At 44.2% G+C, this 72,089-nt stretch overlaps 1 protein-coding gene and 1 long non-coding RNA gene across 2 annotated transcripts; both read left to right on the top strand.

Moving 5' to 3' along the window:
• The first annotated feature begins 24,359 nt into the window (after window positions 1–24,359).
• Window positions 24,360–49,838, top strand: LOC142802938 (uncharacterized). Its single transcript, XM_075888022.1, has 7 exons — window positions 24,360–24,770; window positions 26,208–26,345; window positions 30,591–30,770; window positions 38,589–38,751; window positions 41,934–42,029; window positions 47,819–48,103; window positions 49,834–49,838. The coding sequence occupies exons 1-7, from the start codon at window positions 24,435–24,437 to the stop codon at window positions 49,836–49,838; spliced, it is 1,203 nt and encodes a 400-aa protein (XP_075744137.1). The 5' UTR covers window positions 24,360–24,434.
• Window positions 49,839–52,274: 2,436 nt separating this feature from the next.
• Window positions 52,275–59,858, top strand: LOC142803325 (uncharacterized). Its single transcript, XR_012894058.1, has 3 exons — window positions 52,275–52,456; window positions 55,197–55,426; window positions 59,736–59,858. It is a non-coding gene; the product is annotated as an uncharacterized LOC142803325 (long non-coding RNA).
• Window positions 59,859–72,089: the final 12,231 nt, after the last annotated feature.

Genomic DNA, 72,089 nt, shown 5'->3' with positions numbered 1-72,089 from the left:
CAGCTGACATTGAAGAGGACACCATTTGTCCCAACGGCACCCAAAACATATTTGTGGTGTGTACTCATCACGAGAAGAATGCATGCGCCTACATAAAAGTGTGGCAAGTCCGACTGGGCAAACGCACGTACTACACCTCCGGGTACCCGATGACACATGCAAAGGTGTCTTAAGGGGTGTCAACGTGGATATCAGCGAGGTTAAGCTCCGAGCCAGAATCGTCAATCACCGCAACCCAGGAGCGATCGAGGCTTAAAGAATAAAGAAAACCACGGCTGTAGTAGTACTGCTCAAGGGTATGAGGTTGCCCAATTACGTCTATTGTGGACACGAGCATGTTTCGCTTCACGCTGTACTGGAGGCAAATGGAGGTTGGATACGGCTGCGAATGTTTAGGACATCGTGCTGACGTTTTCCCTAACCCAGACAGCAAGTGGTGCCGCACGTGTGGACGGAAATCGCCAACGGAGGAACATCAGTGTAGTCCAAAATGTTCGCTATGTGGAGGTCCACATCCCACAGCAGACAGAGCATGCAGAGGAAGTATTTGAATCCCCTACATCGACCGACGAAGACAACTTCAACGCCAGCGGTGCTCCGAGAGGACGGAGGTGGCCCGAGAAACGCTGTCCCGAGACTCGAGTGTCTCTTCTAACGTTTTGGCACCTGTGGGAGAAGCCGCTGTGTCGCACCAGCTTTGCAGCGACGCAACGCCATGTGGAATCACTCGCGTTCCCGTGGGCGTTCGGCATCTCATACGAGATTCCAGGAGGAGCTCACATGGGCTGATTGGGTCAATAAGAAGAAGTCGAAACCAAAAAGGTAACATGGTCGGCACCGCTAGAGCATAATAAAAAAGTGAAATGAAGCAGCTACGTCAGGAGATTTCTAGTCTCAAAGCTAGTCTCAAGGAAAAAAAAAGCCACGCAGGTGATTTCCGGCAGGGTTGAGAGCACGAGTGTGGGGGATAACGTCGTGCATGAAAGCAGGCTGGAAACGAAAGTCGAGGTTAGCAAGCCCAAACGGAGCCCCCCCCCCCCTTCCAATGGAGGATGAGAGTGACTCGGATATGTCTGCAGAGAAAAGCTCGCTGTACGAAATTCAAGAAGAGTTACTTATGATTTCTAAACACATTCAGTAAACCATCATTCAGCTAGCGCTACGTATCGCATCACTTTAGAGCAAAGTAGAACCTATAGAGTATATCGTGGTTGCGTTTGAGCATAGCGTAGCGAAACTTCACCTCGGGGTTGACTGAGATAGACACACCTGAAGACCATCGAGACGAAGAAGTGTCGGAGTGATTCCGCATAGGCGAGCGAAGACAAGTCGACAGGATGATTTAGGGGAGAACTCATCGGGGCTTTATTTATCTAATACAGCTTAAATTTACACAATGCACTAAGTCACAAAGACAAAACATAGAAAATGATGACATACCCCTTGGTTTGCATGACTGGTCTCCGGTCGTGAGATCCGCTGTTGACCCCGAGTCCACTCTCCCCAAAAGGGGCCCGAGTCGCTGCTTAAATAGGGTTTTCCAGCATCCACGGGTGCGTGGACCACGCGGAAGACCACTGTTTTGTACCAATTGGAAAACAGCTTATACGAATCAATCAGGCAAACCGAGGACAACCAATCCCAACACGAGTTTCCATGGTCGAGTGGATCCTGCCACGCAACAAAACTGTAACAGCTTTTTGAAAAGAGCACATTCTCTAAAACATCCTTGACGCGCAAACAAGTGCTCAAATTTCGGTCCCCGATTGCCCCGGAAAACCCAATCGGCAACTCGCTCGTTCGGGGTGGTGGTGGTAGTGGTTAGAAGAGGACAAAAGCACCTAAGTACTGCAGCCTGGTCGTGAGCACGGCGCAGTGCCTGGTTTGTGGCCTGGGGCGCACAGTGACCAACCGGATGCAGCTTTTTCTCCTCAGGCTCTCATTCTTTCTTGATGCTCCCACCTCGAGAAAAGTCGTTAAATAACGCCTCTATCAAGAGCATCCGGCAAAGAAAAAACTCCAGCTGTAGCCGAAAAAGTGAAAAGCTTTCCACGAGACAGTGCCTTCGCGACAATAAGATGACAATTAAGGCAAGCCAAAGACTGGTACACAAGCTGCAGCTAACGATGATACGGGGGGGAGAACCCACAGGGTCAATAAAACGTAAATTATCAAAATGGCGGGCACTGAGGAGTTTCTAGTAATTTGGCAGTGGAATTGTACTAGCTTCGAATGGCACAAGGCTTCACTGCGACGGTACATTACGGGTCAGGTGGATAGACCCCAGATGATTTTTTGCAGGAAATATTATGCGGCACACTCAGCCTCACTAGTACCAATCGGAAGCGGCAGGGGTAGAGTCCAAGAGAGGCATAGCTACACTAGTGAGCAAAAAAAAAAATGTCAGTCCCACGTACCCGGGAATTGACGTTATGCGATGCTCACGGAGGGACGATGATCGTATTGCAATTTTTTTATTGAGCGACACGTCATAAATAACGCTAATGTATGTACACATGTTGCATGCAAAGACATATGCTGAACAGTTGCAGATGTTTATATAATCAGTTGATTGCACTTGCGCAACACCAACTGGGACATGCGTATTAGCAACACCAGAAGCTGATATGAAGCACTTATGCTGGTCCTGGACACTGCTACATAAATCAACTTAAGCGCAAGGCAACTAACTACAATTGACGTTCACCCTACGTGACGGCTGTATCAAAAGAGTACATACGTAATGTTTATAAAATTGGGTAGGCAGCACTGCAGCTACTATTGACGTTTCACGAAGATTAGCGTCTATTTGAAAAGCAGTTCCGAGACACAGCGTAGCCTTGTGGTAAGATGCTTCACTGCCGCGCAGAATGCTTAGGTTCGATTCCAGCTTGGACCACGACATTCATTCTTTGCATTTGGTGGGTCGACGCTACCGATGTCGGGTATTTCTTAACGCTCACGCGTTAAAATCACCCATGTGTGTTCTCGTCGTTCCTGAGTAGATACTGTTACGACCGGCCCCAGGGAACCAAGCAAGAAGAATTTGGGGGAGAACCGGTTCTTGACCGACGGGGTCGTCCACCCCCACCTCCCCATTCAGGCTCCTCCTCTCGCCGGGAGAACTCCGGCATCTGCTGTGCGTTCGTGACCATGTTTGGTAACATTTTAGGGCGCCGTGGCCTTATATGGAGATCGTGTTAGGTTGTGCCACTCCATGTGTTGTGAGAGGTGTTTCCCCCTCCCTCGTGGCCGAGGTGCCTGGGACACCGTATTGGCTGACGATGCGGACAAGGCGCCCAGTGTCAACAACGCGGCGCTATAAAATGCCGAAGACGTTTTGTACCACACTCACTCTTCTCTCTTTGGATCAGTTGATCACTTCTCCACATGTAAATAAATCTCTGCTGTTCGTTCGGGCGCCTCTTCTCGCTGAATTGTTGGACGATGGATCCTGCGACGGGGCCAGCTACCGAAAACGAGACCGGCAGGACCCGGAGTCCCAACAACTGGATGGCAGCGGCGGGATGCCGATAACTCCGAAAGCGACCACTGGACGGAGTGAGCCCGAAGTCCAACAACGGGACGACAGGAGAAGGATGACACGAGCTCATCGTTTTCCAGAGAGAATCGAATGGCACTTCAGAGAGGCATGACGCCGGAGACATGATTGCGAACTTGGTGAGTGCCGGCTTTCTCTGTTAAATTTTACCAGGCATTTACTCTATGTGTTAAGTAAAAGCTGGTAGAGAGGGGCTGTCTTGGTCATTGGGTTAACAGGTAACTTGCGTCAGGCAGAAATTGTGTGATAGCTTGGTTAAGCTCTTTCTGTCAGTGGCGTCAAGGTTAACAGTGGCTGGGCAGGATTCTGTATAAGAGCTTTTTGAAGCTTTATTTGTAGACTAAGTTAACGGAAAACTTGAGGCAAGTCAGGAACCAAGAGCTGTCGTTGCCGTCAAGGTTAATTAGTTGCAGGACAGGAATCTTTGTGGAACAGAGACAGCGGTACTGGAGGCAGCCATGAATCTGAAATCCCTGCGAAAGTCCATGTTGTTGCTACTTGCAAGGGAGTTGAATCTGGAGGTGTCGGACTCTCAAAGAAAGCCAGAGCTGATAGAGGCGATTCTCGCATTGGGGGCGGAGGATGAGGAGCTGTCAGAATGTGTCGAGGAGATTCAGGAGAAGCAAGCGGCAGAGGCCGAAAGAAAGGCGGCGGAGGCCGAAAGGAAAGCGGCAGAAGCCGAGGCAGATAAGATGCGAAAGCACGAGCTTGAAATGAAGCGCCTCGAGCTAGAGATTAGCCATAATAGTAGAGCAGGAGGCAGCGAGGCATCCGGTACAGCAGAGTGAGTCAGGTTCAAAATGACGGACCTAATGAGATCGTAAAAGCTAGGGGAGGACATTGGGCTGTTCCTCGTCAACTTTGAGAGAACTTGTGAAAGGCAAGGTTTCAGCCAGGATACATGGTCTCAACGCTTGTTGTCCCTACTTCCGGGGGAGGCCTCAGAAGTAATCGCGCGCCTCACGAAAGACGAGGCTGACGAGTACAGTGAGGTAAAGTCGAGCCTTCTCAAGAAATACAGGTTGTCAGCGGAAGGTTTCAGACAAAAATTTTGCAACGCCGTAAAAGAGAGCAATGATTCCTACCCGGAGTTCGCTTACAAGTTAATGGCCAACATGGGGGAGTGGCTGAAAGAGGCAAAGGCGTATGGGAATCATGACAAGGTGCTCGAGTGTGTCTCGGTCTGGAACAATTCTATCAAAGGTTACCAGAAAAGGTGAGGTTCTGGGTGCAGGATAGACCAGACGTGAACACCGTAACAAAAGCCGCAGAGCTCGCTGAAGAATTCGTTACGCGCCGCGCCTTTGGGGCAAGCAGCGAGCCAAAAAGGGAAAAATTCCTACGACCGAATAAGGCGCCGTTTAGAAAACAATTGACAAGTCTCGCACAAAAGGGTGAGGAAAACAAGGCATCTAACCATGAGGCGTCGGCAGAGGCAAGCAAAAGGAAATTTGAGGCAAAAAAACCGGCGGCTTGTTTCAATTGCCACGAAACAGGGCACTTCGCGAAACATTGCCCGAAAGAAAAGGTGGCTTTTTTATCTATAAATGAAGCCGACGAGAACATGAAGTTGTTACAGCCCTATATGTACGACCTTTCCGTGAACGGCAAGCAGTGTCGGGCTCTTAGAGACTCCGCAGCCACTATGGACGTAGTTCATCCGTCCTTTGTTCAGTCCGGACAGTATTCAGGAGACTGTGCCTGGATTAGACAAGCCGTAGAAGCAAACAGTCAGTGCCTTCCTGTAGCTAAAGTTGTCCTTAAAGGCGCATTTGGTACGTTGGAAACGGAAGCCGCGGTATCGCCATATCTACCCCCTCAGTATCCTTACTTATTTTCAAATAAGTCAGATCAAATGCTGAAGGAGAAAGGTCTAACGTTGGGAGAAGGCATAGTGCAGGCACTGACTAGATCGAAGGCACGTGCGCTGGCTGCGAGAGCAACATTCACTGAGGCAAACAAGCCTCAAATCGACAACGGGCCTGGTTGCGAGTTGGACACCACGGTAACAAATCGACTTGTGCGAGAACAGGCTGCAGAAGCCGTAGTCGCGGAGGCAACCATTTCTAAAGGCGACGTTGAACCTCCTCCCGAATTGGAAGGGGTCAATTACGCCTCGTTGACCGAGCAAATAGAAATTGCCATTGCTCCCAAGCCGATTCCTGGTAGTACAGAGGATAGCACAGAGGGTGACACCTTCCAGGTACTAGGAAATACAAAAGAGTTGTGTGTCATGCCAACTTCGGATAATTTCAGTCGGCTGCTGCAGGTGAGCCCCGCTTCATTAATAACTGAACAAAAGGGGGACCCGACGCTTAAGCAATTCCAGGACAGTTCGAAAGAGGGAACCGCCAAACGAAATGTGAGATTCTAAGAGAGGAGCGGCATACTCTATCGAAAATATCTAGATAGGCGAGGAGTAGAGTTTGACCAGGTAGTCGTACCTCAGGCGTATCGTCAGGATTTGCTTAGTTTGGTGCATGGAGAATCATGGTCAGGCCACTTAGGCGTAAAGAAGACGAAAAATCGTCTTTTACAGGAATACTACTGGCCTGGATGCTTTAATGATGTAGAGAGGTTTGTAAAATCTTGCGATGTGTGTCAGCGAGTGGGTAAGCCGGGAGATAAGGCGAAATTTCCAATGAAGCTGGTACCCGTAATCACGGAGCCCTTTCGTCGGTTGGTAATTGACACAGTAGGTCCTTTGCCCAAGACAACTTCAGGCTACCGTCACATCCTGACCTTAATCTGCCCAGCTACTAAATTTCCAGAGGCGGTCCCGCTAAAAGAGCTAAGTTCCGTGGAAGTAGTGAACGCACTTTTGTCCGTGTTTGCCCGGGTAGGCTTTCCTGCCGAGATACAATCAGACCAGGGCACCATTTTCACGAGTGCCTTAACGACAACCTTTCTAGAGCGATGTGGCGTGAAATTATTGCATAGTTCACTCTACCATCCGCAGTCGAACTCTATAGAAAAGCTTCACTCCGTGATGAAGCGAGTGTTAAGAGCCTTATGTTTTGAACGAAAAACTGACTGGGAAATGTGCTTACCTGCAACGATGTTTGCACTAAGAACTGCACCACATGAGACAACAGGGTTTACGCCAGCGGAACTTGTTTACGGCCGCAGATTGCGGTCTCCTCTTCGTATGCTGACAGAGTCGTGGGAAGGTCAGGGTGATGATCCTGTAGTAGTGGAATATGTCCTCACCTTATTGGATCGTCTAACAAAAGCCCAAGAACTGACCGAGAGTGCGATGACCAAAGCACAGCAGAAGGCTAAGCTTTACTACGATCGGACAGCTAAAGCACGACACTTTGCTGTATGAGACAGGGTCATGTTGTTGAGGCCCTCCCAAAAGAATAAGCTTGATGTGCAATGGGTCGGCCCGGCCGAAATTACTCGAAAATTGTCTGACACCAACTATGTGGTAAAATTACCAGAAAGTCGTAAGGCACACCAGGTGTATCATAGCAACTTACTCAAACCCTACAAAGAGAGGGAAGCCATCGTGAACATGACTTTAAATGTTCCGGAAGAGGTTCCGGCAGAAATCCCTGAATTAGCTCCCGAATCGGACGAAGTCCCGATCGAGAAAAGAGTTGAGGATTTAGTATCAAAGTCACAACTGACAATGAAGCAGAAGCAGGAATTGCGTGGTCTTTTGACCGAGTTTCAGGACAGATTTGTAAGCAAGCCAGGCCGGACATCCGTCCTCACTCATGACATAGAGCTTACCTCGTCGGAACCGGTAAGATCTAAGACGTATCGGGTGTCACCTCGTCGGCTTGAGCTAATAAAAGCAGAGGTTAACAGGATGCTGGAATTGGGCGTGATTGAGCCGTGTGAAAGTGATTACACTTCCCCGTTAATTCTTTTGGAGGTACCCGGCAAAGATCCGCGTCCTTGCGTAGACTATCGTAAGTTAAACCTCATCACCAAGGATCAGACATACCCGATTCCCCACATCGAGGAACGCGTCGAGAGGGTAAGCAGCGCGCAATTTATCTCAACGCTAGACCTAGTGAGAGGTTACTGGCAGGTGCCGCTCACGGAGAAGGCGAGCCGGTATGCTGTATTTATTTCACCATTGGGGACATTTCGCCCTAAAGTGTTCAGTTTCGGCCTAAAGAACGCGCCTTACTGTTTTTCAAACTTAATGAATAAGGTTTTGCGGGGTCAAGAGGACTTCGCATTGCCTTACTTGGACGACGTCGCCGTGTTTTCCTCGTCCTGGCCAGACCACTTGGCGCATTTGAGAGCAGTACTGACACGCCTACGTGAAGCAGGTTTAACGGTTAAGGCGCCCAAGTGTCAGCTAGCACAAGCAGAGGTACTCTATCTCGGGCATGATATCGGTCGAGGGCATCGCCGTCCCTCTGAAATGAAAGTGGCAGCTATCCGAGACTTTCCCCAGCCCCGAACGAAAACCGATATTCGGGCTTTTCTTGGAATAGCTGGTTACTATCGTAAGTACATCCCTAGATATTCCGACATTGCCAGCACTCTTACTGACGCGTTGCGCAAGACCGAGCCCCAAATGGTCGACTGGGATGAGGAGAAAGAAAAGGCTTTCCGCGTTTTGAAAGCGGCCTTGTCGAGCCAACCTTTGCTTAGTTCACCGGACTACTCGAGGCCTTTCATAGTCCAATGCGACGCTAGTGATAGAGGCATGGGGGCAGTTCTTAGTCAAAGGGATGAGGGGGATCAAGAGCATCCCGTCCTCTATGTTAGCCAGAAACTCACCCTTCACGAGCAGGTTTACAGCGCTAGCGAAAAGGAATGTGCGTGCTTGGTTTGGGCAGTCCAGAAACTGGCTTGTTATATTGCCGGAAGCAAGTTCATTGTGGAAGTGGACCACTGTCCTCTCACCTGGCTACAGACCATGTCCTCTAAGAACGGCCGCCTGCTGCGTTGGAGCCACGTTTTGCAACAATATACGTTTGAAATACGCTACAAAAAGGGAGTACTCCATGGCAACGCTGATGGCTTAAGTCGATGCCCCTGACGCGAGAGAATGTCTCGAGAACTCTGGCATTTTTTTCCTGACCTAGACAAGAGCTAGTGATTGTTTTTTTTACTCTTTTAGGTGTAGTTGTTTGAAAACGTTGAAGACACGGCTATCCAGGGTTTCGGGTTCGGTGTGCTTCCAGTGTTGTTGTTTTGTGTCACCTTAACGTATGAGTAACATTTCGAATAAATTGTGTATTTCCTTTAATATCAGTTAAAGGGGAAACTTGCCTGGTGGAGTTTGGCGGAATTGTCCGGCGCTCACCGGCTGAGTAGTTGTGTTTTCATGTGCGTATGTGATGTCTGTTGAGCCCACCATGAAGCAGGTGGTGCCCTCTACTTCATCAAAGACGTCGTCACCAAACCGACTGCTGGCGCTGATCTCTCCGGACAGTGGCTGCAAACCTCAGCCCATCGAGATCTTCACCCCCCCCCCCCCCCCCGCGCGAGAGACTGTTACGACCGGCCCTAGGGAACCAAGCAAGAAGAATTTGGGGGAGAACCGGTTCTTGACCGACGGGGTCATCCACCCCCACCTCCCCATTCAGGCTCCTCCTCTCGCTGGGAGAACTCCGGCATCTGCTGTGCGTTCGTGACCATGTTTGGTAACATTTTAGGGCGCCGTGACCATATATGGAGATCGTGTTAGGTTGTGCCACTCCATGTGTTGTGAGAGGTGTTTCCCCCTCCCTCGTGGCCGAGGTGCCGGGGACACCGTATTGGCTGACGATGTGGACAAGGCGCCCAGTGTCAACAACGCGGCGCTATAAAATTCCGAAGTCGTTTTGTACCACACTCACTCTTCTCTCTTTGGATCAGTTGATCACTTCTCCACATGTAAATAAATCTCTGCTGTTCGTTCGGGCGCCTCTTCTCGCTGAATTGTTGGACGATGGATCCTGCGACGGGGCCAGCTACCGAAAACGAGACCGGCAGGACCCGGAGTCCCAACAATACTAAGTGTCAATCACCTGTGGCACATACCCGCATAGCAGCGGCGCATACCCGCCCTTAGGAATGTTTTAGTGTCTTACCGGAAGTGTTTCAAGACATACGCGATGGAATTGTGACATTATTCTTGTCGTGACTAGCGCGTCATGTTCGTCAAACCTTTTTACCCTCCCATGCTAATTTCGGTTCACGCCAAGTTAAGGGGGGGGGGCACGACAGCACCCAAACGTAAGCGGCTAGATAGATAGATAGATAGATAGATAGAAAGATATGCTCAAAGTCCCTGAAGTTTGCTAAGAAGTGCTTCGCATTAAAAACTCGTTTACGTTATGCATGACATTTCCCCAGGACGCAGCAGAATGGAGGCGCTTCTTGTGGAGGTTATCCCTAACAGGTTGATTCAACAGAGTGTGTTCATTTCTAATGTTAACAGCCCACCATTCGATGAGAGGCAGAGAGGCAGTGTTTTCACTCTCTGCTTATGAAAGCCGCTACAGTTGCTAGACAGTCACTAATTATAATTGTGGGAGACTTGAACACCCCACACAATGCATGGGGGTACATCAGGCAGACGCCTAAGGGGGCAAATCTAGCGCGAAGAGCTGCCTTCATTGTGGAAAAAGAACAAACCCTGGCACTCACTTCATATCTTGGTTTTCCACCGATATGAGTGCAGACGTCTATCGGACCATGCCTTACCTCAACGAGCTTGACAATGACCGCGCGCGAGATCTCACGTGCCGCGGCGGCATGCAGGCCTCACGGGGACAGGATGAAATCCAGTTTGATGACCCACTCCTTACTTTCAATGAAATCACCTCTCACTATCGTTTTAGTAGAAGGACCTATTCTCTTCCTCACCCGAAGTTAGACAGATATCAGTCAGTCACACTTAGATTAGTTCATTCCCTTCGCGGGGAATGTCGTATCTTTCTCTGTCGTATCTGAACAGAAATTAGGTCAAGTTGTCCGGACTGCAACGAAACTGTTTTTTAGTCAACATGCTTTTGCAATGCCCCGTGTTATTTAAGGGCTCTCTATCGAATGGATTCGACTCGGAAGAAGCCTTCCGAACTCAGCGCTCTATACACAGCTTCAGGCTATTTAAAGGGCCCAAGAAAGGGCGGAACATCACGGTGTCCCAGCCTCGACTTGGATCGGGTTCCCGATAACGGTTCACGCAAAAACTGCTCAGGGTCTAATATAGTGTCTGTCTGTCTGTCTGTCTGTCTGTCTGTCTGTCTGTCTGTCTGTCTGTCTGTCTGTCTGCCTGTCTCTCTGTGTGTGTGCGTCTAATCTCGCTACTTCTAGTGGTCATGAGAGGTGGTAAACGCACCGACTTTGACCATATTCACTAGATGGCATCACGGGTCTTACTAGTAGCCAAGAAAACACTCTACGGGAGCAGGCAAGCGCTTTGAAAGCTGTGGTTCGTTGTGTTACGATGTCCAATAAAGTACTAATTTTCCAAAGCCGGAACTTAGAAGGTAATTATCAATGGTAGCTTTTACTCAAGAAATCAGCCATATAGCTCAGCAACAAGTCCTGGCTTGAACCATGCAACAACGTCACGCGACTGCAAGCAATCTAAGATTGGATATAACCTGTACTTATGACGAATAATATGTGACATGACGTAACCACTATTCACGTGAATGAAATCATGCAACGTGGTGTAACAACTAGTCAAAATGACTAAAATCACGGAGCATATCGTAATTGATTATAGAACCTAAAAATCGAATACTCATTACGCTGACTAAAATGACATAACATCATCTGACGACAAATCTGGTGTCTAATGTCAGTGTAATTTCAAGTAGAAACCTCTCTCAAGACTAAAGTCATGCGAAATCATGCAACAACAAGGCACGTGCCTAAATTGACGCAATATCGCCTGAAAGCTAGTCACGTGGCGTGTCACTACCATAAACCAGATAACTACTGACTTGAAACTTTTGACATAACAAAACGTTATAGCTTATCACAATACATCTTCTAGCCAGAAATAACGTGAACGTACAAGAACAAAATCACATAACATTTAGTTAGGTTCTCGAAACCACAAAGATAAAGTAACAGCTACTCAGGGTATTGAAATCATACCTTATAAAGTAACGGCAATTCACGCGAGAAGTCACTAACCATAAAAAACAGACTGGTGTCATATAGAATGTTCCCCCAAAGCGCCTAATTGACCATTTCAATAAAATATCAACGAACGCCTGTCATGTGCATGTTTCCGCCAATAACCACGTTGGCTGCCGTAAAAGAGATTGCTAGTGAGGTAACTAAAATAACATTACTTAGCCAAACAACTAGACACAGGAAACCTTGGTGCCAAAAGCATAACAAATCACGTGACTAAACCGAGCAACATCGGCCCACCACCAGTCCTGTGACTAAAGTAAGGTCCTATTTCCTCTCCGGTGAAAAGTGTCTGCCGAAACTACGTGGCACGGGCTTATTGAAACCGAAAACATATATACCAAGCCTAGCGAAAGTTGCTAATTTACCAGTAAAAATTTATCATCTCTGAAAAATGCTCATTATACTGCAAGATTTGCCTAGATCGAACGTTAGTTCCGCATTTGCTTACGGCCTTCCGACTTTAGTGCAAACTATCTACTTGTTCTGGAGATTTCTCTTTAAGTGTTAGAGTCAATCCAGTTCAAAGCAAAGGGTGGTTCGCTAATCACCTCACTGATCACTGATTTTGTTTTTCAACTGAAGTGTGCCAGCATTAGGCTCTTCAGAGCTTGGCGGGGGAATAAAAAAACTTAGCACAAACGAATAATTACTTTCATTCATGGTAGCCAAGGTGTTATTTTACTCTACCACTCAATTCTGTACCTACCCTTCGTAGAGGGTACGCCCCAGGAGCACAGAAAGCATCTTTTTGTCGACGCACGTGCACGTGCTACCTTTTGAACGCATCACTGCCAGTCCTATGTCAGCAGCTGAATACTCTGCCTAATTGAGGAGTGAAAACGACCTCGTTCTTCGAAGCAAACGATCACCGCCTCTGTTCCTGGAACGTCCCAGCATGCTCCGTTCAAACATGGTGATGTGCATTTCCTTTTTTACTTATTTTATGAGGTTAATGTGATCTAAAAGACAAGCGCAGCAAGTGAAGGTCGTATGAAAGACGTCAGTTTATTTTCAGTTTTTTTTATTTGGTTACTATAAGTAGCGTGCCTGGAAGAGCAGTTACGAGTAATATATTTAGGGAAACAAGAACAATGCCATAATTAAAAAAGCCGAGCGTAAATATTGAGCTCGATATTTCGGCAACAGATATGGCATATACGTCTTCCTACAATGATCCAAGTAGAAATGTAGAATTGTGGCAGAAAATATTACTGAATCACGAACCTGAAGAACCACACCACAGCGTCGTAGGTGACGCCCTGAGTGCCGCCGAGTGCCGCCGAGTGCCACCGGATTTTGGCCGATGGTTAAGGGGGAAAGAAATGGGGTAGTGGTCAACACCATTTCTCCCGTCGTTTACGGCGTGTCTTAATACATACATGAGATTTCTCTCTCCTATTAAATTTTATCAATAAAGGGGTAAATTATGATAACCTAGATTACTTAGTTGCGGTATTTTGTGGTAATTAAGAGAATTGTCGTAATAAAAAATTCACGTGGATGGCATTTTGGCTTCATAATACGAACAATCAGTTGTCTTTTTTCCTTTTCCTAACATAACACTACCTCGCGGGCTTCCGCAAAGCTAATTTGCAGCAAAAATAAGAAATTTACCATCCGAGCTCTTCATGATTTGGAGTGTTGGTATCCCTTTTTTTTGTGCCCCGCCGCGGTGGTGTAGTGGCTAAGGTACTCGGCTGCTGACCCGCAGGTCACGGGACCGAATCCCGGCTGCGGCGGCTGCATTTCCGATGGAGGCGGAAATGTTGTAAGCCCGTGTACTCGATTTGGGTGCACGTTAAAGAACCCCAGGTGGTCTAAATTTCCGGAGCCCTCCACTACAGCGTCTCTCATAATTATATGGTGGTTTTGGGACGTTAAACCGCACATATCAATCAAATCAACCTTTTTTTTTGCGTAGTTTTGACGTTCATTTCTATAGAACTCCTACTTTGGAGCATCGATCAGGGATAACTAAATGCGTGATTGGAAACATAAGCTTGTGCGGGACCCGTACGAGGCGTTCGAACCTCGTTCATTTCAAAAAAAAATAACGGCTGTCTCATCATCAGTGTCCTTGTTCGACGCGTGCTTACCTTGTCCAGATTGAAACAACCAGCCTGGTCTGTCAAAATTCTCTAAGATGGTTCCAGGCGGCGGCGCTATAGTGTGCAGTTTTTTTTCGGGGTGTACGAAACCGTTTTGTTATCTTGAAATACCACGAATTCTTTCGCGGAAAGGTAGAATTCTGTGACTTGGGAAGGCGATGATTGTGAGTAAAAGCCGAGAAGAAAGAAGATGAAGAAGCAAGAAGAAGAATCTAGTTGAAGTGCTATGGGTTCGACGCAATGTCCTTTTACAATCATATTGCGACGGTAGCCAGAATTTCAAAGAGGTCGAAGAAGTCTTGGACAATTTCGTCATCCGCTGATCCTGCGTATTAGGGGACGGCGAGGTGTGTCTAAGGGCCAGTCATGATGCCAGAAACTGAATATAGCTAGGATCGCCTTCTGTGTCGATGTTCAGGCAAGACGTCTCATCGATGATCTTGTGAATGATGTGAAAGTGGTGAGCGACTGCCTGTCGACATTTGTGACGCTGTGATTGAGCGATGTGCCTTGTCTCATACGCCACATTTTTTCGCTCCATTTCCCCTCTTATTGGCTTCTAATAATTGTCACTACCTTCATTCGACACACACACACCAAAGCCTACAGATACATAGAACAACACTGCCCACGTAGAGTGTTCTTTAGGCAATTTATTGCGTCGCCTATAGTATATATATATACTGAAATGGACAGATATATAGATAGATCACAGGTGTTTTTGTCTTTCGAACACACAAACGAAATGAATAGGCAGCTGAATAAAGCCCGCTATGTTTTACCCAATTAGGCTCGAAAAATTTTTCGACCGTGCATAGAAGTAAGGTGTTAATAACTACGTGATTAATAAAGTGACTGAGTACCACTAAAACGTTTGCCGCACCTCCTAATACCCCACTTTTTGATATCTACATGAATGCTGAGCCGTCAGAGGATCATTTCCTCAAACATTGCTGACTTCCGCAGGTTGACACTGGAGTGAATGATATACGCCGTCAGACCACTATATTTCTAACGACCTTGATTGTTCTGCTGGTTGGACTGCTGAGCTGTATATTTCTTCTCGCATACCTTGTCTCCGAGCAGCCAGCAGTTAAAGAAGACATGACGGTGAGAACTCTAGAACTTAAGGTGCAGGTAGTATACTAACGGAAACTATGTTCCTTATCGCGTTCACGTAGTAAACTAGAATCGGCAGCCGTCGTTATGCCTTTTCGGTCCTCGTCATATTTTTTCTTCAATGACGTTATTTGAACTATTACACTCATTCTCCAGTCTTTGGAGTTCGCACAAAAAGTAGGCAAAAACTCGAAAGGCGCACTGCGATGGGAGACAGAAGAAAAAGACATATAGACACCACTGAGCAGATAATTCGATTTATTTTCAGCCGACGGGCAACACCACTGGACCGGCAATTCGTTCTATTTCAGCACATTGTTTCCCGCTCATTTGGTCTGTACCAATACCAACTGAGTCAAGCCTGTCGTGGAGTTTTCACTGCGTTAACGTTGTCATCCAGCCGTGGAACATGTGAAAGAGTACCTCACTTGTGACTTTTTGTTATTAGGCATTCAGTGTGCGATCAGCTTCAGCGACGTAGTCATCCTGATTGGTATAGGTGTGGAGAAGGGGAAAAATGACGTCTGTAACGATACGGTTCCTGAAGAAGCTATACGTCCTTGCTAGTGACACCCATATTATGTGCTTAATGAAATGACGTTTCTTAAACTGCAAAACAGATAGGTTTGGAATGTAAGGTAGTCTCATTTATATAAAAAAAATCGTTCAACGAGACTTTTTTGATGCGAAGCATTTCTTAGCGAACTTCGGCGAGAGTATCTATCTCTCTATCTAGCCACCTACGACATTTAGCTCTCCTGGCCGATTCGAAAATGGTATCAATATCAAACTTGGTATGGCATTACATGACTGTATAAAGAACTTGTCATATCAAGAAACTCATGACGTGTATGTCATGAATGTCATGATATACATTTCCTGCTCCTGCAGCTCTTGCGGTGGTTTCGTTCACATAACATGTTGCAAAACTGGTGTGATATGACATGATTGCATGGAAAACGCAAGCTACAGACCCTAACATCAAAATCATGACATGCGTGTCATGTAACAACATGACTACATGCCACGCTCATGATGCGCTCACCGTCGTTTCTCTAGCGTGACATATACCGAATTTGGTATAAAGGCACGTGAATGGATGACGAGGGTATGGGGCTGGTGCAAACATGATAATCATGAATCAAGTAGTCATGTAACACATGACTACTTTCCACGCTCATGATGCACTGGCCCTCTTTCGCTAGCTTCACTTATACCAAAGTTGGTATTACGAAGAGTGAATGGATGACGAAGGCATGTTACTGATGCAAACATGATAAACATAAGATGCGTGTCATGTAACAACATGACTACATGTTACACTCATGATGCGCTCGCAGCCGTTTCGCCAACTTCACAAGTAGCAAACTTGGTACTACGTGATGCGAATGAACGACATAAATAAATGATACGTCCAAACATGATAATCACGACAGGTGTGTCATGTAAGAACATGTCTACACGCCGTACTGATGATGCACTCGCCGCCATTTCGCTAGCTTCACATATCCCAAATTTGGTATTACGTGACGCCAATGGATGACGAAGGTATGAGACTGGTGCGAACATGATAATCGTGAAATGTGTGTCGTGTGAGAACATGACTAGATGCCACAGTCAAGGCACCAATACATTTCGACGTGACGCGGTGCGCGTGATCGCTGGCGTTCATTTCGTCGCGTCACGCTGGCTTTGCCATGCCAGGCGCCGGTCCTGTCATATACTCGCCGGCGCGTGCCATGCTACGTTGCTCTGACGCATGCGCGTTTCAGCGCGTCCGGTCCCTCCGTCAAAAAAAGAGGGCGCAGTGTTGTTCGGCTAACGCAACGGCGGAAATGGAGCATGTCGCATTTCGCGCAGGTTACCGTCGGCCCGCGCAGACGGACGCTAGTCGCTCCGGGAGTCAGACTGTATAGAGTTCTCGCGTTTTGCTAACGTAAGCTCGCTGTGCCCAGCGTGCGCACGCTTCAACGCTACATTGGAGTGTATAGGGCCTTTCAAGATGCACTCGCGGCTGTTTTGCTAGCTCCACATACGCCGGATTTGGTGTTACGTGACGTCGATAGATGACGCATTATATGACTGGTGCAAACATGATAATACTAACACGCATGTCATGTAAGAACATGGCAACATACCACGCACATAGCGTGCTCACGGTCGTTTCGCTAGCTTCACATATACTAAATTTGGTATGACGTGACGTGAATAGATGACGAAAGTGAACGTGATAACCATGACACGAAAGTCCTGCACCGCATCATTTACCTCCACCTCGTAACGTTGTGCTGATTTTAAATTGACATATCCACCTTTCTCATTCGTGCTTCGCATATCATCGATTCCCACTGTACGTGGGGTCGCCAATTTTTTATTACTGTGTCTACTCATTGCTGCCTGCAGTACCTTGGTCGCCAAAATAGGAGTGTTTACAGTGCTGCACTGAGGGTATATTTCCTACAAGGTAAAGTCACTTTAGAAGTACATAATACAAAATAATACAGAAATACCAAAAAGCATAATAAAGGAGCAGTAAACTTACTAACTTACTAATTTGGAATATCAAATTTGAATATCAAAGCACATACAGAAGTGGAATCCTTGTAAGCAATTTTTTGCGTTTAGATTTGAGCTTCGACAGGGTAGATCATGACTTGTTAAATTTCACGCATGCGTGATAATCTAGTCAATTTTATTTGTTAAAAATGTTGGAGTAATCAGAAGACTGTGCAACTTTAGCCGTGATTTGAGAGGGCAAAGACAAATAAAAATTTTAAGCGCTGATATAGACAGGTTCCTGCCATATTTACTGGAAATGAAACGAAGCGCATTTTTCTGATTAAGCTCTTTGCGGGTAGTCTCCATGTTTGCCACTGATCTTGAGAAACACTTCCTAAAGGATGAGCGAAAATTCGGCAAACGTCAACATTTCCTTTCGAATTTCTCCAAAGAAGTCGCCACTCTGAATACTGACGTGCCTAGTGATAGAAAGTCTTAGCTTTATATAGCAGCTTTAAAGCGGTGTATACCATCAATAACCGCTAAGTTATGTTGACGTCTTGCAATGCTAGTTACATTACTCGCTTCACCATGGCAACACAAAGGAAGGGCATCTGTGCACCAGCTGCATCCCTGAATGCTTGCGCTAGGTAACAAAAGTTTGTGATGGTTTCGGTTAGGGAATATAGGGCGAAGCAGTGGCTGCCCCAAGAGAGGGATGTCGTGCGAAGCTTTTTGTCAGATATAGAGATTTTTATTGCAGTCGAATAATGTGTTCGTTAATCGAACAATTGAAATTACGCAAGTTAAATTACAAGGTCAAGAAGATCAATTCGACAGTGCTTCATAACAGTTATAATACCCACACCACGCTTTATGTGCAGCTATGCTTACGCTATACCTTCGCCTCATTGCAGTCTGTGAAGGCTTCCCAAAGAAGCCGATTTTTTTATCCTGCCCGAAAAGTGCGTTATTAACAAACTTGAACTGTACATCCTGAATTTGGCGTGCCACAGTAGTGAAGAAGTTTTCAAGCTATTCAGGGCAGTTGGAGCTGTGATCGGAACACTCGGCGTAACCGCCACCTTGCCACTTCAGAAGCGAAACCTAAGAGAAGTTTGAAGCTCTGAAAGCCCCGCTACCGCCTCGCGCTCTCGAAGCAGTCTCTTTACGTAAGTTTCGCTGCAGGTTCCTGGCGGACGCACCAGTTTTTCTTCTGTGGACTTGCGTTCTGGGTATTAGCAGCTTCCTATGCATTCTTCAGATAAAGCGAAGATGGCCTTCGTAACACCAGACGGTGTTTTAAGTGTGAATACACTTTATAAGCGACCCCAAACCATCCACCGCCGTCGGCGGCGTCCGCAGTCTTCTCTCTATGTTTAAAAAAAAGAGTACTTGGTGGGCCGCAGCGCGACGCTCTTCCGAATAAGCCACGGACGCGACGCTGGTATCGGTGTCAGTAACGCGCCTTATACCCCCTCCCCCTTCGCTCACTCCTCCACTCTCCTCACTCGCTGCAGCTGCGCGCGCACCCCTCTCTCTCGCGTGCCCGCCTTCTCTCTCAGTCTCCCGTCGAGAGCGGGTTGTGCGATGGATGTCCCGGAGGCAACGCTACCATCAACAACGAATGCAGTACAACCGAATGCCAGCACTGCACCCGTCGTTGGAGGTGACGGTACCGTGGTGGTTTCGCCGACGTTGGAAGACAAGGCAGCGCTGCGAAGGGCTCGTGAGACCAAACGTAAGCGGGCGAAGCGTGCAGCGGATGCCGAACTGCGTGCTCGCGAGGTCGAGTGCAAGCGGGCGAAGCGTGCAGAGGATGGTGAACTGCGCGCTCGCGAGGCCGAGATGAGGCGTCAGCATCGAGCCGCGAACGCGGCCCAAGAAGCGGAACGACAACGCAAGCGTCAGGCGGAGAAGGGCGATGAAGGCCGGCGTCAAGACGCCGCTCGCAATCGTCAACGGCGAGTGGACGTTCCCGAAGCCGTTCCAGCCAGTGAACGTGCCACGCGGAAGAGGGTGCGAGCCCTGGACATTGCTCGTCCGGACGCGTCGTGAAGTGTAAATAAATAATACTTCGTATATAATGTATCTGTGTAAAAATGCTTCTTGACAAACAACACCTAAATTCATTAATTACACTTTAATCATCATCATCAGTAATAAAACTCCCAAGCATTTCCCGAGGGTGAACATGCTTAAGTGCGAATGCACGGGGTGATGCTATGAGGGGGAGTAAAGTTAAAATCTGTTGGCATTCGCCAGTGAGTTAACGTAAACTCCCCCGTGTGATCATATTGCGATTCCCAAGAACCATTACACCATAAAGGCACCATAGTGTGATTAATAAATATAATAGGGCAAAATAATAAACACCCCTCATAGCATCACCCCGTGCATTCGCACTTCACCATGTTCACCCTCGGGGAAATGCTTGGGAATTTTTGAGTTTAACGTTATGCCCTCTGGTTTGTGCTATGGTCCAGTGACATTCGAGATATTTATGGATACAGTACTCCATGGAATGAAATGGGAAATTTGCATGTGCTATTCAGATGACGTGATTATCTACGGCAAGACTTTTCGACAGCATAACCACCGCTTGTCACTTGTGTTTGATTGCTTACGCGAAGCTGGCCTTGTTTTAAACTCGAAGTAGTGCCATTTCGGATAACGTCAAGCCCTCGTAAAAGGCTTTCAAATGGATAAAGAAGGCGTACGACCAGACCCACAGAAGACCGAAGTGGTTCGAAACTTTTAACAACCACAAACAGTGAAGAACCTGTGAAGTTTTCTGGGTCTGTGCTCATACTTCTGCCGATTTATTAAGAACTTCGCACAACTTGCCTCCCCACCGACGTCCCTTATTCATAAAAACACACCGTACTTGTGGGATGATAAACACTGACCAGAGCAGAGAAGAACTACACCGTCACCGAGCTAGAGTGCTTAGCAGTCGTCTTTGCCATTCAGAAGTTCTGACCATATCTACATGGCCACGCGTTCACAATAGTGACCAATCATGACTCCTTATGCTGGCTTGTGGGACTTCACAACCCATCTAGCCGGCTGGCTCGTTGGGCGTTGCGCCTCCAAGAGTACAGCTTTTCTGTGACCTATAAGAGCGGACGATGTCACACAGATGCCGACTGCTTATCCCGCCTTCCTTTTGTACACACTAATGCTGACGACGATGACATTGATGACTGTTTAGTTTCTGTCTCGTCCGACTTCCCAGGTACCAGCATCTTCAAACGTGAGCAACAGCGCGACTCTACCCTGAAACCCTTGATCGAAGCTGCACATAACTCTGCCGACAAGGACTTTACAAATTCAAATGGCTTGCTGTATAAAAGAAACTATTCAGCCGACGGCCTCCCTTTGCTTCTAGTGGTGCAGGAAAGACTGCGCCAGATCGTCCTTCGTTCTATGCACAATAACATACCATCCGGTCATCTAGGTTTTACACGTACGTTACATCGACTACGTGAGAAGTTCTACTGACCGAAAATGTGTGAGACCACAAATCGGTACGTCACCAGCTGCGCTATATGTCAGTGCCACAAGCGATCCACCACTGCCCCGGCAAGTTATTTACAGCCCATCCCTCCACCAACATCCCCTTTTGAAAAAGTCGGCATCGACCTGCTCGGACACCTTCCTAAGACCCCATCCGGCCACCGATATGTTATGGTGGGTGTGGATTATTAAGCTGATTATACGGAAACGGACGCACTGACATCGGCCACAGCAGCCGCTGTTTCTTCTTTTCTGTTACAACGGGTCATACTGCGTCACGGTGCTCCACGGGTTGTCATCAGTGACCCTGGACGGCAATTTATCGCCGATGTGATTGAAAAATGTTGCGCCTCTGTGGCTCTTCTTATCGCCACTCCCCCCTTACCACCAACAAACTAATGGTCTTACTGCGAGAAGAAATCGAATTCTTACGAATATGCTATCGATGTACGTTGATGCTGACCACAGGAACTGGGACACTGTCTTACCGTTTGTTACTTACGCGTATAACACCGCAAAGCATCAAGTTACTGGACATTCGCCCTTCTTTTTGCTTCACGCATAAAATCCACGGAGTTTTCTGGACGCTCTATTACCTTTATCGCATCAAGAAGATCTGTCCATCGCTCAGACGTTGTGTCGTGCTGAAGAAGCACATAAACTAGCGCGCCTTCGAATATCGTTTTCTCAAGAAAACAGCAAGAGTTGCTACGATGCCAAGCATATCCCCGCAGAGTTTTCTCCTGGGTACTACGTTTGGCTGTGGACTCTTGTCCGAGGAAAAGGATTGTACCGGAAGTTTCTAGCAAACTATCTCGGCTCATTCGTGATAGTCACTCGTCTCAGTGACGAGAATCACGTTGTCGACCAAGTCACAGCCAATAACCGGCGTTCTCGCACTACGGAAATTGTTCACGTAGCCCGCCTCAAACAGTACCATCATAGGCTTATTTAACTCGTTCAGCGAGCTTCGTCTGCCGCCGGGGGAAACGCAACAGAGATGCGCGAGCCCATGGGGCGCAGAAGAAGAATAAGGGTAGTGGAGCGGTGCTAGAACTGCGTGGTTGGGTGAGCCGGATTTGGCCTCTCCCAAAAGTATGCTGCTTTTTCCCAACGCCATTTCACCTCATCTGTATATAAACACAATATATATATATATATATATATATATATATATATATATATATATATATATATATATATATATATATATATATATATATATATATATATATATATATTTATATATATATATATATATTCGTAGACGTCTTGCCGTCATGATAGTGTTAATCGCAACTTCCTACTAAATATAATGTATTCTTCATGTACCATAAAAATATGTCTGTTGTGAAGCAAGAAATGAACGTAAAATTACATATACCTTCTTAAAAATTCTAATAACTTCATATGAACGTGAAGAGGGTGACTATTTGCACAATGTGAGTAACGGTTATGTAAGCAGAAGACCCAAGTAAAAGCATTAGGTGCATGTACAAACTATGTACTTTATTAACGCTGGCGTTAGAAACAGCGGTATGCCTGCTGGTCTGCTTCAGGATAAGTCAATGTCTTGTCATCGAGAGCAACGACAGCAAAAAACCATAAGACAATACTTATGTTACCAAAAAGGTACTGCAATTGTTCGAGGGATACACCGGTCAGCCACAAGATCTTAGCAAACGCCCGTTACTCTCGAAATATTTCATATTACAAGTAAACCGTATTCAATACATAAGTTATTCTTGTCAACGCAAAGTAACAAAATATATCCCATGTATGATTCTTATCGATGTGTTGATTGCTGCCTTCTTCCATCAAGGATAAAAAATTCAACTGGGAGCACCTATGATAAGCATCATGCCGACTATCATATACCGAGTCTCCCCAAGAAACTGGAGAACGCTGTCGAGATAAATAAAAAAAACTTCAAACATACCTTTGACAAATTTAGTCTTTAAAATTGCGTCAAATACGATTTATACAGGTATTTGGATCAGTTATAACTCTGTGTCTGTATTGTATAGTAGAGTTTCAAGCCTGTCTGTTTTATTGTTTTAGTTTTTTGTTTTTTGCTAAAAAGGTACGCGTCTGCAAATGCGTCCTTCACTTCACTTATGCTACACATTGCGATAATTATGCTTTGAAGGTATTTTTAGGTATATACTGTTCTGTTCTTTTTCAAATTTGCGATGTGCTTTAAGCGATCAGACTTAGCTGATTGTGATTCTGCATAAAATTTTGTTTAATTTTTGCATCTAAGATCTGTATGAGATGTTTACTCTGTACGAGATTATATTTCGGAGCAAAAGCTTCCGTCACGCTTTATAGCCTTTAGATTTGACACTGTTTTTCTTTTTTTCTGTCATATGTTCAGGAAATGCAACTTCAGATAAATGAAAACCAGAATATGTAACGAAACCAACCCAATCTAGAGATAAGCTCCTAATCATAAGCAAAATAAGAAAGTAAACAGGTGGCCGAAACTGAAATTGTCAATGCTGGTAACGGCAAACACCATTTCACCGCGTTCTCGCAGGCAACTTCAACCACGTATCGTTTGGCTTTTCTGGAAATATTTATTTATTTATTGGTTTATTTATTTATTCAGAGGACACCTGCTTTGCCTTGAAGGCATTATCGCATGGAAGACAGCATCACAGTCTACCTATTTTGCAGTGAGAAGCAACAAAAAGATAGGGAACAAAGTCGTCATCGAAGTAAAAAGTAGATCAGCTTGATAAAAATTAGCAGAAACTTGAAAGAAAAAAACTAGCAAAATATGCATAATTTTAAACAAATTCGCGAATAAAAATTATGTATATAACACATCGAAACATTGTTTTCCAGTAATATGTTTTAATTTTTGTACAGCTGGGGGAGGGAGAAGGAATGAAAAAACATTTATGTTGTGAATAAACGCGTGTACTTTCTTCGAGTGGATATGTCTAGCTGAAACATAAGATGGTTTTACCAGGTAGGTCTGACTGTCAATGTCTATTTGATTATAAAAATTCAGTGCAATAATATGAGTCACAAGTTTTTTTTTTCTATATGCTAAACTTTCCCAGCCAAGTAACGTTTTCATTTCAGTGACACTTCAAAAAGTATCGTGGTTTACTAAAGACGATTCGTGCAGCCTGATTTGTAAGCTTTTCTATTGCTTGTTTCCAAGATTCCTGGTTAGGGTCCGAAATCATAGAGGCGTAACCTAAGAAAAATCTAATGCGTAGAAAGTACAGTGTTTCTTCCATATCGTTCGACGCTTATTTGAAATTTCTACGTTTAAAGAATATTATTATATTTGGTTAGGTATTGTGTGTTGTATATGTACGCTTCATTGAAGTTTCGCAGTAAAATTCACCACGAGGTGTCTGCACTCTGAGACTTTGCTTAGTATTGTGTCTTTGATTGCGTATTGTGCTTGTTGATGGCAGCTGCGTGTGTTCTCGTGCGGCAGTTCTCATGCTGACGTGTTTTGTTTTTAGTTTTGAAGCGAACTGCATAGTAGCTCAATGCAGCCTTTGCTTCCCTATAAACTACTTTCTTTTGCGCCGTGCAACCAGGTGGACACATTATCGGCCCTAGATGTACCTAGATCTCGGGCGACAAAGCCAACATGGACAACAAAAGAGCCTCCAACGGTACCTAAAAATACCTCAGTGACTACGCCACCTGAACAGAGACATCTTGTTCCATCTTCCCACCTTGAGGGAAACGAATGCGTCGGACTTCTTTGTCGATATGTGGCAATGACACTGCGCGCCAACTTTGACTATGGTGTTGAACCATGCAATAACTTCTACAAGTACGTGTGCGGGAAGTACAGGGGAACGAGCATTACAGAACAGGTGAGTAAGATTAGCTTCTTCTCAATTTAGGACCAAAACTGCTCGCACAAGAAATTCTGTTCGGATTTTTTATGAGTTCGTGCCCTAAATGGGTCGCTGTTAAGTTCAATTTTTTAACCCTCCCACCACGTTGCGGATGTCCGCAGAACTCATTTGCTTTATTTTGTACGTATAGTTCGAGTTGCCTGTGAATTGGCCCAAACGAATTCATAGTAAAACACGTTGGTGTGGTTGTTGTGGGCTGCTTCTCCTTTCATCGTATCGATGCACCTGCCGGCAATTCATCCGCGGAGTAGAGACTGGACAACTATTACCATTTTTGTCCCAAAAAGCTACACAGAACCTTCACAGGCAGGTATGTAACAGGCAATGAAAGATACGTCGAGTGTACAAAACGAAACTTGACCCCGCTCACCCTGTGTTTTTTGGTGTGAGTTGGCGTTGCTACTGAGTACTTTAACACACTATAGAGTGTGACACCAATTACGTGAACAACGCTCGCCGCAAGGAGGGCCTCTGATTTAGACAACACTTATGGTTGACGCCAGCTGTTAGCGAACCGAGGGAATTGGTAGAAGACAGCCCTCAGAAAGGAGCACCTGATCATCTGTGTTGTGAGAAGGCGCTTGTGGAAGGGACCACTTCGTGCTCCGCTTTTGTACTGTATAGCTTGGCTGAGCTCTTCAGGGAAGTCTTTACTTTCTACTGTGTGCCTTTTTACTAAGAAAGAGGAATGTAAATGTCGACATAGGAGTTCAAGCTCTGCGAATACCTGACTGCAAAGAATCTGCTTGGATAAAATTATCTCGGTAAGTATATCAACGCCCTGCATGGCGCTGTGATCTCTCATTGCCGGTCACACAGGCTGTTATCTCGGTGCTCTGTTGATGACGGCATCCGTCGTTCTCGGTTGTGTGTACTATGACTCATTATGAAACTTTTTTTGAAGTTGCCAAAAGTACGCAACTTCTGACACAAAATTGCCGCTCAATTTTTTCAATTATTCCCTATTCGATAATTGCTATGTGAGAACCATATGTTGTATTCCCGGATAAACTGCTGTGAACGTGCGAAGGGTATTTTCACGTACCTAAGCAATGAAGTGTTCTCACAAAAGAAAAATCGCAGCTTGCCCTCGGTGCAGTGTATATGGCTTAAAGGTGATGGAAAATCATGTGCAGTACCTACAGCTAGAAATAGGACAATTCGGGACTAAGTAACGAACACATTTTTGTTTCTACCATCTCGACTTCGAGTCATCTCGGCGTAATATCAGTGCGAACACGTAGATAGCAGAAAACATCATTACAATTAATAGTCGTCAGGAGATGGCGTCCTTAGCTCAAGCGGTTGTGCGAACATGTTATTGTAAAAAAAATTGTGTCGCGGATTCTTGAGTGCTGTGCACATGCCAAGTATTGTTTGTCTGCTTTACAGATTCAAGAAGCTATACGAGTGGAAGCATATCTGAACCTCAAATTCGTGGAGCCACCACAAAATAATCAAAGTGCGTTTGAGAAAGCATCTGCGATGTATAAAGCCTGTGTGTCCTTCGCCTCATCAAACCAACCAGAGGTAACAAGTAATATCAGCTAATTTCTCGTGAAATGGCTCCCTTCGAGAAGTCCGCCTTTTTGCATGTGATATATACTATCGTGTCCAGATGGTATCGCCTGATTCGACCAATACCTTTCGATCGAATTGGGCAAATAAAGTAAAGTACATGGCAATCGTATTTACAGTGGCACACCATCAATCTAGCATTATTCTTGTGCGGTGGCATCTAAGAGACGGTTGCCTAACATGAAGAAAAGAAAAAAAAAGTCTTACTGACACAAACCTATCTCGGGAGCGCTTATATCTGATGGAATTAAGTGAGTCAGGAGGTGGGCGTGGCACAATCAACAAACACTTTATAACGCAAAATTAAAAGGCGTAAAATCGAAAGCGAGAACAAAACCAACACTCGCGGACAAAAGACTTGCTTAACAACAGTACAAGCAAAACAGTCTGCAAACCAGTGTAAATCCGTTCTTAGCGCTAGCACTGCTCCGAATTTAATATGGCGTTTCAATCATCGAACGATCTTACGGTTCACGTCACTTCTCTCCGATGCCATGACGAGGTTTATCACGTACGTCGTTGACTTTCTCTTGAACCTCCCACTGTCGCCATTGGTCGGTCCGGCCCAACGAGCCTCTCGTCGTTCTCGCCGACGGCGAGGACGTCGTAGTCTTCTTCGGCCTCACTAAGATAGTCTTAGCGTCGTCATGGACTCTTTTGATTGCAAGTTCGCTCTGCTCATAGGTGTGGGCTGTGCCGTACTGCCGCTAAGTGGAAGAGATGCACGTCGACCGGGAAGTGCTGCGAAAGGGCGTGGCAAGTCCGGGCAGCCCCACTCGGAACCTCCGAGGTCTACGGCCACTTTCAGGGCCTCTCACGCTGACATCCTCAAAACCCGGTGGTCATCCTGCTGCCGTCGCGGTAGCGACTCTCGTTTCCCATGTCTTCGTAGCTAGGCGTCCCAAGGCAGTGTATGTGCTCATCTTCTGGTACTTTTCCTCCCGGCTCGGGTCACGTGCTACAAGCTTTTCTACGATCAATCACTTCTTTCTCGTGGCTGCCGCGCGTGCACTCAGGTGACTCCTCTCTTCGCGAACCGTCACCACGCTTACATGTACGGCACGTGCCTCGTGCCTCTCCTTTACTGAAGACAGGTTTTGAAACCGGGCTAGGCGTAGTTAAAGAATATTTCATTACCATGCGGAAATCTTGAGATTGAAAAGACACCCGAAAATGGGGACGGTACAAACATCACAGCATATCCACGGAGTGAATGATGATGAGTGGGGCGAAGCATCCGTCAGCCCGTCCGTGCTTCTGTTCATTCGTTCGTTCTTGCTTCCGTCCGTCCGTGTGACCATCCGTGCGTCAATCGATGCGTCCGTCCATGTGTCCCTGTGTCTGTCCATGCACCCATCCGTGAGTCCGTCTATCCGTCTGTCCGTTCATTCGTGCGTCCATTCATTCGTACGCGAGCACGTCCATCCATCCACCGTCCGTCTGCTAGTCTATCTGTGCAACCCTTGTGGCACATACCCACTCTTGAGCGGGTATGTGCCACCAGTGGCTACGTGAATACATACATACATACATACATACATACATACATACATACATACATACATACATACATACATACATACATACATACATACATACATACATACATACATTTTCTCTTCTCTTAATGGTTTATCTTCTCTTGAAGAGATCTCTGTCTCCTCAGATTATTTGCCATTGACATGTCTAGTGACTGTACCTCCGACTTCGATTGCACACACTTTGAAGATACTCGTAAGATAATTGTTTAGTGTGTCAAAACGAACTTCTGGTACCTCGTTTAGAGCCTCAAATTTGTTCTGGTGCTAAAGTCTGAATTTTAGTACTTCCCTCCTCACCGCTACCTCATTATTCCCTTCCTGCGTATCAGTTTCTGCCTTTGCTTTTTTTTATGTGAATACGAACTTTTACCATTCTACGAACACTGCATCAGATTTTTCCAACTTGTTCTACATCGTGTACAATGTCTGGGTGTGCACACAGAATCAAGGCTATTTCATTTTTAGTTTCGCTACCCGTTTTCTGAAGATGGTATTCAAGATTTGTCAATTACTACGTTCTCCGAACTCTACCAATAACTTCTCTGGGGCCTTGCTAGAGTCGATGCCATATTCCCCTACTGCATAGTCTCCGGCCTGTTTCTTGTATACTTTGGAATTGAAGCTGCGCCTTAGAAAAATATACTGTGTCTTTACTTTATCAATAACTTACTCCACGTCTTCATAGAAGCATTCAACAAAATGATCATTATGGCTTGATGTAGGCGCTTAGGCCAGTACCACCTTCATTTCGTGCCTTTTCTTCAAACTGAATAAGATACTTGCCACCCTCTCGCTCTTGCTACAGTATTCTTCCAAGTTGATAAATATACTTTTTCGTACAAGAAACCACGCTCCCAGTTCTCTGTCAACTAATCCTCAGACTAATCCTCAGTAATACAGGACATGTTCGTTCTTCAGCCCTGTATGAGCCTCGTTTATCATCCTAACTTAACTGAGCCTTACTAGATCCCATTAAAAACCCTCTAATGGCTCGAATATCACAGCTAGACTAGCCTTACTAGATAGCGTTCGAGCGTTGGCCGTAGCCAAGTTCAGATGGCAGCCTTTCCAGACCTAGAGATTCTTAGCACATTTCAATGTGTCGCAGGTCTGAGCGCCACCTTGGACAGTTGCTTAGCAGCCTCTGGGTACTCAGGGTGCAGGGTTAATTGTTACTTTACTAAGGGACGTAGTGGTCAAGTACTCCACCAAGATGGTCAATGCTGCTCTGGTGAGGACCTGCATTACGAGCAGGTGGTCGCCAGCGAGCCTCCACCACACACCATTTCTTTCATTTTACTTTTTTTCTTTTTTAACAATTCTTTCATTGCGCGTTTTAAGTAAATATACAATTGAGAATGGTCCGGTATGTGCAGTCGCACCAAAGTTCGTCATTCCATGCTAGGTTGCAGCGCTATCTCTAAGGAGATTGTTTTGCACTTTCATAGCGCTGTAGAATACCACCTGATAGACTATCAGCTCTCAACTTCACATGGCTCGTTGCTTGCCTGTCTTTAAGGGGCAAAGCTCCCTGGGGTGTGACTCTGTCCTTCCTCCGTTGATGTATGTAGCCACCTTGCAAACATCCCATTACACCCCATCAACGATCCACCACTTCAGCGACCATAAAGCCAACACTGTTAAGAAGTAGCTAATATGAAATGCAAGATGGTCGTGTACTTGTATCCAGGTGCACGTTGAAGAACCATAGATTTTTACATTGTGCCCATCCCTTGTTTCTACATGACCACCTATAGATTCACCTTTGCAAACTGCCCACTACTTCGTCCTCGCAAACACCCCGCTACGCCCCATCACCGATCCATCACTTCAGCGACCATAAAGCCGTTATAATGAAGGGGGAATGGGATGAACGTGTAGCTACCACCTACCAATAGTAATATTTCTTGTATAAATATATAGAGTGTTTTCACATCTTTGAAGACATAGTCAGCAAGATTCGCGGATGGTTCACAGTTTAGCGATAAAATTCTCCAGTGCTTTACCCCACTCATCATCATTCACTCCGTAGATATGCTTTGATTGTTGTCTTAGCTTATTTAGATATAAAAAGAAACAAAAAGACGCGCGCATTCAAGCCTCTGTCTTTCCGTGCTTGGTGCGGCTTGGTGCCTTCGATGAGCTTCCTTCTCACGCCTTTATTTTTTCCTAACTTCTTCCCTGTTCAATTTATTTCGGCATTGTTGGCTGCGAAGTCTTCACAATTTCCGACTTTTGTTCATATCAAGTGGTTTCAATCCTACTTTGACATTTCTATCAACTGATGATTTTGTATATACGCACTAGTAATTACATCTACGGCGATCCTAGTAACTGGAAACAGTGAATGAAATTGTAAGGGGCGAATGATTTATTATTCTAGAGAGCGGCGAAAAAAGAGAAATTTCGAGCGAAAGCAATGCCGTGTTAGAATCACTCACCACATAGCGTCAGCTTGACGTGATTTACTCTCGGCACCACACACCACAATAAGTCCACGCGGCACGTTTGTTTACCACTAGTGCGAAAGTACGTTAACTTTTTCCACTACTCATTGAATTGTATTGAATATTGTAAAGCACTGTAACGTAGTGTCATATTTAAAACTGCGATAGTGTGTTGTATTTCACACAATTTTAAGGCACCTTCATTACAGACCATGGAGCTGGTGAGATGGATGAACACGATGAACCTCGACTTTTTGAACATGAAAATTCTTCAAAGTGTCGATCCGGTTGAGATCATGGTGCGTGGCTCTCTTGACTTCGGAGTGGGTGTCATCATTTCCTTTGATCCCCAAGACACACGATTTGACCACGGGAAGAGAGTTATTGAGGTACTGCACTGATTTTTCGCTTTCAATGAGCTCAGATAAAGAGGTCACCCAAGTGATTAACGTCCATGACGGTTCTCAAGCTCTAATATGAACAGGATCTGGTTCGTAGCGTGCGTTCATTTATTCGCGTTGCAACAGTAGTGATACAGGTGTATAGCGAAGTGATTGAACGCGGTGTGGGAGCTTCGGCTTTGTTGCAGTGAACTGTTGAACAGCGTGGCTGGAGGTTATGAAATCGTTGCATTTAGTTCGTGGCCAATCTACGTGGAGTGCTTTCTCTAATGCTTCTGTAATGATAATGGATTATGTACGTTTTAGTATCTACAGGATATTGTTTTAAAACAGGCACAGCCTCACTTATTGGTCAGTTAACAAGGATGTTGGGCACACTTTGTATTTATAAGACCACGTGCACCGTTTTTGGAAAAACAGTTCAAAAAATTTAAAATTTGATGCAAAGAATCTTGTCTTCTTCTTTACAGTGACATTTCAGTTGCCAACAAGGTATCTCTAAACAGGTATCTTGAGATCCCCGGGTATGTCCGTACAGCCAGGTATCCCTATAGCAAAGTGGATACAGGAGGTCAATATCTCCTATGGGAGACACTCGTTCCAGGTTTCTCCGCGAGAAATTCGAAAGCATCGCGAAATAGTTCAGAAAGCAATGCTTTGCATCAGAAATACTGAAGTATATTGAAGAAAAGATTGTTCTTCAGGTGTGCTATCTCCAAAAGCGTTAAGGTCCTAGCAGTACAGGCACATAAAATTTGCTAATTTATTTTAGGCAGCCATAATTTTGAATGACTGCCTTAATCAACATGTCAAAAGGCGGTAAGTGTACACGAGTCTCTACAAAATGACAAATAATGATTTCATCTTTAGAGAAAAAATCGTTAGACTTCTGGCTATTTCTGTATTTTTATTCAATAATCAAACCTTATCTTCATTGGGTGGTACACCAATTAAAAAGTTTCAACGTAACAATTCATTTTCTTTTATTTTGACAAAATGCTTGCTGTTGAGAGAGCTTGTTTCATTCGGCTACACTTAGAAAAAACTTGAGGTGTGAACATATTTCTCCTGGACCGATATGCATAAATTTCAAGTTCATGGTCGTTACATTTAGAAAAGTAAAATGGTGCATTTATGTAAGTTGCATCGGTGATGCCAAATGTATTGTAAAGTATATGAAGAAACAATTTATTAGATTCAGAGCAGCTCTGAATCACGTGTGTGATACCGAAGGTACGTGCGTTCGTAAGAACGCACCGCATAGCGTTGCCCCCGCCGCAAGTGTTGGAGTGGTGCCAAATAGATGACGCGACAGCTGCGCGTTGATGTCACGCTCCCTTCTCACGTCTCTCTAGCAGGTGCGTGCTGACGTCACTGTCTCCCTCACCAGCAGCACGATCGTTGCAGTGCCCGCAGCGGCCAGTTCCTCCAACCAGTCACAACATACTTCTCTTTCGCTTCACCCTCTCCACTGCCTGCAATCCTTGACCACACATCAAGTGGAAACACTCTTTCGGCTCGTTTAGCTGCGATTAAACTTACACGACAAACTTAATCTGGCTCTCATGCCCTTGCATTTCGAAAAAACGTTTACTCGTGTAAACGCAACACCGAGTTTCGCTTCAAGCAGTTTCTCAAACACGCACATCGGCGCCCGTTTCGACCGGGTCAACCCCATGCGCACAGCTGCTAATTCGCATCCTATCAGGGTTTCCTTCTGGCAGACAGTCCATAGTTTTTATTTATTCATTTATTCAAAATACCTTACAGGCTTTTTATCGGAGCAATAAGTAAGGAGGCCAATAAATGGTTAGATGTGACATGTTATAAAATACAAAACAATATCCAATATAAGCTAAAGATTCCCAAACATGAATTAAAATACGGCGATGTTATAAAGAGCCAGGAAAAGAAGAGTAACATTCACGTATAAGAACATAAATAAATAAAGAAAAATCATGCGTGAAGCGACAAGAAATGTGGACTCAATAAACATTGCCAGTTGGTGATTAAAAACACAGGACATTTTTGCAACAATTGATTGATATGTATCTTTTGACGTCCTAAAACCACCATATAATTATGAGAGATGCCGTAGTGGATAGCTGCATAAATTTTGACCACCTGGAGTTTTTTAACGTGCACCCAAATAAGAGCACACGGCCATCAACATTTCCGCCTCCATCGGAAATGCAGCCGCAGCAGCCGAGTATTTTTGCAACAATTACAATACTACTAAGCAATATATGGATCGTTACACAGCATTCACACAATATACGAGGTAACACTTCTATTGAATAGAAATAGAAATGACTATATAAGGACGAAATCTTTGAGTGTGTGGCCGAGCGAGGTTTGCGATTTAGGATCAAAGTGGTATCGCCAGAGAGGTCGTTCAAAAGTTTGAAGGCATGTGGCCTCAAATAATAATAATCGCCCTTGTCTTACTAATGATGCGCTTGAATCTGTCTGGACTATGAAGGTGCGTGGAGATGCGCAATGGGAGTTTTCGAAATGAGTGAAAGGCACCTGGTGTTGTGGATATATGAGTAAAGCAGACACAAAAAGAAAAAGCAGCGGCATTTCTGACAAGGGTGCAGCAACGGGTGCAGCAAATTTTTGTAACACAGGACTGGCGCTCGTTATCTCAGTAATAAAACGAGAGAAGCTCTAAGTTAGCAATGAATAGATTTGATGTGAAAGCCAAATAGATGAAGCGAATTCTGCATGCAGGCAGGTGAACGTCAGGTACTCTACCTTGCGATTGTTAGGTGAAAATTCATGCAGATTGCAGTAAGTGTACTCAAACGTTTGCGATGCTTCAGCACAAATAGCAGTACTGTGAAGTCTGCATGAAAGATTGTCCGTTAGGTTTGTCCCTAGATACTTGAATGACTGAACCCTACTTCATGTTTTATTGTAATCAGAAGTGAAAAAGTACATTAGGTTGGACAACGATGCGCTAAAAATACATAAATTTCAACATAAGACAACTACAGCATGTACAATATAAAACATAATTCCTCCAGAAAAAAGTGACAGAAGAGAAGACCGTACATACAAATAGAGGTGTTCACAATTAAATCAGATAATATCATAAATTTACCGTTCTGAGTTAGTTAAGCTTACTTTATTGTCATAGTGAACCTGTCTAGTTAGTGAGTGTTAGCAGTTGCTGGATCTAGTTCATTCCAGTCTCTCACGGCTCTCGGGAAGGAAGAATATTTAAAGCAGTTAGAATTGTGTGTATATTCAGTTGGTGTCACGGAGCGTGTGTAACGTGTAGGTCTACATGAGGTTACCGAAATATATGTAGTGGTATCAATGTTTACTTGGTTGATGCATGAAATTTAATCTAGTTAGTTCGAATCTGTATTCATGGCTAAGAAGGCTACCCTTTTTTTAGAAAGTGAGTTGGTGAGTCTGAAGTTTTATAAAAAATGCGACGCATTTTTAAGCGAACTTCAGTGACTGTGAGCGTATCTATCTATCTATCTATCTATCTATCTATCTATCTATCTATCTATCTATCTATCTATCTATCTATCTGTCTATCTATCTATCTATCTATCTATCTATCTATCTATCTATCTATCTATCTATATCTATCTATCTATCTATCTACCTATCTATCTATCTATCTATCTATCTATCTATCTATCTATCTATCTATCTATCTATCTATACATCTATTTATCTATCTATCTATGCGCCTACGCCTTTCAGCTCTCCCGGCCGTTTTGATAATCGTACCAATACCAAACTTGGTATGGCATAACATGACGGTAATACGAGCATGAGTGACTCGTCATGACATGAAAGTCATGGCATATGGCCATGAATGTCATGATTAGCATTTCATGGTGATGCTGCTCTTGCGGTAGTTCCGTTCTCATGACATGTTGCAAAACTGGTATGGTATGACATGACTGCGTGGAAAACACAAGCGACAGCCACTCAAATAAAAATCATGACATGCGTGTCATGTAACAAAATGACTACATGCCACACTCATGATGCGCTCGCGGCCGTTTCGCTAGCTTACATATACCAAGTTTGGTATTGCGGGACGGGAATGAATGGTGAAGGTATGTGACTGGTGCACACACGATAATTATGAGATGCATGTCATGTGAGAACGTGACTACATGCCACACTCAAGGCAGTGATACAATTTGAAGTGGCCCGGTGCGCGCCCGCGCCAGCGCTCATTTCGTCACGTCACGACGGCGATTCCACGCCAGGCGCCGCTTTGTCTGCCATATACTCGCAGGCGCGTGCCGCCTTGCTTTGACGCTTGCACGTTTTAGAGCGCCCAGCGTCCGTCCATCACGAAGAGAAGTAGACGCAGTGCAGTTTAGGTAACGTAGTCGGCGCTAAATGCATGTCGCATTTCGTGCCGGTTACCGCCGGGCCGCGCCGGTCTCGTCTGGCGACAGACTAGAGGCTGCTCGCGTTCTGCTTGCGTAGGGTGGCCCCGCCGCGGTGGTCTAGTGGCTAATGTACTCCGCTGCTGACCCGCAGGTGGCGGGCTCAAATCCCAGCGGCGGCGGCGGCATTTCCGGAGGAGGCGGAAATGTAGGCCCATGTGCTCAGATTTGGGTGCACGTTAAAGAACCCCAGGCGGTCGAAATTTCCGGAGCCCTCCACTACGGCGTCTCTCATAATCCTATGGTGGTTTTGCGATTTAAATCCCACATATCAATCAATTAGCTAGCGTAGGGTCGCTGCGCCCAGCGTGCGCGCACGTCAATGTTACGTAGGAGTATATTCACCTTTTCATGAACGCCTCCCTGGGAGCCGCCATAACCCTGCTTGGGCTGTGCTAATTGGTGCGTTCTCTCAAAAATGCACTGACAACGCTGCGCCCTTAGCGTCTGTTTTACACCAGTTAGAAACTGAGGGCAGTGCTTCGTTTATAGATATGTGACTCCCGAAAGAGTTAATTTTGTGATAATGTATTCAATCGTCAGCGAACAATCTAATTTTAACAGCTGCGTTAGAAAGTAAATCATTTGATAAAAGTTTGAAAAGAACCGAGGCACTCCAGATGGGACGCGTGAAAGAGTGGATGACAGTTAGTGAATTTCTGCAAACTGCAAACGGTTGGTATGATAATATTGAATCCAAGACATGATAAGTTCGTTTCCTAAAATTGATTCACTTTTCGTCATGAGTTTACTATGCGAGACCCGATAGAAAGTTTTTGATAAATCAAGCGAAAAAAGGTCCATTTGTTTTCCTTCATTGATGTTAACTGAAATGTCGTGGATTAGCTCAACAAGCTAGGTGACAGTAAGTACAACTTTTGGGAAGCCTTGTTGATCACGTGAAATGATGGCTTCTTTTCCAAGGTATGTGGTTATGCTTTTCACCACTATGTGTGCAAGAAGTTTACTGACTGAGCTGGTCAGGGAGATGGGTCTATAATTGGAGACTTCAGCTTTGTGACCAGACTTACGTACTGCATTAGTTTTCGTGGTTTTTCAATCTTGTGGTATAGTACAGGTTGATAATCATTTATCAGCATAGGTATTTGGCTAAACGATCTGTATATCTTTTTAGGAATATATAAGGTACACTGTCTGTAGCCAGTTCCTTTTTATTGTCATTAATGAGTAACAGTTCAAGCAGACTAGGTTCCGTTACAAGAAGTGTTTCTAAGCGTAATACATGGTTTAACAATATGTCAGAGTTGTTTTGAAGTCAGAGTTGTTAATAAGGTAGGGGAAGTCATAGCTCAATAGTTTGCAAGAAATTGAAATGAGTATAAATTTTCCAGAGTACAACACCATGAACCATTTTTTACACCGCATTTTTTCCGAGGTTAGGTCACTTTGCAAGATGTCGTGATCCTTAGGAAATGTTAATTTTCTACATTCAACAGCAAATAGTCCTATACTTGAGGAAGTATTACTTTGCAACCTGTACTGTAAATATAGAAGAGTGAAGATCTAGAACGCTGCCTTGAGGGCTCCGGATGTCACATCACCAAGGGGAGAAGCACGATTCTTATTCACAATAAATTGATGTCGAGATAATAAAAAACTTTTGATACTATAACAAGCTAGGTGTGTTCACACCAATTAAATTTATTTGAAAACAACCAAGACAGGCCACCTTGTTAAAAACTTCAAAAGTATAAGAAAATGGTATCGCTTTGTAAATATTTGTTCATGCTAAAGCGCCAGTCGGTGGAAAACACGAGCAGCTTTGTATCACATGACGGATGTTTACAAAATTGATGTTCAATAATGAAAAACAAAATTATTAGTTTCCAGGTGTCTGTAGATATGTGATGCAGTTATGCGCTTCACCGTTTTACAGAAAATGCATGTTAGGGATTAGGCCGGTAGTTGTCTGGTTGATATTTGCTTTAAGCTAATACCTGTGATTACTAGGATAACGTCCGCAACGTTCGATTCTGAAGCCGGTCGTCACTGACTGATTATCGATTCTGCACAGTACTTTGCTAAAAGGGGTAGGGCGGAGAGAGTGGCCGCCTAAATGCTACAGGGCTCCGCAGAGGGTGGTGGCTATGCGACGATATCACCTGGTAAATGCGACCATCCATCTAATAATTGTTACCACTGCGTTTTATTATCACTGTCGTTAACCCTGATGAGAGAAACATATATCTTGTAGATGAAACGTATTCAACCGTTGCACTCAGGGCAATCAATCAAACATGCTACCTGATATATTTTTCCTACCTTTCGCGAGTATCTTTAGTGCGCGGGAAAGCGCTCATACTCTGGAAATGTGAATGCCGAAAGTGCCAAAATGGCGTTTTTGCCAACGATCAACAGTGCCCCGCCGCAGTAGTTTTGTGGCTAAGGTACTCGTCTGCTGACCCGCAGGTCGCGGGATCAAATCCCGGCTGCGGCGGCTGCATTTCCGATGGAGGCGGAAACGTTGTGGGCCCGTGTGCTCAGATTTGGGCGCACGTTAAAGAACCCCAGGTGGTCGAAATTTCCGGAGCTCTACACTACGGCGTCTCTCATTATCATATGGTGGTTTTGGGACGTTAAACCCCACATATCAATCAATCAATCAAGATCAACAGTGTATTAGTGATATTTTTTGTCCAGCCTTGCTGTATTAAAGGTTCATTACATGCGAATAAATAATTACCGAATAAAGCACAATGCGATAACGCTGGTACTTCATGCAACATACGTGACATACCCTTCGTCGAGGTGTCACATAAAGCGTCAGCATATTTTAAACTCTCGCAAGATGTAGCTTTGTCGGCTTGCTAATGTGAAATGGTAAGGCTAATGTGACAATAAATCCGGACTTGCATACTGGCCTTCAATGACGATGCATCAATCGCATGGCCGTCGACGTCGTAAAGAAAATGATATGAAGTAGAGGGCGTGGCAGCTCTACCAGCTGCGCACTATCACAACGCATCTACAACAAAAATAAGGACAGTATCAAATAGAGATATAGCGGTCACAATATTTTTGCTCCTTTTAGCGTGTTTGCATTGTTTGTTCCGTTGTATATATATACAAAGCATCGAATCAAGTCCAAGATGTTTTTAACGTCATGTTTTAGGCGTGGCTGTTCAGCTCTTATAGGCCACACTGTTGAGAACTGCGTGCGTCTTGTGAGCCTGAGTCTGTTATCTGACCACCAAATTGTGAAAAAAAAAGTTGTTTTCTGCGCACTATGCAAATTCGTTTTATCTTGAGGTTTGTCTCTTGTAATTCGCACCACGACTCTCATTAGTAGTGGCGCCCTCTTCAACACCACAAAGAACGACAGATACACGAACATTCTTTTTTCATTTATTCGCAGATGAGCTACAGCAGCGAACAAGAAGCCTGGCTACTGCGAAGGAGCAGTAAACCAAAATATACGAATGAGAACGACTACGCCCGGCTTTTCCGTTTATATGGAGTAAGGCATGATGAAGATCAGTTACGCTACGCTACGAAAATACTCGCCTACGAGGAACAACGTGAGTTGGCAAGTTTTATACATTTTTGGCAATGCATATATTTGAAACAGGTGTGCACGCAACTGCGAGGGAGGCTTCACTTGGGTTTATTTTTCAATGTTCTCCGTTGGAAATATTTAGGTAGCTTTGTTTTAATTGTGAATCTTACAATTTGCTTGAACATCTCGTAGGTTTAATATTGCAGTATGAGATAATCGATGAAGTCCCAAAAATATCTGGAGAAAAATATTTTCGCAGGTCTCATGGGCTAAACAAAAAAGTATTACGCAAATGATTCTGCGAATAACAAGTTCTGGCTTACTGTTTGTCTTTGGCCAATGGTACAAGGCAAGCACATTCCATTCTGCTTATTGCGAAGTTAGAAACCCTACATAAGCTTCCAGGACACGTCAGGGACACTCTGAAGAGTGAGTTGTAAGTTACAGCCACACGTTGTGTCAGCACTCACATTCAAGCGCAAGATATATCATTCGGTTGCACCAACTTGTGTTGAACAGCCACTATAAAGGCAGTACATTGTCAATACTTGTGGATTAATCATTTTCCTGAGATTAGAGTCAGTAGAAGCACCACTGTAGCGAACATCAACCAGATCGGACTATGTACAAACTATGGGCAGTTCAAAGAGCTGGCAATAAACGTTAGGAAGTGCTGAACAACGCCCAAAGACAACGTTTGTCAACAATACATGGCAGACAACATCGACCTACTGTAGGCTATACTGCCCACCGATGAGCAATGTTATGCTGTAGCAGTAAACTAAAACACCTCAAAAGAAGTAGCGCAAAAAAACGAGGGCCAAAACAACAGCGTTGTGTGAAGTTGCTTGTGCCAGACGTGAGAGGAAAATCTGTGTGCGTTAAAACATTTTTAAACTTAATACAGTCAATTATGAACTTAATATTATGAACGTATTACAAATTATTTTTGAACTTAGTAAAGTCTGTCCAATTTGAATTATGAGCTTCATAAATTGTATCGTCTTTCTTGTTATTTGTGAATGTACGATTTTATGCGTTCAGTATGTATTTTCTTGTCCCCACTTCTACGTGGGCTCTGAAGAGCCTGCAGAATATTCAATTAAAAAGAGCATTGGCGCAAAAGGTAATGATGGCTTATCTCTGAACAATAAAGCAACCTTATGACCCATTATACCAGATATATTACTAAGTAAAGTGCACGCTTTCACACGTTGGTATGACATGGCGGATAAATTATAGCGTGTACCAAACTCCAGTTTTTTTATCATCTATGTCGTACTAACAAGCCCAAGCATCCAAATTAAATAACTTGAATTCGCCGACAAACGTGAGCCGGTAGTGCAGAACATACTAGCAGAAGCAAGCATTCGCAGAAACTGCCTCAAAGTTAGACCAAATGACTGAGCGCTTAGCAGCATTAGTCACTTGTCTCAGCCACTATCCTAATCTAGCATCCACAAGCCACCATTAGCCATGATTTAGTCAGGCATATCCACTGCTAAACAACAGTTTTCAGTCAGTAGGCATCCTTACGCAATCAGCGTAAGGATGCCTACTGGGCAATCAGCGGCAATAAAGATTGCTGGAGTGGAATGCTCCAGCATTCCACTCCAGCATTCCACTCCAGCAGAGTGGACATTTTGACTGTCTGGAGGTATGTAACTCAAGCCAAACTCTAAGCACAGAAATATCAAACAGGACAAGGGCTGTTGATTGTATACAAGTAAATGCTGCTCATGACATGAATTACACCTTTTGGGATGTCGTGTGCCTCGAGACACCGCAATCGAATAATAGGTGCAATGAAATGCTGTCATTTGTGCGCTTCATTCATGCCATGCTATGCACGACATTTTTCACGTTATTCATGTGAGATCACGCGATCATGACACGACGCCTCATGAATGTTGCAAAGCTATTAAAAACTGATTATCGCTAGCTTTGGCATTCTTTTTGAGGCACTCATTGATTAAAAAACTATCGATTGCTCAGATATCAATACAATATGAGAAGGGCAATCAGACGGGCCATTGGTTGTGTTACAAGCGTGATTTGTCCAATTGGGTGCAACTAGTAATATCATTTTTGGTCGTCAGTATTGCAAATACTTTTTCAAGAGCCTACTAATAGCAACACTCAATTCGCTTCATTCATGAGCAATCGTTCGCCACACAAATTATTTCTTCAGTAAAACGGAATATATATATATATATATATATATATATATATATATATATATATATATATATATATATATATATATAATAAAGGATCAGATTAAAAAAGCAACCAGAAAATCTTTTGAAATAACTAGCATGAATACTTATAATTTTTTTTGAAATCATACAATTTACTAAATATTTGACGTCGTGCAGTTCGGCCTGATATGAAAGCTTCCCGCAACAATGAACCTTTCATCTCGAAGATCTTTGAGCCCAGTAACGTAGCGAAGAAGCACCAGAGTATCAACATTCTTCCAATTCAGCCCTCTTCTCATTCTCCACCATACAGCCTGTGCTGGGGAAATTCAATGAATTCACGTGGTTCCTTTTTGCTATCGGTAGTTTTCTCAAATCAACTCTTGATAGCACGATCTATTGCTTATTCTTACCACCAATAGTACAGTAGTGATTCAGCTATTAGAAGTATCGATAGCTGAATCGCTACCAAAAGCTCTACATCACTACTGGTTATATACTTCATGAACACCTTGACATTTTGCCACGCACAAACCCATAAATTTAGCCACAAAGCCTATTGTCTAGGCAAGCGTATGCGGCGGACACCTCCAAAAAGCCATGTGCTTTATGTCATGCATAATATGTATGCATGATGCACGCGTAAATAGAAACGCGTGTCACCCTGAAAATTGCGAAATATGACGTAAAACCTGTTCAGAACTGGAAGCACTGAAGTAACTTTATCTCTTGCCCCACGGCTGCTTTGCACGAACTACAATGCGCAGCTGGTTACCGGAAACCCGCGCGCTGCAACTTGGCCGTAGAAGTGGCGTTTAATGAAGGCGTTAAACTAGAGACCCGTGTACTTTCACTTACGCGCATGAGAAATCACTCCAGGTGGCCTACATTCTCTGAGTCCTTCCCTATGGCGCGCTAAACATTATATAATAGTTTTCGCACCAAAAGTTCCCTGATGCGCTCTATGTGAGCATCACTAATTCTTCTTTTCTTTTTTCTGTAGTACGACAAATCGAGAAAGACACAATCAACATGACTCAGAAGCAGTTCATTGGCATTTACGATCTGGGCGAACACACGGCTCCACACGTCACTGGAAGTAGGTGAAAATACTGAAATCATTTCGCTGTACCAACCGAACACGTTTTTTTTCTGTCGGGAAACCATTCTTAGTTTAAGCTGGTATCTTTATTGTGATCGTCCTTTTGTATAACGTAGATGGAATTGATATGATGTGTATAATGGCCAGCTATAGCAACAACTATTGCAACACGCTATTTCAGGTGTCATTTCAGTACTTGAATGCTACATTGTCGGGAAATCACAAACCAAACATAATAGGAAGTGCTCATAAGGGGGAATATTTGGGATGTCTCAAGCTTTATGACTCTTTTTTCAAACATCGCCCAGTGAGTCATAAATATGAGCTTATATGTATACTACATAGTTGAGGCGAAGAATCTGATGTATAAGTTTAAAGCGAGTTCGTGAATACAGAAACTATCTTGTCAATGCGCCAGGCACCCATCGACCTCCCCCTTCGTGCACTTGGTTTACATAATGAAGTTGAGAGACGTGGTCATGTAATATAAAGAACACTCCGAAATAGCCAGATAAGATTATCTACACTTTCGAGTTGTCTTTGGTGAATTTTCAAAGGAACTCTCCAAGTTGTAAGGTGAAAATTCACACGTATCATGCGAACATGGCATTGAAAAGTGTCTCAAGGCGACTCTGACGAATTATTTAAGTCTTTAGTGGCAGTCTATAGTAGCGTCTATGTTGTATCCTCTAGCGCCTTAGGAGATACCGTCCATGTTACGCATAGGACGCCCACTGACCCTACACTAGTTCACAGGACTACACACAGCCAGCAGAACTGGCCGCCTAAGAGACAGGATAAGCAATAAGAGTTTGAAAAAATGGTTTTTTTTGCGTACTATTTCAAATATGCGGCCGGTGCTGCACTACAATAAATCGTTTATATGTCTTTTAGGAATCGTTTTTTAAATGAAATAGTTGAAAATTGTGCAGCAGCCTACTATTACCCTATTTTTAAGTAGCAAGATATTCGTTGCAGTTCAAGGGCTATAAGCATATGAGAAGGCTACAGTGCATTTGTACTTCCAGAAAAATATTGGCTCCGAAATACCGCAGGATCATCAAGCTTTATGATAGGAAATTCTATATGTGGTCGGGAACGTCTTAGTGGTGTCTTATTCGCAACAATAAAAAGTATTATCGTTTAACCATTCAAAGGAAATAGAGCGAGCTTGGAGTACAAGTGGAAGGCCATCCGGGCCACACACGTCCGCACGGAATTGAAAGATGCCTATCAGTCACAAGGCCTTTGCCCGGAAGACGCTGAAACTCTACCAAGGCAGTTGAATTGTGAACTATACGTGGATGAAGAACAGCATCGAGAATTACTTTCTAAATGTCTCCATGAGGAAACCGAAAAGCCTAATGAGCCTATGAACTTCCGTGCAAGATTACGCACTTAAAACGCTTTCCTCGGACATTGAAGGAAATAAATATTCACTCTTCATACCGTGCTTACTTTTATAACGGAAATATAACCCATGTCGATGCGCACAACTTCTTAGTTAAGTCAGTGACCTGCACAGTTGAAGGCCTACGCACCCTTGACCTACCTCAAAAGTACTTTCCTGACAGGGCTGCACAGCAGGCGACCAAGGAAGTTTGCCAGTCGAGACGTTTCAACAACAACAAAAACAATGGTAATGAAGTCAAGTGTCTGACTTGTGCCTTTTGAACGGGTCTGTGAATTGGGTGTTATAATGTTGTATTTTTTGATGCAATGAACGTTTACAAATTAGTAAGCTTCCTTCTCAAAGCAAGCTTATTGTACTTTTGTTCCTTTATCTCAGCAAACACAAAATCTAGAAACGTCAATTGCGGACAGTACTTCGAGGAGGTGCTAAGGAAGACCCTGAAGAATACATATTGTTGTGTAAAGAACGGCTCTTCTTCAACGCAACTAATTCCTATTAGCGAGTTATAAGTAGGTACTTGGAGCAAAAAACTATCAAAAACTAGAACGACAAGTTTCAGTTCTGAATTGGTATTAGTAAGAAAGAGAATGACATATAATCAAAATGACCGTAAAATAATTGCAGTGGCTTTTCATGTTATAGAGAAAAAGGCACATAAACTTTGCCTAAAATTTATGGTGGCTATACGGCTCACCTTGTCTCCTAAGCTGTCTCGAGTCAATACACCACATGCACTAAGTAAAAGGACAAGTGTAAAACAGTTCCACTGAAACAAAACATTATTTATTGACTAAAACAAACATCAAAATAAAGCTCAGAAGCCAAACGCACGCAATTTACACCAACCATCTAATAAACTATGTAATGAATTATATATACCATTTTTAATGTGTGAAGTACGTAAAATTTGTGGCAACTAGCCCTATTGGCATCATACTCACGGGCACAAAAAAAGTATGTCTCAATTCTGGCCTGGCATGTTAGTCCATTTCCAATTACTCTAGGCTCCACGGTAATCTCTATCAATTTCAGTGAATCAGGGTCGGATGTTTATGTAGCTCCTTGGAGGTACCCCATTCGCTGTCCTAATCGCCTACGGCACTCAAGCTCGATGCTCTCTAGCCTATCACTTTGACTGCTCCCAAGTGACACGGACGCTTACCACGAAGAGGCTCCTGCGGATTGTCTTTTGGGTCAATCGCGTTGGGCCGTCACAAAGAGCAGTGTTTCAGGTACTGTAGGAAAAATTTAAAAAGTGTAGCGTGACGTACAGGAGGCTTTTCTGGCTGTTGACCCGATACTCACCAGATACTCTACGAACTAAAAAGTGCTGTCGCCCACTGCTCTCACCGTCAGTGCGATGCTGGCTTGACGACTTTCGCCAACCGGTGCCATGTGGAAAATACGCACTCCGTTGTTATCAGTTGCCAACCAGAACTTATGTCTCGGGGTATGAGCTCTCTCACAGCCAATCAGTCGTGTTGGTGCGTTGCACATAACAAGTATGTTTCTACTTCAGTGCACACATTGAAGTACCAGCGTGCTGGCTGCCTTTACTCCGGTGTGCGAATTTGATTCCAGCGTACCGGCTGCCTTTACTATGATGGAAAAACTAATAGAGGCCTGTCTACTTCCATTAAGGTGACACATTTGATAATTCCAGGAGCTAGAAATTAAGCGAGCCTACGCTATGTGTCTGTCCTAACTGCGTCGCTCCTTCGGCTCAATAAACCTGAATAAATATTATAATCTAAGCTTTTAGCTTAAACCAGCCCTTCGATTTTAGATGTCTGTTCAGCACTTTTGTCCTCTGGTTTACTTTTGCATCATGTGGTCGTGAATCTAAGTCAAGAGATTGTACGGTTGAGACGTGATTTGTGGTAGTGACATTCCTGTGAAAGAAATATATGTAGTTCAGTTTTAGAGTAGTGTTTCCAAATTGTTGATCATTCAGGTATAGCCAACAGTAGGGTCGTGTGCCGTTGGTAAATGTAGAGAGAAGCTTAATATATGCCATATAACACTAAAGCAAACCGCTAAAATTCATATTTGTTATTTTTGCATGAATTCTATCACAATGCAATCTTGTGCTAAACACCTCATTTAAGCAAGAATAGGTAACCTGCTATAGAATGAATGGTTTGGACAATCAAACCTAATATGAGCCATGCACAACTATCCACGAAAAATGCTGGTTCTTATATGGCGTCTGTCACACTTGGAGTCACTTTCGGGTATTAATGTGTATTACCCATCAACCGTTCTTTATTTCCCTTTCAAGTTTAAGCAATGGCCTTGCAATACATTCTGGCTATTAGGTTACCAATATTGGCATTTATATCAGGTAGGGAGCTTCTTTTAGACTACAGACGCACGTCCCAGCTGATCGTATCCTGCAGAAGAATGCATTTCCGCTCATGCATTCGGCTTTAACTGTAGATAATGTCCGGACTGCTGTGACGCTAGCCCGACATGCAAAACACGTAGTTCATGCGTCGTGACACAATAATTCGACATCTATTAGCATGTTGCCAATGCACTTTAGATTCCATTAACTAGTCGCGATGCGCATTTACAGTACCCTCACTTTCACTTACTAAAATTGGCCTGGAATATAAGAACACTCGCCCATTGTGGGAGTTGTTGAAGAGGAAGAGCGTACTGGCATACCTCGTTTTGACACGTAATGAAGTCGCTATCACTTGCAGGCCAGTTGAAATGTGAAGTAGGTTTCGTCTAGTGTCGTGTCAGGGACGGTAGACACTAAGCGAGTGGTACATAGCACCTGTTGTGGTAAATAAAAGCGGGAGTCTTGTAGTACGGTCACATGCTGAACGAAGTGATGAAAACGGACGCTTTTATACTGCGCTTATGTAAAACCAGACAGGACTTGCGTGTATGTTAAATATTGAAGGTTTATAGATCTAACATGCATGTGTTGAAAAACATTGAAAATAGGGCGCTTTCCGTGTTTGACTCGATACCCAAGATAATTGTGCACTACGCGGGCGATTGATTCTGTATTGTGAAGTCCGGCCAGGTCGACAACTTGCTCGCATGCCTGAACTATCTTAAGCCTGAAGTACAGTCTGCAGTAGAAAGAGGGGACCAATCGGTTCTCCCTTTTTAGACGTAGTAGTGAGAAGGCAACAATATAATCTCTCCTTTTCGGTGCTCAGAAAACCCACCTATACATCACGCTACCTCCACTGCAGCTCGAACTACCACCCACGGCTTAAGCTTTCTGTGGTGGGAGGGTCGAAATAATAACCACAGCTGCGGAAAGGGGAAAGCGATCAAATCATCAGTTACGTCGGCGCCAGCAGCTACACAAAATGGCCTGCGCCAGCGAAACAGTTGCCCATACATTGAAAAAGGCAGGGTTCAACGTCGCACACAAGACACCCACCAGCATCGCCAGCTTCATTCCTCTCCCAACGATCATGCGCATGCGGAAATATCTTAGGATGGCGTATACCAGATCCTGTGCGCCGACTATCCAGCTTCCTTTATTAGGGAAACAAACAACTTCTGTGAAATGATGCGAGACCACAAGAACGACCACCTTCGAATGAATAGCCAACCAAGCGAAGTAGCGGAACACTTCGAATGGTTTCACCACCTCATTTACCCAGACGGCGTTTGGATTATAGTACAAAAAATTAACACCTGCCAGCGACTCCTCCTTCTATCTTGGCACATTAAGCAGACAGCAGAGAACATCAACCACTCCACGGGGTCTTTGCCCTGCCTTTACTGCCAGGGTTCGCGACGGGTCACGGCAAACCCCTACGGAAGGCGAGCAAGCATATATAAGCGCTGCACATCTCTGACTTTCTCACCCCCGAGGGATAAGCCCGTCTGACTTCAGAACTTCGAGTTTAGAATACAATTTTTGGATGGAGTTTCCATATTGCCTCATGTGTTGTGTTGTTTACATACCTTCGATAATTCGTACATTTAAGACCATTTCCTGTACCGTCCAATCATGACTTTATAACTTTCTCTTAACAACAATTATTACGATTTTCACCACACGCAAGGTAGTTCGCAAAGAATATATGCGGTTTCTGTTGCATACGATCTGCATTTTCCTCCTCGTCTTATCACCCTTCGCGGGATCCAAAATAAATGTTTGGTAACTTATCAGTTCACATTCACCATTCATTTTCGGTGTCATATAGTTCTTTACCGAATTTCGCGATATTTTAGCGACGGGCTGTCGAATATTCAGTTGGTAGCAACTCTATCAAAAAAGGCATAAGGGGAAATAAGTATGTGCGACTCAAATCTTATATACAGCAATCAACCTTTCGATAAATTAATGATGTGAGAATACAGTCTTTAACCATATTTGTCCTTGGTTTTCCAGAGCATTGGGAAAATTTGTTTTACAAGTATACCGAGGGTACCTACAAGGCGTCGCACCCAATCTGGACAATCCTACGCAGTACCAGTGTCATTAAGGAGCTCTTTAATAACCAATACGTGGGCAAAACTGGCCTGCAATACCTGGTTGCTTGGAGCATCTATAGGCAGTTGGTCGAGTTCACTGAGCCGTACAGATACCGCGACGGAAAGAAGGCCGATGAAGCTTGCTTCGTGCACGTCAAGGACGTCATGAATCTAGCGATCCTTAGCAAGTTCTTCGACTTGGGTAAGTACATTCACTGCACATCTTCGAAACAATTGCCATCATTATTTTGGAATTGTGCCGAGGTGACATGCAGCAAATACAATATTTGCAGCAACACGGTACCTTCTTGATTATCTCAACTAGTGTTCATCGCTCCAAATAATGAGGGGTTGAGTCAGATGGAACACGTGCGACTCGGAATGTGCGTAGAGTGCCAAGACGCCAAGCGTGTGTTAATTGAACCCCAATGAAGGGGATCACGGACCACAAACTGGCAGTGCAGGCCACTGTTACCTTCTCCATCTCTCCAATTATTATGCTGTCTGCATAGAAGAAATACTGCGACTTTGCATGTTTCCTTCATTGGTGAAAACTTCGGGCTCTTTTTGACGCAAGGCATTCATGTCGCTTCCACGAAAAAGAAACGTATAGCAGCTCCAGTGCTATGACACCTGAGAAAATGTTGCACGAGAATCCAATGACATCTATTGGGGAAGTAGCCAGCACTGTTGTTTCTAATGTTTGAGGAAGGCATGAAGGGTTTGCTCATTACGAGAACGATCTCTTTTGAGAGATTCGCAAGCTTATCGTACATCATGTGGGCTACTTTTTGCTGTGCCTTATCGACTTCCTGCGTGCTAAGGCAGTCCAGATGCGCCTCTTTCACATTCGAGTTTCGTCAAGTTTTGTTCTCCATCAGACGTTGGCACTTAGCGAGTCAGCACCGACAAAGAAATGGCGCCAGGGGAGGGAAATTTTTTCCCTCTACGAGATAGTGTTACTCCTTACTGCGCACCGCTGAAATCAACCTCAGCTTTCGAAAAGATTTGGGCAGTATTAGAATAGTTCGATTACTCTTTGACTATTTCTGCCAATGATATAACATTATACCATCTTCTTCAATTTAACAAACATTCGAGTGTTCCTACTCTTGTTTTGAACCGTGTTGAGGGGTTTGATACGAGCGTGATCACGAGACTAAACATGTATGAATGGACCACTTGTCAAGTGGTGCTTTCCAAGATAACCTATCCTATGAAACCTATCAAAGATATCCTAGCCCTATCAGCTTCGCCAAGTTTATGTATCCACGTGGGTTAGGTAAACATTGTCACCCTACCTTTCCAGTTCAAAAATTATTTTGTTTTTCTTGCATAGAGCCTCTCCAGTGCTTTTATTGTGTATGAATCTCGCAACGTCGTTAACAAGAAATCGCGCAGGCTAGCGATGTGCACTGACTTTGTCGGAAAAGCGCTCGTATGCATCGTGCCAGCGACGTTCCAATCATTCGAAAACGAAATCGATGGCTATTGTCTGCCACGATTCATGTATACTTTATGTCTGTGTTGCTTTCATCGGCCGCGCTCTGCCATTCGTTTTTATTCTTCGTTTATAAGTGACACTATACTGCAAGAAATGTTTTTCGTCACATTTTGAGAAAAGGATATTTTATAAACTAAGATTGCTCAGTAATTTAAACTTGATGACGGCTGTAATCTCTCGGCGAATTTCTAACATAGCGCGCTACAAAGATCAATATATATATATATATATATATATATATATATATATATATATATATATATATATATATATGTATATATATATATAACCAGCGACTCGTCTTTGTAGCGCGCTACGTCAGAAAACTCCGCCGAGAGATTTCAGCCGTCATCAAGTTAAAATTACTGAGCAGTCTTAGTTTATAAAATATCCTTTTCTCAAAATGTGACGAAACACTTTTCTTGCAGTGTAGTGTCACTTATAAACGAAGTATAAAAACGAATGGCAGAGTGCGGCCGATGAAAGCAACACAGACAAAGTATACGTGATTCGTGTCAGACAATAGCCATCAATCTCGTCTTCGAATGATTGGAACGTCACTCGCACGATGCATAACAGCGATTTTTCGACAAAGTGAGAGCACGTAGCTAGCCTGAGAGATTTCTCGTTAACGACGTGGCGTTCGTGCTCACGGCTGGTTATTTTTTCACCCCCTTTTCTTTCTTCCTATTTACATTACATTTGTTATATTAACTTCCTACATTCATTGTTATTATTGTCTGTTAGATCTCATTAATATTGTGTCAAAACACGGAAACACGAGCCATTAATATATATATATGTATATATATATATATATATATATATATATATATATATATATATATATTGTGCCCGGCTTCCTTAGGGGTCGAAGAAGTAGAGGAAAATGAGCGACGTGACGGTGACTTATGTGATTGAACCGTTGTCTTCGTCCCCGTCGGCTCATCCCAGCACCGAAATCGTTCACGTTGTGCGCCTGAAGCCTTCGCACATCGAACCTAAGCGATGCATGTGTATAATGCACATTCTCGCTACAGCCTTTTTTTTTTTAATGCACCGTGTCGGGGCCTTCGCCGCCAGAGGGTATTGTGTACTATTTGGGCCGCATACCTAGAGGTTGGAGAAGAGGAGGACGGAGGTTGTCTACTGTTTGCGCCAACTTGGCTGTTTAAGTTTCGATCACTTTGTTGCTGTAAATATTGTAAATTAACCAGCCTTTTTTTTTGTCTCCCCCTAACAATATATATGGGTATCCTGGAGATGACAGCAACGGCAGAATCCCTGCGCGAGCGTTCATAGATCTTTCGCGAGGCGACGCTTACCCAGCGATTTCAATGTTGAGGAGTTTCACTGACAATGACTGCATGGCACCGAACAGAAGTTTCGACAGGATATAGGACATGCGCTCTCCAGAACTTGAAAACGAGTATTTTATGTTAGTAATACCATATATCGGTAGCTGACCTAACGTGTCATTTCAATGATACCGAGCGGGAGTGCCTTAGAAGCAGTGCGCATTAGTGAGCGAGCGGCTGCAAATTGCTGTAATTGATATCCAACTATAAGGTTTATCTTCAGTAAAGCGTAAACTGAAGTCATCCCTGCTAACAATGCGTCTTTTATTTTCTGTCTCTCATTCTTCAGTGCGTTGTTATAGGCACACTATCAAGAAAAAAAGTGATTACCCTATTTCTGCCTCCAGTGGTACCACACCACCAATTCCCCACACTGCGGTTGCCGTTCGATGTGATTATGTACTACTTTCCACCAAGCACCAGGCTAATAATGCCCCCAATCTTTTTTTTTGCTGGTAGGTACCCGGTGGTAGCAATTTTGTGCTTCTCAGAGCAGTGTTGGATGCTCGATTGTTTCATCAAGGCTATTTTGGGTTCAGGTGCACCATCACTTTTTTACAAAAAAGTTACGGGGTGACTTTCGAAATGAGTACCAAGAAAGAAGTGAGTGCCAAGTCGAGGTATACCTTTACTCACTAGCAAAAATGGTTATTCGCTGGTCATTTATTTCAGTGCAAGTCGCATTGGAAGCGGACCCTAAATCATATAGCCGCTGCTTCGGCAGTAAAGTTGAATCTTTCAGAACCGAGCTCAATCATCGGGCAGCACTTTTGTTCTAATTTTTCACACTTTAATTAGATTTTGACCAAAACACTAGAGAAAGCCTAAGGTATATCAGCCCAGCATATTTTTATATGATATTAGGCAAACAATAGCAAAGAAATAGTGCAAAGAACGGCATTTCGCGTCTTTCTATTCTAGAGGCTCCTGAAGCGACCAGATCAATACCCCTCAAGTTCTTCTTACGGGGTTTTCAAAAGCACTGGACTTATGGCGATGAATCGTAGACATCTTATAGGCTAAAAAGCCGTATTTGTAAAAACTTACAAACATCAAGTACAATTACAGCTTCAAGCGAGCAGTTTTGCTTCGAAGCTTGATGTTCTACAATACATTTCTTCAGAACGTTTGATAGGCGCTAGCCAGCTCTTTTTGTAGAACATTAAGGTGTTTTGTTCTTTCTTATTTGTTATTTCTTCTCGGTGCACATGAAAGTATTGGGTGAGCCAATAAGTCCTCCTGCTTTATGGACGTTTCACTGAAGTCAATTTGAACCTGAGTATATTTTAATAAAAATGAAGGTCAATCTGTTAGGTCAATTCTAAAAAAATCACTTTGCATTAAATACCTAGTGAATATCGTCAGTGTACATTGTTAACGTTTTCTTGATCATTATTTGTTCTATCCTCATTGAACTAATGTATTTGATGTTTGGGCGGGTAATATACCTGCAGATTCAGCTAACATGTTTTTTACATATTTTTCTTTACAACAGTGGTTACACCTCAGATGGTAGAAGAGGTGAAGCAACTGGCGTTTCGAATCAAGGATGTCTTCATTGAAGCCGTGCAATCTTCAAGCTGGCTCCTTCGCAGTGTTCGAACGCGATTATTTCAGAAGTTCAAGGAAATCGATGTCCTAGTAGGAAGCCCAGGAGATCAATTGGAACCCAAGTTCGTCAAACGTTTTTATGGTCAGTACTATACGCTTAGGCAGCAGTGCCGGAGACATTAAAGATCAGCAATTAAAATTATTTATTCCTCGTGACAATAACGTGACATAATATAGAAATTGCTATTTGAAGAACAAAACAGTTAAACGCAGTTGGCAAGGCGAAATTGTTCGTGGCACTAAATACACTAGTGTAAAGTTGTTTTTGGTCATTCTGCGTGCCACATTCGTGGCAGGGCATTAAAATCAGTAGCTGAATAAACTGAATGTGCTATTTTACTTCATACGGCTCGCGATAGCAAATGTATGATCTAGTCTAGAATAGAAGAACAGAACAGTGGTGTATTATTCAAAACTCATGAGGCGATGATTGGAAACATGCTGTTTCATGCCAATGCCTCATGTTTCTCTCCTATCTGATAACGGTAGAAACCTGTTTCAGTCATGTGTTGAGAATTAACCAAGCTCGTATTTTTGAAATCCTTCCATCAACTATGGCTAGAGACCTGAATCACTTCTGTCCCATCATCAACTTCATCCCATTTGACTTCAAAACAACTGTTTGGGTATAAGCGGCGGAATATTGCAGGTTTCTACAAGTAAAAAAAACAAATGCAGAACCAAAAGCTAGGCTAAATTCCATGAAAAAGTAAAGCACGCCTAGGTATCTTCAACTTCTAGAACTGTGCTAATCAAAACCAGGCTATTGTGTATTGCATCGACTCAAAAAGGCAGTTTTCAATCAAGAACGAGTGACAGACTCACTAAAAAAAACTCTATTCTAAAATAAAATAGGTGCACTTTCTTCCTTCTTTTTGCCTCTTAGTGACTTTTTATTAGTTTAGCACTACAGTATCATGTCCTCTGTTCGCTCCAACACGGTACTTGAAATAAAATACACATGAATTTAAGATATTGGGCACCTAACTATTCTCAAAAGAAGAAAAAAGTAGTCCGAAACGGCGTGGCGTAAAATGAACTGGAACACTTTTCAAGGTCTTCAATAGATGTCAAGAAAGGGAAAACATTGATCACAGTTCAGACGAGTACACTTTCTGGCAGGAGGGGCAACTCGATCTTCCAAACTAGTAATCTTCATTGCACCCCTGCGACGAAGTACGGCACCGATGCAAGCGCACGAAATATGTTATTACTATCGCCAACTACTGCTATACTGTACATTTGAATTGCTTTACATCTATTTCACAAGCTAATGCACGCTCAAATAAAATAAGCAATTTGCTGTTTTAGAAAATAAAAACGGCTCATTCACGTAGCGCAGCATCGGACTGCAGATAGTTCATGAAAGTTGCTTTTCTTTGACAATATTCACACAAATATACTGCTCACCTTAATTTGGGGATCCAGTTTGATCGTAATGCTAACACATGTTTTTAGTAACAGCATGATCATTTCGGAATCTTCAACTAGCGAACTGTTTTGAACGCAGAATAATCATCTGCTAAGAGTTTTCGCTACTAAAGTGAAATACAGCCGTGTAATCAGTGTTTACTTTCTATCCAGTGCACAATATAGAGCCACAGTTTTTATCTCAATGTGATACGGCAATAATAACCTGCAGTGCGCTTCCTGTAAAACAAATATCAAAAGGCCCAAACTGGCCCGAATCGCTTTGGACGAGGAGAGATCGCTTACAGCAGATTAAATTTTAGGTAGTTCACTAAATGACAAGACTTACTGATTTATTGTGTATTTTAGTTTTTTGCTACACAAGGAATGCGGTTTTTGTATAGAAAGATGACGTTTGGTGGCGCCAACCCAAGATAAAGAAGTTTTTGGCTTTCGCCATCTTCTTCTATTCTGGATGACTTCAATACAGAAGTTTATCTGGTGTGCGGAAACAAAGAAACAGATGACAGTGAATTCAGCAGCTCCTCTTGAGATGGTTTTTTCAGCTCGGAAGTGAGCATCGCGGGTGCTCACTAGTGAAGTTGTACTTTGCGTTATTCCGCTCTTTGAAATTTCTCACCTAATCGTGTATCTTCACTGGTGAAAGAGCCTGAAGACGCTTAGTCATCACAATGAAAGAATTATGTGGTGTCTTAAACTCTTATATTGGGTCAAAATTTTTAGCTACACATATCTGGTTTAAGATGTTTTTAGAAGTACATTTTGTTGTGTATATTTGACTAAACATGTGGTAGAACATTCTATCACATGCATTAGCTGATTTTCCGTCCATTCACACTCGACGTCAAGAATACAAAGTAGGCAGTTTTGGTCGGGGAACTTTTCAAAATATTGAGACGTAAGTACTTGGGTGTTGCAAAGTGCGAGTGCATGTGAGCTCAAAGCCTGTTGTAAAAATATACACCAAATCACGGTAGAGTTCGAGCTCAGACAGGTTTTTTATACTAATACGGAACAAATGCTCAGAACTCAATGAAAGGCAGCTGTTTTTTATTTCATTAGGTGCCATTCAGTGGTCTTTTATTAGGTTCCGAGGCAAGCTCCAAGCTGACATTGTTAAATAATGTCACTTCTCTGAAAGTAAAAAAAAAAAACTACTAGGCATTGATTGCCTTCTAAATCTTTTTCTTCAGCCATTGTCCCATTCGTCATACTGATGATGCCACCGCAGGTCTTCATTATTCATCGTTAGATAGCGAAACTTGTGCACATCCAACGAAAGATCTCATGCTGCAATAATCTTTTCAACAGAAACAACACGCAGGTGTTCTTGTGTATCTTCTATGCAATGTAAGTTTCACATACTCATATGTGTTCAATTGCATGCGCAGAAGCCCTTCCTGACGTGCCATTCAACCGACTCTTCCCCTCATGGATACAAGGTCGTCGAATAAACACTCACTATCGCTGGAAAGACCAGAAAACTAAGTTTTACGACGAGGAGAAGGTCACTGCCTTTTTCATGGGCTTAAATACCGCAGTAATGCCTACAGCACAACTTCTTCGTCCATTCTTTTACGAGTACGGACCATCCGCACTTAAATTTGGGGGAATAGGAACGGTAAGCACTTATTTAGTTTTGCATAAGACATCAAGCATGCTGAACTTCGTGCCTGTTCTCCTGACTGTACTCACAAGTGCTATCGTACTGCTGTAGTAAACCATGTGCGGGTGTTTACATACAAAAGAAGAAAGTCACAAAAATGAAAGCACTTTCATTCTGAAAAACAGCTCAAAAAGTTGCTCCGAGAATAAACCCCGCTTTGCGCTGATGTATTCTCACATCGAACTGCTTCTTCCCGCAGTCAGGAACGTGCTGCGAGCAGTAATTGACCACGCCATTTAGTGACGAAAATAATCCTTCAAGATTCCGGTAAATGCGTGTCAGTGCGAGTGCGAGTGCTCGAATTGTACCGAGGGTCCGCGAACACAGTCCACGGCTCCAGTGGAGAAAATACCGCAGCTACAAGAACGGCGGAAAAAAGGACGGCAGAGAAGGAGACACTGCGTACAAAAGGCGCTAGCTTGAGAGCCGTTCGAGCAGTCACCCCTGAGGAAGAGACCAAATCGGTCACGAAAACATCGGGTCAGTTTAAAGTGTTTGATTTTAACGCTAGAAATTGATATAAAAGGAGGTCGAATGTTTGCGTTTTCGTTTTAGTTTTCACCCAGCCAGAGAGGTCTGCATGGAGTACGCTTACCTTTAAATAATGAAGACTTAGACGAAAGCGCAACTTCAACACCTAACTTGTATCTTCATTAGTACCCGGGCAAGTTGCGATCGGCGAATGATAGTCCGCGATAAGCGACTACATCAGTCATACTACGGTAGCTTGTACAACAATGTTTCATAATTGTTGAACTTAGTAATGCGGTAATTGAACTCCGTAATGTGCAGTTCAGGTTGGGCATGTACAAAAGCCCTGCGGACGCAGTATACCATAAGAACTGGTTGAACCTTCGTAGAGCTGCGGGAGACTACCAGATGAAGCTGTATAAAAGCAACAGTACACCCACCGTTAAATGGTGTACGTTTTTCGTGTTTCACAGCATAATACTAACTTTCTCTTCAGGAACGGAACCACCACGCACAACATTAGGCGACCGCAACCGAAGATGCACGCTTTCTCCAAGCGCGCATTCACAATTGACAAATGCAGTAAAAACAAAAACGCCAGAGTGGCAAGAAAACCACGACCGAGCGAGTGGAAGATGTTCACATTCATTCTGGCCCGTCCCGCCGCTACTGACGTCGCTATCTTCAAATACAATTCGATTTTTTCTTCTTTCGAAGCTGTAAAGTTTGTTCAGAATTCTAGTTATTCACAGCTCGCACCTTTTCAAACTTTGTTTTGGGAGATAGCCAGGCAAAAACAACACGAGTGCACGCACCGGTTGCGGCGGTGGCAGATATCAGATGGCTGTACACTAACGTGAGTCACGTTAAAGCATGCCGACTCGCCGCTGCTGCACTGTTTTTTCAGAGTTCTCGGCTATCGCTCTCTATGAACGTGCCCTTGTTCAGGCTGTCAAGCTCCGCCAAGCTGCAAGGGTAGTTTGCAATTGGAGCCAATCCGAGCCACCTCCGACGCTTTTGCCGCTAAGTTGAATCTGCAGCAGGCTGGTTATATCACGTGCATTCATCTAGCGCAGTCAAAGCCGTGAAGCGGAAACCAGACCCGCTTTTGCATGGCGGGAAAGTTCGTCTCGGACCAATTCTTGCGTGCTGGCTGCGTGGCATGGTTTTCGGGCCGCTTGGTCTGCTAAACGAGCCAGTTTGTGGAGAGTTTGGGCGCTTTCGCTCTCTTCGACGCCAAGTGTGAATGCGTCCTAACGCTTAACTAGACACGTGAGATACACCAAGAAACGTTGAATAGTAAGAGAGGAGGCGTCGTCGCCACCGGCCACTGTTTGACCGTAGCCGCTACGGCTATCCACGGCCTCCGGTCGCAGAGCGCAGACGAACAGCGCCGAAACCTAGCCGCGTAATATGAGGGATGTCACGGTGTCTTCCCTCGAAATGTGCTACAGTATGTGCAGGTGACCAATGCAAAATGCATATTTCTTTCTTTAGATTTGTCTATCGTTAAAGGGGCATCAAATAGAAACTCATAAAGAACCCGGCCATCATGCCCCTTATTTCACACTTCTTTAATGGTATACCACAGCACATTCAGTTGGCGTCATCACTGTCTCGTGCCTTTTACTGGAAGTACGTGTGCACGCATACAGCCTGTTGTAACCACTCGTGTTGTTCAGTCTTCCTTGGTGATTCGTCTCTGCGCTTATTCGTTATGAAAACACAGAGCACGCGAACATTCCAAATAGGAGATCGCTTTTCTGCCCACCACCACCTTCGCTCCTTCATCTAGCATACCTCTGGATGCGCTCTTTAAGTATTTATTCAAGCGAAGAAAGGCGACACCTTGGACGCGTTTTATGCACAGTAATTACGAAAAACGTGCCATGTAAGACATGGCTTATCTCAATTTTTGATGGCGTGAACCACACGAGACACATTCTTTCTATGGTTTTACTTTATGTCAAATCGTGGTTCTCGATACAAAGCGTTTCACACAGTGCCATTATACTTTTATCGACATATACACGCAACGTGCAGTGTGTGTTGGGGGGGGGAGAGTATGAGAAAGGCCAACTTTTCGATAATCATCAGCATCTAATCAAAACCTTCATTCATAAGAACATCAAAAGTGTTTATTGTACGCAAAGATGCACAAACATCTAGTTTCAAGTTCCTTCAAGTACTACTGTTGTTATGTTGTTACACGTGAGAGGTATTTCTTTTGTACTAGCGAATTATTACCTTATTCAATCTCACGGCATCACGACCCTAGTCCGTACCCCAATCTTGTACACAAGAGGATTCAGTCACGCTCTGCATACAGCGAGCTGAAGAATACGTTGGTGACATGAAATATAGCACGTCACTAAGACGAACACAGTAGGTGGTGAGAAGGTGAACTTGGTCACCCAGAAAATCGAGGGGGTGAGGAGAGAGCCGCACAGGTGAAGAGCTTGTATTTTTCCTACGAACGTGCATTTGTCTTAATATTATCATGCCAGATAATGTGAGCATTCTGAGAGAAGGGGTCTCCTTTGTACGACAGACGGCGTAAATGATCCGGCATGATTAGTACTCCAAGTAATATTCAACAATACCAGGGCTTCAGCAAACAGTAGCACCAAGCGTATACTACGGAGTGGTTGCCCAAGCCGTCATACCAGTATTTTTAAAGACGATAGCCTTTTTGGGGGACCTTCGACGGAAAACGTTTGGTCTGTCTAATGGTCTGTTTGTCTATCTGCCTGCCTGCCTGCCTGCCTGTCTGTCTGTCTGTCTGTCTGTCTGTCTGTCTGTCTGTCTGTCTGTCTGTCTGTCTGTCTGTCTGTCTGTCTGTACATTTGTCTGTTTGTCCTTCATTAATCATACTTCAAACGGCATCAAACGGCTGACTCCATCCACAGCACCCACCAATAATGCTTAAGGTTTAGCGTTCAGAGTTGTGCGATTGTCAATCAAAAAGAAATAATTGTTCATATCTGAGGTGCCGTAACAACACGTCGATGTTTTGTGTGTCTGCCTTCATACTGGAAGAGGCACACACCACTCTAAGGACTGTAGCGTTAATCGCGCTGCGCTGACAGTGCAACGCGATGCTCAAAAAGTTGTTTCCAACGCTTCGCTACGACGACACGGTGGTGGCACCTGCCCGTCGCTTTGCGTTCTACATCTTATCACCTACAAGACAGGAGTGCATACTTCTCAGCGGACGCGCACGCTTTCATTTTTGAAAATAACTGCCAGAGGGTACTCGTGTTTAACGTGCCTCGATGTGCTTGTTTGCCTCCACTACACGCTCGAGGCACTCTAACGCAACGCCTCTAGAATACCATTCACCAATTCTCTTGCGCAGAACATCGAATGAACTTTTTTTTTCACTCTCTCCAGACGCAGGACTATCATCTTTCAACGACATTAGCAGTGTAAGATGCAGATTTGGGGCCAATTTTTTTTGCCACTTTCAAGCAATGCTCAAGTTTGTGCAGTCGCTAGGAACCGCGACGCGAAAAGTCGTATTTTTTTTTTGCTTCTACGCGCTCTGTTAGTAAAGTGAGCATTCTCGAAACCAGTCCCTGGTGTCCTAAATTTCGAAATGACCATTTTGTTTTCTTTATGCGCACAGAGTGTGCTGTTCAACCTAGCAAGCACGCGAATACTATTCCACTTCAAAAAAACTATGCCTACATGGACATTTTGAATAGTGACTGATGAATTGCTATTGCTCTAAATTGCTGGTACACCGGGATAAACTGCGTTGTATATTACCTATCGCACGTTTTTATTGCAGAAAATAGGCCACACGCTGATGCGGGGATTCGATGACGCACATTTGGGAAGCGAGTTTTGGAAAGCTAAAGATGTGAAAAAAGAATACACTAAGAGGGTGCTCTGCTTGAAAAGATCGTACAGATCAATTGTAAGTATTGTTACTTTTTTCTGTTGTTTTTAGCACAATTATGCACAAAATTATGGTGTGCCAGCTATCGCACAAAACTTTCTTAAAGAACAGAGAAACGGAGAGAGGCCAAGCTGATCTGGTACCTACTGTCACGCACTAGAGGCCACGGAGACAAGAAAACAAGAACAGTGAGACAGTAAGATGCGAATGTCTACTGTCATCGAAAGACTGATACTCCTTGTTTTTGCCTTCTTCGCCTGTTTTGGCTGGCCAAGGCTTGGCGCCTCAGAACACCGGGTGGCGATGTTATTCCCAGTGCATTAGAAATCCACTACATATTTTTCGTTAAAGCTTTTAAATAATCAGGCACCGTGTTGGTTGTATCTTCACGAATAGTCACTATATTGTGATAATGTCAATGAGGCACATACAGCCTTGTCAAAAGTATATGTCTGTGTTGTTTCCAAAACGCGCATATTTAACTATATCATTTATTTCATATACTTCATTCCATTTAGCGTTACAGAAGGTGCTACTTAAGAATAATAACGCAACTCTTACGTGACGCATGATAGGACTACTGGGGATGTGAGCAGGGAAGGGATTCCATCCAGGTGTTGTTTTATGTACGCAGGATTGAAAATATATGTTGGTCTGGAAGAACGCCACCCACACTTTGAAGCTGCTGCTGACACGAGATTGAACTCAGTCAGGGGTCTCTCAAACGTTTGTAATATATATAGTGTGGGTATTAATTAGGCACATTTATTTTCCTCACACAAGTTTATCATCATGAGTGGTCGTCGTCTTCACCTGGTGTGGGAATTTGGCTTGCCTGGGTTCTGAGCTTTAAGTGTGGTCACTTCATCGTGTCTTCTGTGCCTAATAAGGGTTGCCTTCTCCATTGCATCACAAGTGGGGAAGTGTGCTCAGCGATCTTCCGTCCCCTTCCAGCACACTGTACCTCCTAGACCTCTGTTCAGGTGGTCGTCTGTACCAGGTGTCCAGACATGCCTCAGGACGAGCAAATCGGCGCTCCTGAATCTGCCTCATGGCCTCGGCTACGACGGCCTATCCATCGTGGATTATCACTGCACACCAGCGTGATATGACCACGTTCAGCGGACTTCGAAGTGAAGATGTAGAGGATTCGTTGGAACAGTTCAATCGAGCGAGTCGCACCAACATCTGAGATGTTTCTGCCAAGCCTCGCCATGTTTAATTCTATCTGACAAGCGTAGCAAAAACGTGGTTGTTTCTTCATGCAACGCACATCACGCCGCGGACACATTTCAAGCAACAGCTTCGCCACATCTTCGGAACTCTGGCGGTTCGTTCAGCCCTCGCGAAGAAGGCACTGGATGCTCGCAAGCAACAACGCGATGAGTCTTAACCTCGTACATAGAAGATGTATTTGCTCTCTGTCACCTTTCAGCCCATTGACGCCCGAATTAGAGAGGGTCCGCCATCTATCGAAAAGGATCGGCATGGTCACGTTCGATGCCATGGTCATACAAAACCGGACCACAGTCACTGACATTGTTGGCATGTGTTAACTCTGCGAGAAACTTGAGTCCCGACGGTTACCGTTGGACAGACCTGAAAACACCACCACGACTGATTCCTTATTGCGTGCTATGATCCTGGCATATATACGGGAAAAGGTCGAATCTTTCGGCTTCTCAGTTTCCACCCTCCAACACTTTTTTGCGCGACGTTATCAGAAGGGAGTTGGCGTCCATGACCAGGCCAGCACGTGTAGACTCTCCGGTACCTCGACTCCAGCCGACGTACGCAAAAGTCCTCGCTGGTTCACCACCCGTCGTACAACCGATGCCTGCACACTCGACGCCTGTCCACCTGGCTTCGATGACTCCGAATGCGCCTAGCCAGCCCTTTCACCCATCATAGCGGCAGCCTCGCCTGATATGTTATTACTGCGGCTATCGGGTCCGATTGCATGCTTCTGTCGGAAGCGTCAGCAGGAGGAGCGTCGTGGATTCGGCCCCTACGAGCAGGATGATGGGACAGGCGGCATCACTTTCCAACGCCTACTTATGACCCGCTTCTACTGCGCTCCCCGTCGCCAACTGGGACATCCGACACCATTCCTCCTTATTGCTCTACTATATGACACTCACCATCACTCTTCCGCCACTCTACGTCTCCATTGTGACCTGTCTCGCAATTCACCAACCAACGCCCATAAAAGTCACCTCTGCAGCTTTTGAAGGAAAAGCTGCAGCGAACGAAAAGACAAATTTCTTCAGTGTGTCCATATATTACGATATCTGTTTTAATAGAAGATGTGTACGCGGACGCTTCAGTAGACAGTTGAGCTTGCTTGTCTGTGATTGATCGTTCCTTGTGCTCACGTCTGCAAAATGTCGCCGCCTCTTCTGATGAGCCTACACTGCTTGCTGCTTAATGGTATGGTATTAGACCTGCCTATATATGCACCACTCGGGTTTTCATTGCTGGTCTTTTCCATTTTGTACAATTGTTCGTGCTGCGTGCCTTTGCCCACCAGCTTATAACAGTCTGGTATTTTTTAAGGACGATAGTCTTTTTTGAAGACCTTCGGCGCGAAAATTTTGATCTGCCCGTCTGTCTGTCGGTTTGTACACTTGTCTGTTTGTCCGTCCTTAACTGTACCCTAAACGGCACCAAAGTGGCCAAACGATTCTCCAAGCGGCCGACCCCATCCGCAGCACCGACCAATAATGCTCAAGGTTCAGTGTTCATACTTGTGCAATTGTCTATTAAAAAGCAATAATTGGGGATATTTGAAGCACCTTAACAACACGCAAATATTATGTATGTGTATTTTTTACTAGAAAAGGAACACATAGGTATTTCTAAGAACCGTAGCGTTTATCACGCTGCGCTGACCTTGGAACGCACACAAAAAATCAAGTGTTTTCAACGCTTTGCTAAGAGGACACAGTGGTGACACCTACGCGTCACCTTGCATTCTACACCTTATCACCTCAGACACCGATTTACACGCCGCGCGCTTCAATTTTTAGGATAACTGCCAGATAGCGCTCATGTCTGACGTGTGACGCGACTTGATGCGCTCGTTCGCCTCCACTCCATGCTCGAGGCACTCTAACGCAGTACCTTCAGAATACAATTAACCAATTTTCTTGCACAGAACATCAAATAAACGTTTTGTTCACTCTGTCCAGATGCAAGACTATCGTCTTTCGACATTTGCTGTGTACCATGTAGATACGGAGCCAATTTTTGGTCTACGACAAACGCTTCCATCTGCTGTCAAGAAAATGTTCATATGATGGAAACGGACTATCCCTTTATGCGGACGACAAGCACGTTTACGTGCTCACTGCGGAAGATGCCGAGCTACAACCTGGTCATCAGCGAGTAGTTACCACCGCTTCTAACATCATCCACTCTGCTGACGTGTTTGTACAACCATATGCGCGCCGTCTCAAAAGAGGTATTGCCTTTGGTTCAGATCTTGTGACAATGGCTCTGGACATTTATGCGCTACAAACCAGACGTCTGAGAACATTCTCATTACTAAAGGCCCCACAATGGCTTGCGTTACCGAATTCCAACCTGTCTGTGTTGTCCCGCTTATGCCAGGGTGTTCCGACTTTTAAGCTATTAGACGTTCATCGTGCATTCCTGCTCTTGATGCGACCATTAGTCCAGAGTTGACCTCTTCACAGAGTTGCTTGCCATGCAACATAACCATAGGAGATTGTTTGATGCCCAATCCTCATCTCTGGGACAGACGTTGATTATCACACATCAAATCGAGACCGATGGCTTTTTCCTTGTAGCCATCGACCATATCGCGAATCTTCATATGTGCGCGAGGTCCTTAAGCAAAATGTTACCGGCATGCTGCAACGGAACGTTATACGTCCTTCCGCGAGTCCTTGGTCATCTCCCGTTGTTTTAGTGAAGAAAGAAAAGTGGCTCCGTGTGATTTCGCATGAAATACAAGGCACCTAATATATTTACCCTCAAGGATGTTTACCCCGTGCCGTGTATAGACGATGCTTTGGATTCACTGCATGGTGCCGAGTACTTCTCAAGCCGACCCTGCGTTCGGGTAATTGGTAAATACCCATGCACGAGGACAACAAAGAGAAGACAGCATTTCCAACACCAGATGGGCTGAACGAATTCAACGTCAAGCCATTCGGTTTTTTCAATGCTTCAGCAACATTTGAGCGGATGATCGACACTTTTTTACGATGGTTGAAAAAGAAGACTTGCTTGTGCTATTTAAACGATATTGTTATTTTATCGTCAACCTTTCCTCAGCATTTTTAACGGCTGGACGATGTTCTCACGTGCCTCGCGAACACAGTCCTTCACCTGAACACCAAGAAGCACCGTTTTGCGAACAAGACAAATAAAGTGTTTGGCTAAACTATGAGCAAGGATGGTATTCGCCCGAATCCAGACAAGATTTGCGCTGTCCAACACTTTCCGCGTCCTGAAAAAGCTACAGATTTGCGTAGTTTTGTCAGCCTCGCTTCCTGTTTTCGCCGATTTATTAGAGACTTCGCCTCAATAGCTTGGCCATTGGACAAGTTGATCGCATCAGGCGTCGCCTTTGTGTGGTCTCCTGAATGTGAATCGGCATTTTACCAACTGAAGTGTGCACTCACATCCTAACCAGTCCTCTGTTGTTTTGACAAAACCACGCCTACGCACCTCCATGCAGACGCTAGTGGTAATGGTATTGATGGTATTTTACTACAGCGAGACAAATCTTGACTTGAGAAGGTCATCGCATACGCAAGTCATACACTGACTCCTGCCAAAAAGAATTAAACTATCATCAAACAGGAGTACGTGGCAGTCGTGTGGTCTATACAAGAGCTTCGACCTTATTTCCACGGCCACCACTTTACTGTAGTTATGAACCATCACGCCTTGTGCTGGCTCTGGACACTCAAGAACTTGTCCGGCCACTTTGGTCACTGCATTTTTCGCCTACAAGAATAGACTTGATTATTACACACGTCAGGAAAAAAATCTAGATGCCGAAGTGCTTGCGCGTTGCCCGTTACTTTCGGAGCCACTTAAGAAACCCATCACTGCCACAGTCGAGGAGCTTTTGGCCGTCCCTTCCCCACATGTTTCGTCCTCAGCTACTCTGGGCCCAACTTCTCCGAACGAGTGTGGTTTGTTGTTATCCCACCAAGATGCTGACCCTTTTTGTCCCCGCATCATGCACCGTCTTGACGGGAGTTGTCAGCCACCTAACCCCTATCTTCACTGACAGCTGACGAAATTCAAGCTCGACAACCACGTGCTTCCTGTACCGCCATAGTTACCACTCTGATGGTCAACGCTGGGTGCCCGTTTTACCTCCATCTTTTCGAGCTCAAGTTTTGAAGAGCTATCATGACGACATGTCTGCTGGACACATAGGTTTCCAGAAAACGTACGACCGCATAAGATGTCACTACTACTGGCTGGACTTGTCCACCGCTGTCGCGAAGTACGTTGCCTCAAGCGCCCTTTGTCGGCGTCGCAAGCTCCCTACATCAACTCAAAGCGGACAATAACAACCGCTTCCGTGTCCTCTGCAACCATTTGGAGTAGTTGGTGTTGACCTGTATTATCCACTTCCTATGACTGTCACAACCAATCGATAGATATTTACAGCTGTCGACCACCAGCTGGCTGCGCCGAAACAGCTCCCGTGCCTCCTGCATCCACTTCGGAAGTTGCTGATTTGATCCTTCGAGCAATAATCTTTTGTCACGTTGCTCCTCACGTATTCCTGAGCGACCGTGGAAGAGTACTTCTTTCAGAACTTGTCGAAGAAGTGCTCAAGGTATCTGCCACTACACACAAAACCAGCTCCAGTTACCAATCTCACATGAACAGGCTGACTGGCCACTTTCATCGCACACTGTCTGATATGATAGCCATATATATCAAACCAAATCACAAAAACTGGAACACCAATTTGCCATTTGGCACTTTCACCTATATTACCTCTGTACAGCGCACGACTTGTTACTCGCCGTTCTACCTCGTCCACAGTCGCTTCCCCTCTTCTTTCCTCGGCGCTTCGTTCTCCTTTGCGCCTATTAAACCATGTTTATCCTCAAGGGAAGAATACGTGTCTCGTCAGCTTCATTGCCGCCAGCTGGCCCGCGTCAACACTTAAGCCAAGCAGCTGGATTGCAAGCTTGAATATGATGCCTCTCATCGTGCCGTGTCCTTAATCTCTCACGACAAAGTCCTCCTTCTTACACCTATTCGCACTCGTCCCCTGTGCGACAAATTCAAATTACGCTTCATTGGCCCTACCCTGTCTCGAAGCAAACGTCGGCTTTCAATTATCGCGTGACACCCGTTCTTCTTCCAACGGATCACCGCAGCCGGGCAGCAGAAAAAGTTCATGCACACAGTATAGATAGATAGATAGACAAGAAGTTCATTCAGACAGTCATAGTCTGGGATGAAGGGGCTAAAGGCAGATGCAACTGCCTGACAAAGGCCCCCCTACCCATACATTGCTCAGGGGTGAAAAGCCGCGGTACATGCGCAAATACGGGTAACAACATAAGGAAAAAAAACAAAAAAGAACAGGCGCACAGGCGATCAAAACACAATCGGTAGAATAGTTACCTTCGATACACACTAATGATGCGTGACATGAAAATGTTGATACAAGCCTTGATGATGATCAAAGTTACAAAACAGTATAGAACAAAATAGGAAAAAAATCAAAAGACAGCAACTGCACAATATAAAGATAAGATTAGGAGCTAAACAAGAGGTAATCTTTAACTGTTTTCCGTAGGCTGTATGTCGGACAGTTGTCTTGGATCATATTGGCGATTTCTCGATTATTATTCAGAAAATGTGGCATTAAATAGGCTAGTGTCTAAGTACCATATTTAGTTCAGAACATAGGTGTTCTGAGTCTATTTTGCCCTAGGTGATATTGCGAATGTACAGATAACGATGATGAGGACAGGATTTGGGGGTCATGCAAAATTTGCCTGTGTGTATGCATTGCAAGTCTTAGTTGGAATAGCTAATCTATTCTGAGTATATTAAGCTTTGAAAAGGATGGCGCTGTGTGGTCATTTCGCTTAAGGTTTTCAATGCAACGGACAGCTCTTTTTTGTAAAATTATTAATCTATCAAAATTTGTTTGAGTAGTGGTACCCCAGATTAGGAGACAGTATTGCAAATGAGAGTGAACGAGGGCGTAATATAAGTGCAGTTTCAACCATTTAGGCACCAAGGAGCTAACTTTTGACAGTATTGAAATTGACCTGCACATATTTGCATGAATCTTATTTACGTGACGTGTCCAGCTCATATTCTCTTCAAAAACAACACCTAGAAATTTATAACTGAGAATCTGTTCGATAGCGCAGTTTTGAAATATTATACAGGCATTATGATCGTCAGGCTTATTACGGCTCTTGAAAATAATATATTTAGTTTTTTTACATTAAGTTTAAGTTGGTTTTATATGCAACCAGTGTGAAAGTTCAGTCAGCCATCTATTAGCTACATTTTGAAGTTCAAGTAGATGTTTACCTGAAAAAAAAGTACTCGTGTCATCTGCTTAGAGAATTATGTCAGGAGTTCGCGGTATGTTCACAATATCATTTATGTAAAGGAGAAAGAATAAAGGTCCCAGAATGGAACCTTGCAGAACGCCATATTTTATTGGCTGAGATTGAGAAGAGTAGCCATTTAGACTATTGAATTGTACCCTGTCAGATAAGTAACTGCGGATCAAATTTAATACGATACCTCTAACACCGTAGTAAGGGAGTTTGTGAAACAAAATGAAATGCTTTATGGAATCAAACGCCTTTTTGAAGTCTAAAAATATTGCAAGAGTATATTGCTTATGATCCATGTTACTAAGTATCTTTTCTTTAATATCCAAGAGTGCCAATCCAGTTGATTTCTTTTCACGGAACCCGAACTGTTGCCTTGCAAGCATTTGATGGTCACCAAGAAACTTCATTAGTCGTGATTTTAATGTATATTCTAAAACTTTGGAAAATAAAGGTAGCACGGAAATAGGCCGGTAGTTATTCAAGTCGTCGTGAGAGCCACCTTTGTGGATGACTACCACCTTAGCTATCTTCATGCCATCAGGAAAAATTCCAGTGGCAAAAGCTTGATTGCAGATATGCTGCAGTGGGCCACACAGTAATTCGGCGACATGTTTAATTGGTTCTACCTTAATGTCATCGTAACCAGCGGCAGTATTTTTATTTAAAGACTTCAGGTACGTAAGTATTTCTAATTGACTACAGGGAGTCAACAAAATAGAGTTCGCAGAGAAAGAAGAAATGTATTTTCGGCAGTCGTTTGCTGCGTCCCTTGTCTGAGCTGCTGCACCCGAGGTTAAGAAATGATTATTAAATTTATCCGCCAGACGAGCTTCTCTAAACTCAACACCGTCAATTGTTAATGCTGAAGGAAGAGAACCTTTTGTTGTTCCTATGAGTGTACGTACTGAGTTCCATGCTTTCATTGAATTGAAAGAGACCTCTGCAAATCGAGCCTGATAATACTGAATACGGGCTCTCTTCAAATCAGAGTTTAATTTGTTGCGAACTTTTTTATATTCATGTAATATAGATATGTCTCTTATCCTAATGAATTTATGGTATAGTTTATCTCGTTCTCTGATTCTGTTGTAAAGACTTCTGTTAATCCATGGTTTCCTAGACTTTCCGTGCTTTTTATAGTATTGTAGTGGGAAGGCAGCATCATAACAGCGCTGTACATGTTGCAGGAACAGATCATACGATATAATAGGGTTTTGCTCACTGTAGACAATCTCCCAGTCGATACTCTCAATAGTACCATGAAATGCTGACAAGGCATTGGTATTGAAAGAGCGATATGGAACAGGAGCATCGTTAACACTATTTTTTTCTTTCTTAGCTGCAGGAAAAAAACAGAATATGAACAAGTGATCGCTCAGACCAGTTGTTATCACACCAGCACTAACGTCGTTTCTATCATAATTAGTTATACATAGGTCTAGCATAGTTTCACTTTCTGCTGTTATTCTAGTAGGCAATCTTTTAAAGTTCCTACACGAAAATGATTCGATTACTTCTAAAAATTGTCTACTTTGTGGAGTAAGAAGTAACAAATCAATATTAATATCACCGACAAGCACAATGGGCCAATTTCTCAAGGACGCATATTCAAGCATCGAAGTTATAAAACAGAAAAATTCTTGAATATCCCCGGAAGGGGGCCGATGAACTGTGACAATCAGGGACATTACGCATTGAACGGCAATGGATTCATAATGTGCGCTGACACAACAAAATTCGGGAAGTACGGCATATGAAACATCTTTTTGTATATATAGCGACACACCACCACCCCTACGATTCGGTCTATGCACGCTTTCATGCTTGTATCCTTCGATGAACACTACATCGGACGTGCAAGAGTACCAAGTCTCAGTGAAGGCCAAAAAATCGAACGTATGATCTAACGAATCAAACGGCATATAAGTTTGCTTGTTTCTCATACTACGTATGTTTAAATGAAAGATCGACATTCTGTCCGGCTCCTTAAAAGAAGGGCCCTGCACAATTGATTTAAAAGTTTGGGCGTCATAATATATGGCTTCATGGAAGATAGCCATTGAGGAGGATAACTGAAAATTAAAGTAGCGTAAGTGATGGAAGACACGGTTCAACGAATCTTATCTAGGTCACTTTCGCTGTCTATGCGCAATGCTCGATCACCGGGCACCTTGCGCACAAACAATTTGCCGGATTTTTGCCACGCGAACTGATAATGGTATTCCTCTGCCTTCGCCTTCATTAGCCAGAGAACGCCGTATGAAGCCTTTCATACGGCGTTCCTCTTCGCTTTAAACAGATTCCAAGAACTGTCATCAGAATAACCGCTTTGACGGGGAAGGGGGGAGTTAGTGTTCAGCACATCTACTTTCTTCACACATGTTCATCATGAGTGGTCGTCGTCTTCATTTGGTGTGGGAACTGGGCTTGCTTGGGTTATGTGATTCGGGTGTGGTCGCTTCATGGTGTCTTCTGGGTCGCTTTCACCGTTGCATCACAATATATATATATATATATATATATATATATATATATATATATATATATATATATATATATATATATATATATATATATATATATGTATATATATATATATATATATATATATATATATATATATATATATTGTGGGCATTTAGTATACGCATCTTCTTCACCGGTACATTATCATCATTATCATGTGTGGCTCATGCATCCTCATCGTTGTCGCTTAGCATCATCATCTTGGCTCATTCATTGTAGCTGTCGGCTGCCGGTTCCTCGGGCCTAATAAAAGGTAATCCAAACCAAAACTTCATACGTGGTGGAGCGTGCTGTTAGATCCCCCGCCATCCTCTCAACCACTCTACCCTCTGGAGCTACGTTCAGGTCGCCGCTTGGGCCAGGTGTCCGGAAATATGTCGCATCAAGATGAGGCTGGTGCTACAGCCGTTCCCATTCAACCACCGCGTGCCGCACCTTCTCACGTCATCAACAACCTCCAGCGTGAGCCCCATCCCTTCGCTGGTATGCGCGGGGAAGATGTGGAAGAATGGCAGGACGATTTCGAACGTGTCGGCGCTGCTAACTGGTGGGATAACACTTACAAACTCGCTCACGTGTCATTCTACCTCACGGGTGTCGCGGAGACGTGGTTCCTCAACCACTTCATCGACATCCTCGACTGGTCAGCCTTCACAGATCAGCTTCGCCATGTCTTTCGCACAGCGGCTGTTCGTTCGGCTCTCGCAAAGAAAGCTCTCGCGACTCGGAAACAGCACATCGATAAGTCGTACACATCCGACATCGAGGATGTTCTTTCACTTTGCCGCCGGGTTGACACACCAATGACAGAATTAGACAAGGTGCGCCAGCTTCCTAATGGGATTGCACCCGTCGCATTCAATGCCATTGCAATCCAGAATCCGGCTACCGTTGCTGACGTTGCGACAACCTGTCAGAGCCTCAAAGAACTTGAGTCTATGCGCCTACAACCAGACAGTGACAGGGCCCTTATTACGACTGATCCAAACCTGCGAGACACGATAAGGGTGATTATACGTGAAGAATTAGAATCAATGGGATTCACACTACCTTCAGTTTGTCCCATTCAGTCTTCTTCAACGTCATTGCGCGATGTCATCAGGGAAGAGCTCACGTCCATGGCCTACATAGCCAACTTGCAGCCCATTGTCTCTCGTACTCTACCATCGTTCCCACACACCGCCGCCGAACTACCAGGCACCATCAGCTCGACGTCCCCGCCACGAACGTACGCGTCGGTTGCTGCCGCACCTCCCACAAGCTTCTCCACGAGCTTTTCATCACCACCGCGTGAGCCGTCACCTGTCCCTCTGACTTCTCTCTCTCCTGGTGCAGTTAGCGCAAGCTACTACCCTCCTCATCGATCGACTCGGCCTACGTGCTATTACTGTGGCTATCGTGGTCACATTGCACGCTTTTGCCGCAAGCGCCACAAAGACGAGCGGCGAGGGCATGACATACGCGAAGAGGACTATACCGCAGGAGCCTTGTACCAGGGCCGCCGTTATTCGTCACCGCCGCGTCGGTCTCCATCTCTGCCAGCATCGGGTGAACTGCGCAGTAGTCACCGATCAACCCGACGCCGTTCACCGTCGCCTTACCGGCGCTCTTCTTCTCCTCTTCAGCCTGCTTCCCTTACTTCTGATCGGCGTCCGGAAAACTAAGCGATGCAGTTTTTGGAGGACAAACTGCATCCCAACACAGGACTCCAATTCCTCTAGCGCGCCCCTACAATATTATTGCGGTCACAGTTGATGGAGTGGATGTTGATGCTTTGGTGGACACTGGGGCTGCGTTTTCTATTATTCGTGCTGATTTGTGTGCCCGTCTTCGAAAAGTCACGACGCCTTGTGATGGACCGACACTGATTCCAGCCCAGGGAACAATGATTCGCCCTTCCGCTCTCTGTACTGCCCGTGTACTAATCGACGAAGTTCTTCATCACATAGAATTTGCTGTGCTATCCCCGTGCTCCCATGAACTCATTTTAGGCTGGGACTTTCTTTCCTCTGCTTCTGCGGCTATTTGCTGTGCACAGCGTGTCGTCCATCTTACTGACACGGACCACTTGCTCAACGACGAAACCTACAGGCCTATTCGACTCATCGCTGCAGTAGACATCGAG

Source organism: Rhipicephalus microplus, chromosome 3 (genome assembly GCF_043290135.1).
Source record: "Rhipicephalus microplus isolate Deutch F79 chromosome 3, USDA_Rmic, whole genome shotgun sequence".
Lineage (NCBI taxonomy): Eukaryota > Metazoa > Arthropoda > Arachnida > Ixodida > Ixodidae > Rhipicephalus > Rhipicephalus microplus.
Note: the sequence above shows the minus strand (reverse complement) of the source record. Positions and strands in the feature narration are given on the sequence as shown.

Coding starts and splice junctions, on each gene's coding strand:
- LOC142802938 (XM_075888022.1), top strand. CDS start 24,435: ATGCAGCCTTTGCTTCCCTATAAACTACTTTCTTTTGCGCCGTGCAAC. Junction 26,346..30,590: donor CCTCATCAAACCAACCAGAG/GTAACAAGTAAT, acceptor CCTTCATTACAG/ACCATGGAGCTGGTGAGATG. Junction 42,030..47,818: donor GGCTCCACACGTCACTGGAA/GTAGGTGAAAAT, acceptor TTGGTTTTCCAG/AGCATTGGGAAAATTTGTTT.